General features: G+C 37.3%; 1 protein-coding gene, 3 long non-coding RNA genes and 1 other non-coding gene across 5 annotated transcripts; 4 read left to right on the top strand and 1 right to left on the bottom strand.

Annotated features, from left to right (window-relative positions):
- The first annotated feature begins 12,726 nt into the window (after positions 1–12,726).
- On the top strand, positions 12,727–13,317 carry LOC106622053 (uncharacterized). The gene is made up of 3 exons (XR_001330936.3): positions 12,727–12,959; positions 13,020–13,094; positions 13,172–13,317. It is a non-coding gene; the product is annotated as an uncharacterized lncRNA (long non-coding RNA).
- Positions 12,790–14,129, bottom strand: LOC138857144 (uncharacterized). The gene is made up of 2 exons (XR_011396146.1): positions 13,381–14,129; positions 12,790–13,285 (listed from the first exon to the last, which is right to left on the bottom strand). It is a non-coding gene; the product is annotated as an uncharacterized lncRNA (long non-coding RNA).
- A 21,813-nt stretch (positions 14,130–35,942) lies between these two features.
- On the top strand, positions 35,943–39,947 carry LOC118680228 (uncharacterized). Its single transcript, XR_011396144.1, has 3 exons — positions 35,943–36,205; positions 39,502–39,763; positions 39,817–39,947. It is a non-coding gene; the product is annotated as an uncharacterized protein (transcript).
- A 3,765-nt stretch (positions 39,948–43,712) lies between these two features.
- LOC138856936 (uncharacterized) lies at positions 43,713–44,785 on the top strand. Its single transcript, XM_070107943.1, has 3 exons — positions 43,713–43,850; positions 43,963–44,043; positions 44,286–44,785. Exons 1-3 carry the CDS (start codon positions 43,713–43,715, stop codon positions 44,454–44,456), a joined length of 390 nt encoding a protein of 129 aa, XP_069964044.1. The 3' UTR covers positions 44,457–44,785.
- Positions 44,786–48,575: 3,790 nt separating this feature from the next.
- Positions 48,576–50,256, top strand: LOC138857142 (uncharacterized). Its single transcript, XR_011396143.1, has 2 exons — positions 48,576–50,031; positions 50,176–50,256. It is a non-coding gene; the product is annotated as an uncharacterized lncRNA (long non-coding RNA).
- Positions 50,257–51,258: the final 1,002 nt, after the last annotated feature.

The following is a 51,258-nucleotide window of genomic DNA, read 5'->3' as shown; positions in this document are numbered from 1 at the left end:
CAACCCTTATTCATATACAACGTGGCATGCGTAAATGGAAACAAAGTCAACAAGTCATGTGCATATATACGGGCAGATGTGTGTACAAAAAATTCGCATATTTACATACGCACATTCTTTGAGAAATACAGTCAAACCCGGTTAAGTGCCAAAACCAAAGTTGCAGATTTTTTGTGCTTTGTAGTACATAAACGATTGTGGTACTTAAGCGACTGGTACCAAAAAAATAATTTCTATGTATTTAAAAAAAATTACCGTTTTCCTTAAAAAATTAAGAAACAAAACGTGAGATGCAGCAAGACACAGGCAGATAAGAGGGATTGGAGGAGTGATACTTAACCGGGGTTTACTGTTTACATAAATCAGAGGAATATTGAATATTTTCTTTAAAAAGTTTTTTGAATTGTAAATCGACAAATATACTATGTTGTCACTTTTATTCTAAAATATTTTAATACTCATATTTGAGGGGTTGTCACTTTTCCCTTCTAGAGGGAATATCAGAAATTTGTTCAATTTATGATTTTTAGCTTTTGCCATCGTCGCGAAAAGAAGCTTGTTGGCAAACGCATGCTCGTGGGGATGTGAGGGTATCTGTTTTTATGAATGAAGCGAGGTTGCTTGTTAAAAGTACGCCTGCGTTCGTGAATGAAAATGTTGTTGTTGTGTAATTTACTATAAATTTGGGCTTCGCCTATTTGGCTGACATATTGACTTGTGACGATTGTTGTTTTTGTAGAACAATGTTTGTAGTTTTTGCGGGTGACATATTTACATGTATACGCACACACATATGTAGGTTGGTTTGTGTATTATTTGTTCGGCAATTTTATGTAGATATATGCGTGTACATATAAATCAATGCGCGCACATAAAGTGTATTGATAAGTGATAAAATCATGATTTGACTTTCTGAATGCGTACATTCAAATACATACGTACATACATATGACTATAAGATTAATATGATAAAAGATGTACATACGTACATATATTGTAATAAATTTAATCTCTATTATTATAATATTAAATATTTATTAGGAATGTATATTAGGTAAAAACTAAATAAAATTATTTAATGCCCAAATTAACTATAAATATTATTTCGAAATTTTATAATTTAAAAGATCTTATCATCTAGCATGCAAAAGCATTCATAAAAATTCGTAAAATGATATTCATATCAATAAATATGATTGTATATAAACGTATAAGAATATAAGCCAAAAGGCTAACATGCAGCTGTAATATCAAAGCAAGTCTCTGAGCATAATTTTCATACAATGCTCAGCTCTGTTCACTCTCCACTGTTAAAATTTCTCCTTCCGAGCCAAAAGTGGTGAAATCCACTATTAAAATCTTGTTAGGTTTTGACAATTCACACGCTGGTCCGCAATTTAACCTTCTCTATGATATACGTTCTCTGCTTTTAATATCATTCGAAAGAACATTCCTCGCCAATTATCTTTTGAAGATTATCTCTTTCAAATGTTAGCCGTTTCTACGTCTCAGATGGTCCATCCGTCGAGTTCAAATTTCGATGACTTGTTCGAACATTTCGACTGGTAACTGGCGACTGCCGCGCGTGATGGTTTGCTACAAGGCCTGAATCGAAGCCGGATTGTCCGCATAGACTTTAGACAATATATATCCCTACTGAAAGTCTAACGGTCTTGGTGACTAATCGACCAGCCCAAAACGTGAAATTATCTGCTAATGCTATGAGTTTCATTATAAGTTTCATAAATACCGATGTGCATAGCCTCTAAAAGTTTCAGATGCTTTTAATGAATTTAACATTGCATTAACATATATTTTTAGTTTGAAAATATTTTTAATTGATGAGACATTTTCAGATTAGACGACTTGCTATTGCGCTACTGAATCAAATCGAAAAAGTAAATCTAGATACCGATCCCTTTAACTGTTATAAAACAATTTGACATTATAAGAAAATAAATCATTTGAAAAATACAAGAAATTTTGTCATTTTGAAATTTTTATGCCGCCACACTTGTTTAACTAATGTTTTTTTTAATTTATATACACATTTTTTTACTGACTTTTTGTTTATAAATATAGACAATGTACATATTACCTACATACATTTATAGGATATTCAAAGTGTTCATAATAATATATATAATAAGTAATATGTGATTGAATGAGATTATGTAAATTTTAATTACAATTATATATTTCAGTAAGTAAATTCAGAAACTTTTTGTGTATGCATTATATCCAGTACAGTCATAACATATTTCATGATTTCCACATACTTTCTATGTTTTTATATATTGGTCTTTTTTCCTTTTGACTTTAGAAACTTTTTACTTATTTTCAGGTAACATATTTCTTTGGTAAATATAATTTATCATAGTTAGTTTCTTATAATTAGAAATAATAGTCTTGTTATCCCTATTAAAAAAACCGATTTTATGTAAAATATATATTAAACATTTTCATATAACCATATTTTTTTGTGCAATTCAAAATTTTAATCAAGAAAATAATAAAAAGCAACCATTTTCCGGTTGTTCCAGAGTTGGCCATCCATGAACCTCTTGAAATATCTCCATTTACACTCTTAATAACTCCTAAAATGAAAAAATGTCCTATGGTGTAAACAAATTTTACATTTTGCTGTGCCAAATGGATGGTAAAATTTTGACAGTTGAAGTTCAATAGAGCCTCAATTGCGACTCTTGAATTTTTGTTTTGTTAATTAAATTATTAGATATGTTCATAAAATAAATAAAAATTTACGATAATACTTTGCTATAATAATAATAATAACCCAACGATTACCCTCCTCCCGCCCAACCGACGCGAGGGGCGCAATCCGCATACATGCGGAATTAGCCGAGTCAGAAAAGGCAAGAGAGTTTTTTAAGTGTTGAGATCTAAAACTGCTCAGCTACAGAAACAAAAATTTCAACAGCTAAGATCTAAAGTTACAATATAATAAATTGTTACATTTTCATTTACTAAGAGAAAACAATAAAGTCTTTTTGATTTTGAAAAGTGAGTCAGATGAGTCAAATGTGCTGGAATGGGAATTAAAATCATGACATATACGGCGGAATGGCTCGTTTAGTTCAAAATTTGATCTACAGGATTTTAGAAGTAAAGGTCTAAACTGCCTCGAAAGGCGAACCGGGATATTAAATTAAATTTCAGACAGGAGAAAAGAACTGCAAACAGTTCCATTCAAAAGTTTCACTAAGAATGTTATGCCAAGCATTTCCCTACGACTAGAAAGTGTAGGTAGATTAATAAGTTTTAAACGACTAGTGTATGGAGGTAGACTTACCGTAGAATCCCATCGGAAATGCGCTAAGGCGAAAAGTAAAAATTGTTTTTGAACCGACCCTAACTTGTCAGAATGGATTTGGTAGCTAGGGTTCCATACCACAGAGCCATATTCCAATATAGGTCTAACCAAAGTTGTATAAAGTGTTTTAGTAATATACGGATCTCTAAATTCTTTAGACCAACGTTTAACAAAACTGAGGACAGCTTTTGCTTTCAAGACCATGGTATCAATATGAAGACTGAAATTAAGCTTAGGGTCCATATTAACTCCCAAATCAACATAGTTTAAAACTTGCTCTAGAATATGGTGTTTTATTACATAAGAAGAGGGGTGCACAGATCTACGGGAAAAGCATTATCGAGATTCAATAAGTCTGTTTGCAACAGACACCTTTCCTCAGTTGAAGTGTATGATTTAAAAAGCTTTACATCGTCAGCGTATAATAAAATTTTTGAGAATTCTATTACTGAAGAGATATCGTTAATAAACAACAAGAACAGAATCGGGCCAAGAAGACTACCTTGCGGAACACCAGAAGAAACATTAATTGTATCTGAAGGTGTATCCTCAAATATCACTCGTTGTGTTCTATTATAAAGATACCCATTGAAGGAATCTTGGCTGAAAGCCCAGCAGATCAAGTTTATGTATGAGAATCGAGATATTTACTTTATCGAAAGCTTTGCTAAGGTCTGTGTATATAACATCCGTATGCTTATGTTTCCTAAAACCCAATGATACATGGTTTACAAATTCAAGTAAGTTTGTTATAGTCGAATTTCCTTTACGAAATCCATGCTGAGATGAGGAAATTAACGGAGAAATCGAAAAGGTTATATGGTCAGTGATGATAGCTTCAAAAAGTTTAGGTATAACTGATAGTTTTGCGATACCTCTATAGTTTTCAATGTTGGATCTAAATCCACTTTTATGCAAAAGGATTATAAATGACTGTTTCCATATTGAAGAAAATATACCGTGTTTAAGAGAGGAATTAAATATCCTTGTCAAAGGCAAGTAAATATATTTGTCACTATTTTTTAGGAAGCATAAGGGTATCATGTCTGGGCCATAACTAAAAGATGGTTTTAACTTATTTAAATTAAATAGGAAGTCGTCTTCAGAAATAATTGGAGCGTTAATTAAAGTATTCGAACACAGCACTTGCTGATAAGAAAAAGTTTTGGAAGAATACAGTAGTTTGACTTGAAAAATTCTGCAAACATATTGGATATAATATCATTGTCACTTGAAATGATAGATTTGTATTTCATTGCGGACGGAAATTTGGAAATATTGCGTTTGGAGTTGACGAAATCATAAAACGATTTTGGATTACTTACAATATTTTTTTTACTTTATTTAAGTAATTATTATAACATTTTTTGTTTAGGTCAAACTATTGTCGACGCAATAGAGAATATTTAGAATAGTCGACAAGTGAACCGGTTTTTTTAAAATGTTTAAAGGCTCAAGTTTTTCTGTTTTTCAATTTATATAACTCTTTCGAAAACCACGGACTTATACTTTTGCTTTTATTAACAATTACTATTGGAACATACTTTTCAAATAATTTCATAATAATGTTATTAAAATGAGAGACACTCAATTCAATGTCACCATTATAATTAGGCCATGTTATTGTAGAAAGTTCTGTATTTAACTTTTTAAAATTAGCTTTTGCAAAGTTAAACCGAGTACAGAAGCACGAAGTTTGATGATTATTATCCCGTACAATGCCTGAGATTTCGACAGATATTTCCAAAGCAGGATGATATGAGTCCTCTGGTAGAACAAGAGGATTACTCTGAATAACGGAACACTTTGCAGAGGTATCAACGTATACTAAATCTAAGCATTTACCAAATTTATTCGGAATCAAATTAATTTGGTTCAGACCCAACTCGGACATTTTTTCGAAAAACTCATTAAAACATGACCGATTGCAAATTGCCACGATATAGTCATCGAAAGGTTTCCACGAAGCACACGGTAAATTGAAATCACCTAATACAATTATTGAATCTGCATTATTTGCCACCGAGGTAGCACTATTTATTAAAGAAGCATGCTGCATGTATACAGATAAGTCCGAATGGGGTGGTATATAAGATAGGGTTAAATAAATATATATTTTAAACGATGATATAATTCTATCATAATTGAAGTTAAATTTACGATTTTTTTTATTTAAATTGATATCATCTATTTTTAAACGTGACGAAATGTAAGATTTAATGTACTCCACCAAGGTATCTTTGGCATGTCTCGAAATAAATATAGACTTTTTAGGTGGAATAACTATCAAATTATTAACTGATGCTACTAAGTTAATAGGGGGAGCCTCTGGAATTGTGAGACACTTATTACTATTAGATAGAGCTTTTGGGGAATTGAGCTCTTTGGAAGTTGACGGCTTATCACCTTGAGGGCAAGGAGAAGAGAGATTTATTAGGTCATTGGGAGGAGACGTTCTTTTCTGAACAGAAGAACTAAGTGTTACTTCATCGGAAGGACGTTTACGCTTAGGAGCAGATTTAGAGGATCCGTGAGAATCATTCAGGCACTTAAAGGATTTGAACAATTTTTCATAGTGCCTAAATTTTTCAGTGAGGCTTACAAGATCACGACCGATTTCGTTAAAGCCATTGCGTGTCTCCCTATAAACTTTAAATAGATCGATTTCAATAGATCTACAATTTAAACAGGACCAACGCAATCCCTTACAGTCGATAATAGAATCTAAGATTCTACCAGTCAGTCCAGCACATTTAATATGGGCAAGCCCATCACAAAGCCAGCATGAAACGTAGCGATCTGACTCGCCTTTAATGTTACAATTGGGGAAGTTACGAGACATAATAAACCACCAGAATGAAGATCAAATAAAAGAGTAGGTAGAACAAAGTTTAATAGATAAATAATAAATTAGTGTGTTAATAAAATATTAATAATAATTAATTCAATTAAGAACAATTTTTTTTATCAAAGTTTAAAACCAAGACAATTTGAAGAAGCAATATAGCGAGCAGTTTTAGAAGCACTGCAACAAATAAAAAGCTAAACGCAACACAGCTGTGAATAAAGAAGTAAATAAGATAAACAAAGTGAGAAAATATAATAAAATAAAACAAAATGAAAGAAAGGCTGACTCGGCACCAAAAATTGGAAAGTTTAAACTTTTTAATACGTTTTAATACCGCACAAAACAGAACATTTAATACTTATCATGAAACTGAGAGTTTAATCACTAAAAATTTGTATTAACACGGTAATAAAAATCAGTTAAACTTCAAGAATTTTTTAAAATAAAAACAGAAATGTACACAGCTAAAAAATTAAGCTTAAGAGCTTGACGTGTTGCCACATCATGCCCGTTTGATATTTTCCTTCCCCTCTTCTCTGATATTGACTCCTTTCACAACTTCGATTTTTTATCTATATCTAACTCTTTCATAAATTTTTATTTCCTCTTTTAATTCCATTATACTCATTGCTTGGTACAAAACCGTTTTGTGTACTTTTGAATCGGGTATCCCTAGTATGAAGAATTATATTACACTAGCTTCTTCCAGTGTTACCCGCTTCCTTATTTCCATTAAGGCATATAAAAATTCAATATAAGTTTCGATTTGTTTCTTTTGACGATTTCTTACCGAGTTCATCAATTAAAGATGTTTTCAAGATGTCCAAACACGTACCGGTTTTGCTTTGAATGAAAGCCCTAGCTGTTCCTCTGAGAAGCTGTTTTGCAAAAAAAATTTATGAATTTCCGACTAGTCCACTATATGTGCATTTTCTTCAAAAGATTCTGCCCATTAGTAAATCTCTCGATTCTCATACATAAACTTACTCTGCTGGGTTTTCCGCACAAAACAAAACATTTAATACTTATCATGAAATTGAGAGTTTAATCACTAAAAATTTGTATTAACACCGTAATAAAAATCAATTAAACTTTAAGAATTTTTTAAAACAAATGTACACAGCTAAAAAATTACAGCTTAAGAGCTTGAAGTGTTGCCAGTAGTAATGTTATGTTACAAACAATACACAGCTCGACAAAAAACATATCTTTTCTTGTTGACCTGGATAATTATGCAAATTTCGATGGTTTCAAGTGTCAAGAGATAACGAATTTATTCAAGAAAGTATTGAATGTGCTCTTGTGTTTGTAATTACAGCAGAAATCGGTATAATCTATCAGGGGAAGTGACAGGGAGGGATGTAAACATCTACGCCAAGTTCTCAAAATGAACTCAGTGTTTTAGTACGTGATCAAGTTAGGATAAAACAAATTGTGAAACCGTTGGACGTGGTTTTAATTATATTTATAGAAAATTTCCAAAGCTTAGTAAATAAAAATTAAGAGGTGGAATACTTGATGATCCTTAAATACAGCAACTAACGAAAGATACAGATTTTTGTAAAGTTATGACTATTCTAGAAAGTGAATCTTGTAAAAGTTTTATGTTGGGAGTCGAAAATTTTCTAGGTTACCATAAAATACCAAATTATGAAGAAATTGCGTAAAATATGCTGACAATTGTCAGAATATAGGAGCAAATTTGAGTATCAAGTTAGACTATCTCCACAATAATCTGGATAAATGTTCGGATAATTTTGGAAATTATAGAGAGAAACACAGAGAGGTCGGTTCAACAACGATCTAAAAGTGATGGATTAAAGGTTTAAAGACCGATGGGATCGTGATATGATGACAGCTTACTGTTGGTCCTTGAAAAGAAATTGTCAACTGAAAAATTATAAAAGAAAAACTCATAAAAGGCGTTTTATTAGAGTGCTTTCGACTATTTTCTCTCTGTTTACTTTGATGTACTCTTATTTTTTCAAAATCAGTTATTTTTTCATGATTTCTGGGTTTTGTAATGTAAAATGAAAATAAGGATTTTAAAATAAACGAGAGCAAATCTTACAAAATCATTGATAATTTCATAAATTGTGGGTACAAATATATCCGAAAGCGATCTTATATCCACGGCAACAAAAATGCTGTAGAACAGTGATATTAATGAACCTAGAAAATAGCTTTGCTATGTGGATTTACTACTAATTGAGAACTTTAGACAACGTGCTAAATTTCATAAAATAAATAAAAATTTACGATAATACTTTGCTATGTTACAAACAATATTAATGAAGCTAAAAAATTGCTTTCGTATGTGGGTTTACTACTAATGGAGAACTTTAGCCAACGTGCTAGCTTTCTTATATGATAGTCATACACACTTGTATGTAAATATTGAAACGGATTTCTCGATAAATCGTCTCCCTGTAACTCACTCTTGAGTTCGATCAATAGATTGTTAAATTAAAGTCCCAATTTAATGGCTATACACTTACCTTTTTTTTAATTTCCAACAACTTAACACTTATGCTCGAGTTTACAACTTATTTCTTATAGCTTAATTGCTTTTTACACGGTAACACTCTAATTAGAACTGTCCCTGCTGCACAATCCGGCAGCCCTTATACCTTCTGCTTAACGCAAAACGAGACTTTATCCATAACTCGACAAGGACATGACATATGGTCATACTTTTTTTTGCTAAGGTTGGCAGGACTGTTATATGTTTGCATGTCAAATTTGTGCGCGATCTGTCACATAGTTTTTTTTTTACGGCACTATAAACAAGTCAACCTCGAGTGTGTTTTTCGAAGTTTACTATGGAAATTAACGATGAGCAAAAAGTGTTTGTTTGAAATTTTGTTATTCCAATGGAATAAGTGCGACGGACGCAATAAAAATGTTGCAGAAGGCATATGGGGAGTCTTGCCTATCACGTGCACGTATTTTTGATTGGTATAAGTCGTTCAAGGACGGCCGTACATCGCTGGAGAACTTGCCCCATGATCGTGGTCCAGCAACGTCAATAAACGAAGAAAACGTCGAAAAAGTAAAGAAAATTGTGTTGGAAAATCGTCGTGGGACTGAAAGAGAGATAGCTAGTGAGCTCAACATATCAAATGGATCCGCTTATAGCATTATTCACGATGTTTTGGGCATGAGACGTGTGTCTGCTCGACTTGTTCCAAAATCAAGCTCATACGTCTCGTCTTGTACGCGATTATTTGACCAAAAACAACGTAAATATTGTTCCGCAAGCACCGTATTCACCCGACATGGCACCGTGTGACTTTTTTCTTTTCCCTAAACTCAAATTGCCGCTTCGTGGAAAGCATTTTCAGTCGATTGAAGTCATAAAAGAGAATTCGAAGAAGGAACTGAATGCCATACCTAAAGCGGCCTACCAGAAGTGTTAGGAAGATTGGAAAAAAAGGTGGCATATGTGTATCGCCTCTAATGGTGACTATTTTGAAGGGGATAAAATAAATATTGAAGAATAATTAACCGTTTTTGTTGTTTGAGCCAGTCTCGTTTATATTTGAGCAGAAGGTATAGTAAATTTTTAACAAAAGTTCGCTACTAGAACATTCTGGCAACTACGAATTCGCTGTCTAGTTGCTTCTGGCAGTTTATCGTCGATTCTGATTTGTTCTGGTGTTCGTGTTCGCCACAATATAGTGCCCGTTCTCCTTACTACATTAATTCTTAATGGAATACAAATCGAGATCAAACTGTAACGCAACTCTGCAGGTTGTTGTCCACGCTGGAAATTTGTTTGTGTTTATTGATAAAATGGCAATCAGCTGATGAATTTTAATCATTAAATAAAATACAAAAGGAAGAACATAAGCAAGTATAACAGCTGATCGCTAATGAAGTCTATCGTTAATCTAGTAGCCGGCTGGGTGAGAGCCAACAACTGGTTTCTTAATAATCATTTTAATGCGCTAAATTAATTTGACCGTGCCAAAAGTCTATTATGCTCGGGCAACACTTTTTGTTTTCTTGCTCGTAACAGTTCCTCACTATGCAGCTCTGCATTCCTTTATATTTTGAAAGGTTTGTCATTGTTGCAATTGAGCTTTATTTCAAATGAATAATTACAATATCCTCGAAAGTTGAAAAAAACCTATTTTGAATGTATCGTGATATGAAATTATTTTTAGTGTAGCGTTTTGAAAGCTTTATGAATTCGCCGTTTATTGTTAATTATATTATTGTTATTATATTAATATTACGTAGCAGTATTCGTAGCATTGTATAAGCCTTATATACAATGATACGTAGCGAGAGCTACAATCTACAAATTCTCACCAACAGAAAAATGAAAGAGCGAGATGACATCGACCTGTTGCTGAACGTAGTCCAATGTGTTGCTGAGTGTGAGCAAGCGTTAGATGTTAGCCCTTGAAAATGTGTAAAGAACGAGAAGGTGCAAATTGAATTTTGTATGATGCTCAATTGGACGGCTAACAGAGCTGAAAAATTGAGACCAGGGAGTTCACCATTCCTGTAGTATTTGCTGTTATTTAACAGAAATAAGAATTTATAACAACGTTCTCTAGCAGAAATACGTATCTCCCAACATAAAGAAAAAATGAAATACTTTAAACAAAAAATTCCACTTCACATATGCATGATTATTTTTTGTCATATAAACGATTTTTTGATAAAAATTAATAAAATTTTTTTTTTTTGCTCAAATGAGGCATAATAATATGCGAAAGATTATGCAAAAAATAATATATTTTACTTTTTTAATAATTTTCTAATTTCAATTATTACAGAATTAATAATTTATGTATGTACATATGTACATCAATATGTTATATAATATACTTGTAATAATATATTATCACATATCAATACATACATGTGCGCGCACTGTTATATATGTAAGTATGTATGCACAAATATGCGTATGACATTGCAAAATAAGTAATGCGTACGCAAATCTACATATATATGTCAGCCAATAGGAAAAATACAAACATTGTTATACAAAAACAAGAACTGTCTCAAATAGCATGCGCAGCGTCAGAAATCAATATGACAGCCAAATCGACAAGTCCTTAATTTGTAGTAAATCACACAACAACAACATTTTCATTCATGAGCGCTGGCGCACATGCAATAAGCTAAGTCGTTTCGTTCCTGAAAGCAAACGCCTTACACATCTCCCCGAGCATGCGTTTTTCGCGACCATGGTAAAAGCTTGAAATCATAAATTGGACAACTTTCTGATGTTCCCTCTAGAAGGGAAAAGTAACAACCCGGCAAACCCACAAAACACAAAAAAAAGTGACAAAAGTGGCAACACAGCTTTTGTCGATTTTAAATATTTCACAATTCTAAAATATTTTTCCGAGCTCTCAAAAATCTTCGTCAATATGTATGCATGTTCATATATAAACATACATATTTACGATGATTTGTAGGCAAAGCTATTAGAGCGGCAAGGGACGGTGACAATCGGCGAGCGTTCGTTTATTTTTCGGCATATCTCGAATTTTCTACCAACAACACAATGTTGTAACGCTTTGTGGTCTCGTCAGTCCTTCGACAGATGGACTCTTTGACATAAAAGCAAAAAACGTGAGCTTCGATCATTGGTTGACCGTGTCAACAGAGATTTCACATGAAGTAATGAGTGTACATATCTACATACATATGTTGTTTGCAGACAAAATTTACAAATATTTTTCTTTCATATTTCTTTACATGTACAAATGATATGAAAATGCCGACGGCAACACACAATTCTGTACTTTTATGACTTCACAATAGTGTCAAGTACAATTATTATTTTAATAAATATATCAAAATACTTTATTAGTAATAATTTAAAAGTAATTTGATATATTCCTTATAATAAAGTAAAAATTAATTAACATAAAATAATAAATAATAGTTCAATAAAAGGGAATATATTTCAAATTGCATATCAATATTCCCAGTTTGGCATACATATTATATTCTCTTTAATATTCGCCGTTTGGTTATGTTAAGAGAACGTATGTGTACAGATTCACCGCTGTTATAAAAGCGAGAAATGTTATTTGTTTCCCCTTCGTGTGAGGTGAACTCCCCGATAAAATTTTACAAATGTTCGCTGTCGATCCTGCACCTTCTCATTCTTCTAAGTTCTCTAGTTCAATTACGGTGAACACAGCGTCCCACTCAGGAGTTCGTTAAAGGATGCCACTTTGAGTGTGACGTCTCAATGTCAAGATGGATGACTGTATTTTAAAAGTGAACCCGTCATTAGAAGTGGGATCTGTATCAACTCCCACGTTTTCGAAACGACAGTGGCGTGTAATCTTCGAAAATCGAAATTTAATTGAGTTAGCAAAAACTATGCAGGCTACGACACGTGCATATAAACAAAATACTGCTGTCACCATGGCCCCTTTACGATGGCTGTCACGTTGCCTTAATTTAACCGCTAGGGATGGCAAAAAAAAGGTATTCCTCGATTAATGTATCAATCAAATGATTAATTGTATGAACAAAAAATTAATTTCAATTTCAATTGCAAGATATTAATCGATTAATGCCTTTTTATTATATCTTTTTTTGATGTTAAAATAATGAACTAAGTTCATTTAAAATTTTTGTATTGATTATAACCGCATATATTACATATTTCACTTGCAATAATTTTCAAGTACAACTGCAAAAACAGTAGTTTTGAAAGATTTTTGGTTGTTAAGCTGCTTGGGTTTTCCGAAGCTATTGCTCCAGCTCTAGAAAATAGACGATTCGCGGGATAAGGTAAAGTTTAGAATAAATAATCTCTATTTCTTCCCATGATTTTGAAGTGTTTCGTTTCAGATCTAAAACTTGGCAATTTGAATAAAAGCTGAAAAAATGAATCGTTATTCTGCCTCCGCCTTTTGCTATGAATAAGTATGAATATTTATGAAGAGCCATTAAGTCAAAATTATTTTCCAAAGATTTCTTTGATGTCTCACTTCCACTTTCAGTTTCGTCTGCATCCCCCATTTCATTTCTCAAAAATCTCATTGTTGAGGCAACAGCTTAAGGATCTGCAAAATGTATTTTTTTAAACCGTATGTCGAGTATAGTTGAAGCCGCTCCTAAAAATAAATGTTCAATAGTCTCAAATTCAGTAACATCTTTTTTGTGCTTAAACTTTATATGTAGAATCAAATTGATTGTGCTATTTGAATACTTGAGCTTTTTCGCACAAAGAGTGCATTTTACTAAATTTGCATCGTCGGATTTTGTGAAAAATTTCCAAATTATTCATTTACAGGAGCCATTTTGAACACGGGCGTTTAAACTTCCGAATTAATAAAGACAGTGACGTGCCTTTATTGAAATCAGTGCCGTCACTTTAAGAATTGACTGGGTTCTTTTGTTCATCGAGATTGAAGCGAGATGGTTGTAACACCTGAAGGGCAATATGAATTTCAGACAATGCTTTTTAATCTCAAAAACGCGCCGTCTGGGTTACTGTTGTACAGTATATGGGATATGAAATACGAGTGGGAGAACTAAGGTCAAATCCGCGTAAAATAGTTGCACTAGCTTTTTGCCTCCGCCGCAATCTATTACTGCTGTGAGACAATTCTTTGGTTTGGCTTCGAATTTCCGGAAATTTGTACCTAGGTTTTCTCAGATAATGGATCCTCTAAATTCTCTTACTCACTGAACTTGTGTGAAATGCAAAGCTATAAAAAGTTCGAGAGAAAATTATTGCCACTCTCACAAACGAGCCAGTTTTCGTAAATTTTGACCCACAATACCGAATCAAATTACAAACAGATGAGAGCTCCTGCGGTTATGGTGCTTTGCTCATGCATAAGTTGTCGAGTCTGTTTAGCATTTTGGCCATTATTTGCTTGGTCATAGGTATCGTGAAGGAAGGAAAGGAAGCACATGGCTCACGTTGACTTTTTGTCAATATGCATAATTCAATATACAAAGTTCCTAAAAAGGCGATTAAATCAGCGGAAATCTCATCAATCAGCAATTATATCCGGACTTAGTTGATATTGTAAACAAATTTAACTCTGATTAACTTGCAGGAAATTTGGCAAAAACCTACGAGTTGCGAAAGGGGGTTTTTTTCCGCAAAGTTCAAAGTTATAATAATATGTCCAAAAATTTGTTGACGATTCTATAACGTACAAAACTGTCAAAGGTTCTTCGGGAAAGGTTCAGGCAGAGCTCCATCATATTTCTAAAATAAATGTACCTTGGCATACTATAACAAAGTTAAGTGTGACCTCAAAGAGTATGTGATTGTTCAAGTGGACGTCTTTACGAAATTCGGTTACTTGTGCCATACTGAAAAGTGAGATACCGAGAGCTTCGTGAAAGCCATTAAGTCATCTGTTTCCTCGTTTGGGGTACCCACTCGTATCATAGCTGACCACAGTAGATATTTCACTTGCCCCAAATTCAGTTCATCACAAAAAATAAAGCTTCATCTAATGACTACCTGTGCGTGTCGCGCAAACGGTCAACCTGTTGCCTGCAGTTGTATCAAGCCACCGATCTTGGGAAGACGCTCTTGGCGAGGTACAGCTTGCTATAAATTGTACGATTAGTCGTGCCAATGACGCAAGTCCTCTAGAGCTGGCAAGGGGGCTCGTCCTCTAGGGTTGATACCTACACGCGAAACTGAGATCGATGTTATCATAGCTGACGTTAGAAATAGGACATATGAGACTATGGAAAATATGGCAGCATATTATAAAGCAAGTTTCGATAAAGGTAAAGCAACGATTGTGAGGTACAAAATTGGTCATTATGTGTTGTTGAAAAATAAAGAGAGCGTAATCACTATACGCTAAAGTCCTTGCATACTAACCGAATGTCCAAGTACTCACGATGAGTAATCCGTCAGATTTGATGATGGGTTTGAATGTACAAAGATGCAATAGTTTGAATTAAAATTAAAAGTCATTAAGTGGTGTTTGTGATAGATTAAAAGGTCAGTCATTGTTCAATTACGGAAGACACAGCACCACACTCAGGAATTCGTTGAAATATGCCACTTTGAGTGTGACGTCTCAATGTCAAGATAGACGATGGAGCGGACCTGTCATATGTATTATGCCAATATGAGATGTTATGTTATTAACAACCAAATTGCAAGTGTCACTTAATTCTACTCGACGAGGCGTAATATTCTAGCGTGCTAGTGAGCGTGATGAAATTTCCCTGATTGAAGTTTAAATTCTTGTGGTGAGTATCGGTAATGGTGATGTGATGCGTTTTGCCAAATTATATACCTGCAATTCTGAGCATAATGTTGTAGACTGTGTAACAAACGTTTTATTTTAAATATTTTGAAAACGGATAAATATGGATGGAAAATATTTATGTACAACGCGTAAATAAAGAACGAAACATTTGAGAATGTGTTGGCGGTCTCTTGTCGGCCGTGTGAAAGACCAACAGAAAAATTTTCGTTAATGACAAAAGTCTTCGTGTGTAAGCTCAGTCCTAAATAAGTAAGTACATAAAGAAAAAGGAAATATTTAATTTAATGGTATTTAGAGAAAACATAGTAATAAATGAACTATAAAAAAAGGAAACAAAAAATAAAAATGTTCAATCCAAAATCACAAGTGTTTTAAACAATGCAGCGAGGAGTTTTAGATAGACTAACTCACTCGAAAACAAATAGCTGGGAAAATGAAATGAATACAAGAAAAACAATGTGTTAACAGTTCGAAACGTTGCAAAATGTTTTAAGAAAATATTGTCTGACAAAAATTAAAAATTATTAATGTAAAATTCAATAATATCAATATAGCACTAATAGCAGTAATACTTAGCCCTCAAATAGTTCACACAATAGATTCAAGTATTAATATAATTTAAATTGAATAACATCGAAATATTTAAGTAAAAATTTTACAGAACTGAAAAATGTTAACTCTGCAACTCCAGATGTAATAGGATCTTGTGGGGTTCGGCATATGCTAAGGTGGCTAAAAGGCTGAAATCGGATCGTCGCTTGGCAGATAAGAGTTTAAAGCGGTGGCTAGAATGCTGGACAATAATTTGCATAGCACGCTAGCATACTTGAGTGGGCTAAGTGAGCGCTGAACTGCAGAGATGAACAGAAGATGTTTTGAATCGACAGAGGTCTCAGGAAGGAGAAGTCTTCTTCGGCAAAAAGCAACGGACAAAGCCGCAAAACTATTAGCGAAATCGCTCAATCGAACTTGGTGTGTTCGCCGTGTTTTTTTTATCCATATATAGGAGTTCTGAGCGTCACAACGAACAAGCGTCTTTAGCTGTCCAAGTGGAATAGTTACTGACCTCACGAAACTCAGCCTGTTTACCTAACCTAACCCTTTGGGATGTCAATAATAAAATATGTGAATATACATGCACATACTCTGGGCAGTAAAAGTCTGCTTAGAAGGTACCAACAAAAACAAATTCTTGGAAAAAATAAGTTTTTATACTTTGCATAAAATCCAATTTAATTAATAGCCGACAGTAACATATAAATCAAACGAAACATACGGACGAATGGAAAATCTATTAGAAAAAGTTTGCGTACAAGGTACATAAGTCGAATAAGATTATTCTTCCTACGAATTCTTCTTAAAATTCAACAGGTAGTCCGATATTCCCAACGTTTCAAAACTTCCGCTAAGGGTTTTGACATGGAATATACAAACTAAGTGGTTTCTGTCGAAGTAATGTGAGCCTATTCTTCGTGCAGCATATCCCTGAGCATATCCAGTAATTGTACGTTGGCGGAATTTACGCACCAGTGAATCTCATATGCGCTATTCAGTATTAAAATCTGGTGATTCTGGGGGTGTTTAAAGCTGCTGGGGAACGTTGTAGAGTAACTAAAGCTTAACTAAGTCTGCTGTAAGCTTCGGGTCGTTATCTTGTAGAAAATAGGAGTCACTTCCAAATTCTGCCTCTGTTTGCTTCTAATTTATTTTAAGATATTAAGGTATGCACATTTAACCATAGTAGACTCTATAAATTAGTTACTAGCTATGCACCCCGATATCATTGCTTCTTCACCACCGTACTTTTCAGTATGCATTAAAATTTCCTTATCGAGTGCCTTGCTCGTTTTTTGCCATAAAATCTTTCGACCTTTGATTCCAAAGACCCAAAACTTGTTTTCATCGGACAAAATAACCTTCTGCCGAAAATTCCCGAGGCTTGTTTAATTGCTCTTTCGCGAGAGCATTATGCAATTGCCTATTGATTGACGATATGAATGACTTCTATTGGCCCATTTTAATACCACCGGGACTCTGGTCCCCTCACTCTATTCGCTCCTCTCTGAACCACCTCGTACATCTGATGAACTTCATCAGTGAGACAAGTTTTATCCGTGCAACCTCCGAGACGTCATCAAGAAACCCACGACCGATGGCTACGATTATTTACCTATATAGTGCTGCGCAACCGCATAGAAGATGTTTAATGGTCTCCTCCTCTTCTACTTCCTGACAGCTTCTACAATAGTCGTTATTTGGCGTACCAAGTCTACTTACATGTCTGTTTATTAGACAGTGACCTGTTAGTAATCCTACTAGAGTTCTTATATCATTCCGCTTGAATTTTAACAGTCGGCATGCGTGGCTCATATTCTATTCATGCCACGTTTGCCTGCTAGTTGAGCAAGTCAGGGACTGATTCCACTGACACTCGGCTATGTTAATTAACTGTTTGTCGATTTAGTATCTACAAGTAGCCAGAGGCATATATATGTCCTCCTTACCAGGATCTAGTTGTAGGGTGGTGCCTGTTCTAGCTAGTTCATCTGCTACACAGTTCCCGGGGATGTCACTGTGTCCTGTGACCCATTGCAGGTTTACCGTGAAATTCGATAGCAGATTCGCTAGAAGATCATGGCATTATTTCACTGTCTTCGACGAAATCCTATGAGACATCAGAGATTTCAAAGTGATCACACTCCTTGTAATTTTTCCTGGGTTTAGTTTGCCCTTTATATGTATTTCTATTAGTCTCTCCAGTGTTTTTAAAAGAAATAATGATAGACTAATTGGTCTAAAATCCTTTGGACCAATGTGTAAGATTTTGCCAACCTTTGGTATATATATTACCTTGACTTCCCTACATATTGAGGGAATATAGTTTAATTACAGTGCCCCTTTAAGCATGGTTGTTAACCAGCTTATTGTATAGCTCATGGGCTGCTGTAACTGAGCCGAGAATTACTATCTGACACTATGTCTAACGGAGGGGACTCTGGGCCCACTTCACTCCCCAGTATATGCTCCCTGATGTGGTTCTCGGAACTGTCTGGGAAGTGAGTATCCATTAGTAGGCCTAGAGTCTCTTCACTGGATACCGTCCAGCTGTGGTTTGGCCTCTAAAGGTATCCGATGCAATGTTTCGACTGTATCATTATTTTTCTAAGTCGAGACGCTTCTGCCGCATTCTCGATGTCATTACAAAAAGATTTCCACGAATATCTTTTTGTATGACCGTAGGAGGTTATAATAGTTATCCCACTTTTCTTCTCTGCGGGATAATTTGGCAAAATTGAATTGCTTCCTGCAATCTTTCTGAATCTTCTTAAGTATGGGAGACTACCAAGGGGGCCTAATTCTTCCCCTACTGTTGGTTAATGGACAAGCCACCTCTAGTGCTTGACGACAAGAATCTGTGAACTGTTTAACGAGGATGTCTTGGTCCTCTTTGTTCTCTGGTTGAAATAGTGGAATCATAGGAATACGCTTTTTTAGCTCCTGCAGGTGCAGCTGCCAGTTCATTTTCCTATAATTCCTAAATTTCTCTTCCCTAACTAAATTCTCTTTAATTATACACTCAATGCAGCGGTAATCTGAGAAGGAATGTTCCTCCGCCACTTTTCGCTAACGGTTCTACGGATTCCTTTGTTAGAAGCAACAGCATCTGTATTGTAGCCTGTTTCGTCTCCACACCATCTCCATCCCGCAGTTGGAAAATTCGGGTTACAGGCTCTTTTGAGCTGCATTATCTGGTCCGGCTGCGATGGTGTAGCCGGGATCCATACCCTGATACCATCCGGCATCCGTACATGACGGGGGTGGACCTGAATTGCTTAGTAGCACTTCCAACTCCACATTTGTCAGTGCGGCTTGCACCCACTCCCATTAGGCTCTGGGGATTTTTCCTTCGGGATCACCCTCATCCAGCACCCCAATGACAATGCGGTTCCGGGCCACATCAGCAATAGATTTCGCGGGCGTCACGCCCTTTGTCTTCGGTCTCTTAGCTGACGGCTTGGCCTCTTCTGCTGACCTTTGTCTCTTAGCTGTCTCTACCGGTGCTTCCAGCTTGAAGTTAGGTAAGACAGCTCTCGCGCAATCAATGGATTCCTCGAGCTCTTTTGTGAGCTCCTCATTGGTTGGCGGTTGCAGCTCCACCTTCCTCAGCAGTTAGGCAGCGCTTCGCTTCTCTGCATACCTTGCCTTCGCTGGATCGTCGATCTTAAAGGTAGGCCTCTCTGACTGGCAGCATCACTTTTGGCATCTCCCACCTTCTTCTGCTTAACAGCCAAGCCTTGGCCACAGGGGTTGGTATAGGCTGCCTCCGGTGCTGTTGCTTCCCCGGTGCCAGTATTGGCTTCTGCACCTTTTGCCTTTGAGCCCCCAGCCAGGTTGATCATCGGCACGCGCATGACACCTTGATCCAACTTCTATCTGGATGCTGCACTATTGAAGAGTACCGAACACCCAGATAGGAAGCCTGGCCTTAGCTAGATACCTCACTACTGCAACAGGCGAACTGCTGCCTGCTCGTCCTTGCCTACGTCCTGAAACTGTGGTATCTATTCCCATCGTGGAGGGTTCAGCGTAGGATTTTTGCCAACCCACTTGACTTGACTTGACCATTCAACTTTTTTAAAATTTTGCGAATTGTATCAGTGCAGAGGAATTCCTTTAAGTTTTCTTAAAATTTTCAGCGATTTTGGTTGCAGCAAGTCGGGGGTTTTGCTTCCTATTTTCTGTCACATGGTTACGTATTACGCTATGCTAGTATTTTTGGCCGCCCTGGACGGGCCGAGATATAAAAAAGCTGGTATGTTCATAATTTTTTATTATTGTTTTTATAGAAGAATGTGTTCTCTTTCGACTGACTTCACCGTATGTTTTACATTCTTCTAAAAGTTTAACCATTATTTACTTGTACGCAGACTTTTTCTGCGCTGCCAAACTACCATTTTTTGTAAATTTGTCTATAAAACTATGGTGTCAGATTTTCATTGCTTTAAATGCTATGGGATTATGCAATAGACTAGTACTATAGCACTTTATATGATTATGCTCTAAAATTTTTTATATAAAGTTATTTTTAACAAAATAAAATTAGATATTAGCGTGTACGCAGACTTTTTTAACAATTATCATTAAAATAAAATAATAATTATTGTTTTACATATTTAGTTTAAAAGAAATGAATTGCACTTTGCAATTTTCACAACAAAACAAAAAACAGTGTTTAATGTTTCTTATCTTTCCTGGCGTAATGCGACGATTTTTGTAGACATGGTTGGAAAGATAAGGTAAATGTATAGTTTAGGTCCCCCAACTAAGGAGGCCTCAAAAATTAAATTTTTTTAAAATCGTTTCCGCTCACGGATTTGTATTATTCGCGTCAAAATAAGACAGACAAGATAATTATTATTGTATAGAAATACCAGGAACAAGGGTATCTTATGGTTGTTGAAATTTAGTCACAGCTGTGATCAACTAATCGAAACAGGTTTTTTCCGGCACATAGATTTTAAAAAAAGGCATGTAATATATAAAAAATTTTGTGGGAAGAATTAAAAACGTTCAAAACAAAAGATTATTTCATATGTATTGATTTTCGTCAAAACGGTTTTTTTCATGGTTGCAATTGCGCTCGGTTTCAAATGAGTATTTATAATAACTTCGAGGGCACGATTACGGTTTCTTTGTCGCCGCGATCTGATAGTATGGACGGATAAAAGAGGTGTTCGACGTGAAAGAACATGTACAAACTATAGTCTGAGGCGGGTATATAAGCACACATTTTTTAATCCTGACGACCATCTCTATCCGTTCATACCATCAGATCGGGGCGATAAAGAAATCGTAATTTTGTTACTTCGAAAATTTTAATATTATCTAATTGTATGTAATATGCACATATATATTTGATATGTAAGGAATAAAACTAACTAACGAAAAATAATTTTATGTACTACGTACAGAAGAAGAACTTGAGAATGTGATATGAAAATGAATGCAGGAAATTGACAGACTCGAATTGTGTTCATTAATGCTATACACTTATATTTATTTCGAATTCTACGCACCTAACGCTTTACTACTTATTATTCGAGCTCACTACTGCTTCCTTATATCTGATAACACGGCAACCTTTGTATAAATCTACAAGTAACCAATCCTAAGATTTTCACTAATACACACGCAAATGGGTACGGGCTGCCTACTTACTCTACTTTTACACACAGATTCTTTTGTAACCCAAACCGGTTTATTGTGGGCGAGGGGACGACGAGGAAAGACGGAGGGACCGTGCCACTCCTGTTCGGGTGACACGCTTTGTGTTCTTGTTCGTAATATATATTATAGCTCGCTACTACCCTTTTCAGCATTCCTTTTCACTTTCAAATTCTTTGAATGGTTGCAAGAGCGCTCGGTTTCAAATAAATTCGTTCACAAATTTGAATTCGGTTATCTATTTTTTGTATGTAATATGCAAATATGTATCCATAGAATAATAGAAATATTTTGTAAAATTGTGAATAAGGAGAAAATTAAGATATAGATTATGGAGTAAGGAAATTATGAATTTTTAATAATTAAAGATTAAGAAATTCCTATTATAAATTTGGCCTTGAAAATATTAGTAGCGGATATTCAAAACATTCTGGTGGATTAGGGAATTACCGTCTTAAGTATTTCTTTGAAACTATCAAGCGGGTAGGTATTATGCATATTGTTCTACCATATTCATGGTAATTCATTGCAAGCAAAATGTGTAACCAACATCTCAACATACAAATGAAATGCAACACGCTCTAAGTGTTGCGCAGTCGAACCTCACAAATATTTACGAAAATTTTGTGAAAAGAAATGCAGAAAAACTAGACTCGAGTTGCTGGACTCTTTTCGACCGTGTGAATGTACAGAGCGACACCAAAAGAGAATTTAAAAAATAGGAGGGTCAAAGGAGTCCCAATGTAAAAGCCGTCTATTGTGACGAACACGGATGATAGAACAAAATCGAATCAACGATAAACTGCCTGAAGCAACTAGGTAGCGAATTCGTAGTTGCCAGAAGCAACTAGTTAGCGAATTCGTAGTTGCCAGAATGTTCTAGAATCAATATTTTGTTACAGATTTACTATATAAGGGCTGCCAGATTGTACAGCAAAGACAGTTATAGTTAGAGTGTTGTCGTGATAAGAAGAATTGAGACATAAGCAAGAAGTTGTAAGCTCGAATAACGAGCAATAAGTGTTAAGTTGAATTAGAAATAAAGATAAGTGTGTAGCCATTAAATTGGGACTTTAATTTAACAATCCAGTGATCGACCTCAAGAGTGAGTTACAAGGAAGACGAATTATCGAGAAATCCGTTACAATTGGTGTCAGAAGTGGGATTGTCAAATAAATTCCCAAAGAGAGAATTGTTTGAAAATGGCCAAGTTTAACGATCTGAAGATTTCACAACTGAAAAAGATGATGGAGCTACGGGGTTTGGCGACAAATGGATTAAAAACTGAATTACAATCACGGTTGAGAGAGGCCATGGAGGCGGAAAACACTAATGTGGAGGAATATGTCTTTCACATGGAATTAGAAGAAGAGACAACAAAGATAGATGAAAAGGAAGAGGCTCAATGCACGTCAAAGATTGTGGACATAAACATGGTTTTTGCCGCAAATATCGACACTATTTAAAGAACAGGATACACGTATGTCTGAAATGGAAACGCGATTGTCAACGCATTTGGAAGAGCAGTTCGCAGCGCAAGATGCACGTTTTTCACCACAGAGCTCGACGTGCATATGTCAGCGCAGGTATCCTCACAGTTGGAAGAGGAGGAAGCATATGAACCAGGATCTTCACAGCATGAAGAGCAAGAAGCTTGTATACCAGCAAAAGTGTCCTCACAGTCGGAAGAGGAGGAAGCGTGTGTACCAGTACGGGGTCCTCACGGTCGAAAGAGCTGGAACTGCGTATGTCAGGGCAGGTGTTCTCACAGCTGGAAGAGGAAGAAGCGTGTGAACCAGTAAAAGGTTCCTCACAGTTAGAAGAGCAAGAAGCTTGGATACCAGCACAAGTGTCCTTACAGTTAGAAGAGCAGGAAGCGTGTATACCATCACAGGTGGAAGATCAGCATAAAATTGAACCTGAAACGGATGACTCTGTGCAAGAAGATCCAAAATTGGAAGGTGGTGGAGTTGAACCAATGAACAACGATTGGAGAAATAACTACAGGAAGACCAGTCACAAAATCATATTGGGCAGAACGGAGCAGTTTAAAGTTAGTGTATGGCTGCTTGCATCGAGTATGGAAAAGCGAAAATGGGCAAACCTTCCGAGTACTTATGGTTGTTCCAAGGGTTGGAATTCCTGATGTTCTTAACGTGCAGTACAAATGTCCAAGAGGAGGGCACTTGAGAGACATGAAATCCTTGGAGAATTTGAAGCAAAGGTTTTATTGGACTGGTTGTCAATCAGCTATAGAAAGGATTGCGAAACATGCTGAGAACATTGTAGCTAAAGGATCAAGGTCCAGGAGTCATGGGCAGATGAAACAGCACAATTCGCGTGCGCCAGTTGAGAAAATACTAGTTCTAGTTAGAGTGTTGTCGTGATAAGAGCAATTAAGCTATAAGCAAGAAGTTGTAAGCTCGAATAACGAGCAATAAGTGTTAAGTTGTTGGAATTAAGATATGTATATAGCCATTAAATTGGGACTTTAATTTAACAATCCAGTGATCGAGCTCAAGAGTGAGTTATTGGATTGATAAATTAAAGTCCCAATTTAATGTTATACACTTATCTATATTTCCAATTCCAACAACTTAACACTTATTGCTCGTTATTCGAGTTTACAACTTACTGCTTATAGCTTAATTGCTTTTTACACGGCAACACTCTAATTAGAACTGTGTCTGCTGCACAATCCGGCAGCCCTTATATAGTAAAATTTTAACAAAAGTCCGCTACTAGAACAGGGGAAACTTTAGTATGCGATCGGACGCCTTCGGGGTTAAGAGGGGTATGGTTGGATAGAGGAGATTCTCCAGATCACGAATATATATACTTATTGCCGCCGGAAACTTAGAATCTCCTCTATGGCATCATCTGCATTGGCGGCCTTCGGCCACGTTTTAAAAAAATATTCCATGGCTGATCCAACACCGGGGTGGTCGTTATTTCTTTCGCGTTAAACTTCTTTCTGCATTGACCGATCCAACACCGGGATGGTCGTTTTTCCTTTCGCGTCCTATTTCTTTCTGCATTGGCGGCCTTCGCCCGCGCTTCAAAAAAATAACACTGGCCAATCCAATACCACGGTTGAGAGAATGGAACGATTAAATCTATGGTTCATGTATATTCCTCTATGATTCATATTAATTCGTTTGCAAAATAGAAATATATATATATATAAATAAGTAAGGAAGGGCTTAGTTCGAATGTAACCGAACATTTTATACTCTCGCAAAGTCAAATGGTATATTCGGTTGAGATTTCTTTGTGGATTGACCGATATTTTCGGTAGAAGGTCAACTATAGGCACTGGGGTCCACATATTTAGTACTTAGGGGCTTGAACAGTTTTGGTTCGATTTAGACAATTTTTGGTCACAAGGTGGCACACTTTAAACGAATTATTCACGCAAAGTTTTACCCCGATATATTCATTGTTGCTTGATATGCATAGTGGAAAGTGAAAGAATCAGATGGAAGTGAAAATGGTGTTATATGGGAAATAGGCGTGGTTGTAGTCCGATTTATACACTATAACATAAAAATATGAAAGGAACGTTATGCGTTCAAATCGGTTAAGCAGATACAGGAAGACCAGTCACAAAATCATATTGGGCAGAACGGAGCAGTTTAAAGTTAGTGTATGGCTGCTTGCATCGAGTATGGATAAGCGAAAATGGGCAAACATTCCGAGTACTTATGGTTATTCCAAGGGTTGGAATTCCTGATGTTCTTAACGTGCAGTACAAATGTCCAAGAGGAGGGCACTTGAGAGACATGAAATCCTTGGAGAATTTGAAGCAAAGGTTTTATTGGACTGGTTGTCAATCAGCTATAGAAAGGATAGCGAAATATGCTGAGAACATTGTAGCTAGGTTAGGTTAGGTTAGGTTAGGTTAGAGGGTCGATCCTAAGAAGGATCACACTTGGACAGCTTAAACGCCGGTCCGTTGTGGTACCCAAAACTCCTATGAGCCGGATCAATAGACCCTTACATGTCGACAAAGCGCTTTGTGCCTATGACAAACTTGTTGAGACGGCCAATATCTGTTTCGGCCAGATCTTCTGGTCCGCCAAAAGTATGATTGCCGAGATGTTTCAATCTCAGCCTAGCAAAAGCCGGACAATGGAGGAGAAAGTGCCGGGATGTTTCCACTTCACCCTCCTCCATACAGCTTTGACAACTGCCATCGGGTAGTATTCTAAGCCGCACCGCATGAGTTCCCATTGGACAGTGCCCAGTGAGAACTCCTACCAAGGTGAACTTTGTTCAAGGCGAGAAGATCCCTCGACCTCCTGCGATCCACTCTCGGCCAGAAGGATCGCGCAGTCGCGCAGGAGCTGGTCGTCGACCAGCGTCTGCTGAGCGCATGTGAGGTCCATTGGTCCAGAGCCAGAATGCAAGACGTTAGTTGAGAACCATCTCGATTCCATTCCGATGTGAGCGGGGCAAGGGTGCCCCCCCAGGCCAGCTCATCGGTCTTGCAATTCCCAGCGATTCCGCTATGACCAGGCACCCAAACGAGCCTGATATTGAAGTAGCCTGATGCTAATTCTAACGAGGACAGACACTCCTTGACTAGCTTTGAATGCACGGTTCGCGCACTCAGGGCTTGTATTGCCGCTCTGCTGTCGGAGTGAATGCTCACCTCTCTAAACGCAGCTACACTACGTAACAGTACTTCTACCGCCACCTTGATCGCGGCCACTTCCGCCTGAAAAACGCTACAATGGTCCGGTAGCCTGAAGCAAAGATTGACGGAGAGCTCTTTACAGAAAACCCCCCCTCCAACTTTCCCTCCTAGCTTCGACCCATCCGTGAAAAAGCTCACCGCGCCTCTTCTCCAGCGGCTTCTTCCCCTCCACATCTCCCTCGTCGGGATATGAGAAAGAGCCGCCTCGAGAGGCCGCTGAGACGCAGTGATCCAAATTTTCAGGAATGCAGTTGAAGAAGGAGAGAATTGCGGCGTGTCCTTGTTCGGACCTCTTCACAAGCCCAGCTTCTCTGAGCCTAATAGCACACCTCGCAGCAATGCACCTACCGGCAATGTCCACGGGTGCTATATTTAATATAGCGTTGAGAGCTATCGTTGGTGTGGTTCGCAGTGCACCGGAGATTCCGATGAGCGCCGCTCTTTGGACTCGCTCAAGCTTTTTAGCCAGAGTAGTCTTTTCGAGCGCCTTCCACCAGACGAACACACCATAGAACAGTATTGGCTTAACTACGGTTTCGTAGAGCCAGAACACCACCTTTGGTGAGAGTCCCCACCTTTTCCCTATAGCTCCCTTGCAGCAATATAAGGCGACCGATGCCTTCTTGACTCTCTCCTCGATGTTCGGCCTCCAAGAAAGCTTCCTATCAAAGATGAGCCCTAGGTATTTCACCTTATCAACTGGTTGAAGACGTGAACCCCCGAAGGAGGGGAGAGGCACATTTGGGATCTTATACCTCCTAGTGAATAAAACCATTTCGGTTTTACTTGGGTTGACGGCTAGGCCGCTTCTGTTTGCCCAGTTGGATACCACGTTTAGGTACCCTTCGGTGAGCTCATAGACGGTATTCAGGAATTTACCTTTAACCATAAGAACTACATCATCAGCATAGGCTATCACCCGACAGCCTTGCTCCTCGAGTTCTATAAGTAGGTCGTTTACCACCAAGATCCAGAGCAGAGGGGAGAGTACTCCTCCTTTCATTGTAGCTAAAGGATCAAGGTCCAGGAGTCATGGGCAGATGAAACAGCACAATTCGCGTGCGCCAGTTGAAAAAATAGGCGTGTATGAAGATGGTCCATTCCCCACCAATAAATTAGAAAATAGTCATGTTTTGGTAGTCAAGGACCATTTCAACGAATGGCCACAAGTATAGAGACAGAATGTTTTAGAGACGAAGTTTTTTAAAGTTCTACTACATACAACAGATATTAACAAAAGGGCTTGTTGAAATGGTAGTCATAGAAGATTCGCCACTTGAGTTTTTAGAAGGTGAAAAAAGTTAATAAATTACAGTGGATTTTGTTGCCCTGGATAAAAAGATCGACTTTGAATATATTTGTGCCCATAGATCATGAAACTTTCAATGGTTTTGTAGCTCGCGTTTATTTTTATATCTGTATTTCAACTTTACACTACAAATATCAGAAAACTTGTAATCATATAACAGTAATTTTGGCTGTGTGTCAAACGTTAAAAAATATTCAGACAGATGGATTTTGACATTTTTCGTGGTATGTTATGTTTTAAATTCAAACTAAAATGAAGATGATGGAATTAAGTAAAAAATAATATATTTGTTTTTTGTTAACTGATGATGTAAATATATATATTTCAGTGAGTGTGTGCGTGTGTGTGTACCGAATGTCAGTAGCGTAGTAGTAGCCTAGCATGTTGTCTAAATATCTCAATGCATGACATAATTTTAAATTATTGCATTTTTTCTAGTTTCATTAATATTGTATTTAGCAGAGCAATGTATTTGCTTTTCTTTAACGACTATATGTAATTTAAGTTAATTACCAAGAGGAAAATTCAAAGACGCAATTGCGTTTGAACGTCAAATGTCAAAATTTTACTTTCCATTTGGCAGAGCAAAGGTAAAATTTGTTTACACCATTGAAATTACTTTTTTGTTCTTGCAATTAATTATTTGATACTGTGACGAACACGGATGGAAATTCTAAGTTCGGGTGTAACCTCGCAACTTGCCAGGATCAAAGCCCGAGAAATTACTTCAGGTGTTGGGAAGATTTTATATTGAAGGAAGAACTGATCCGATTCAGCCCATTTCTGATACAAAGACATACTATTATCGGGAGTTTCATTTAGTTTTTTTATTATATGAATTTTCATTATATTATATATCTTAGACATTGACCATGACTTAGGGGAGGGCACAATAGACCGTAGGTCGCGGTGCATACCTCAAAATTAATTAGACATTGACCAATATTTTCAGTAAAAGGTCAACTAAATCAGAGATAAAATTTAATATTTATGCTGTGCTTGATTTGTCGCGCTATTAGTAGTTTTTAACAGGACCACGCCCACTTTTAAAAAAAATTTTAACTGAAGATGCCCCTCCGTAATATGATCCTGCATACCAAGAAACAGTATTTTATCTTATTGTGGAGCTTAGTTATGGCAATTTATTTGTTTTTTATTAATGGCGTTTTGTGGGCGTGGCAGTGTTCAGATTACGCTCATCTGCAATACCAACCGTCTACGGTACCAAAAAACCTGTGTACCAAGTTTCATAAAGATATCTAAATTTTTACTCAAGTTACAGCTTGCAAGGACGGACGGACGGACAGACAGTTACCCGGATTTCAACTCGTCTCTTCATCCGGATCATTTATATATATATAATCCTACATCTAACTCGATTAGTTTTAGGTGATACAAACAACCGTTAGGTTAACAAAACTATTATTCTCTGTAGCGACAGGTTGCAAGAGTATAAAACAAAACAGAAAACATCTTGAAGTGAGATATGCATTAGTATGAATGTGATATTAATTCTACCAAAGTGGCTAAATTTTATATTATAAGCTTGTGTGGAAAACGTCAACTCCGGAGACAGAATTAATTATATGAAGATGTGAGGTTTAGACCAAGGTATAAACTATTTTTATTCTAATTCAGCGTCAAACCACATAATTTTTAAGAAAACTTTAAATTCATTAAAATATCACCTTTTGATCAACCGGAACCGTTTAAAGTCAGGTGGAAAGACGGAAATCGTATATATATTGGGGATAAAGGCAGATATTAATTTTGACATTGATCAGCTATACCCGATCTTAAAGAAAACATATTCAAGCAAATTTTACATAAAAAAAAATGTTAATACTCACTGACCGACATATTCGGCATAAAACTGGTTAGAATATCTCGATCACTGGATTGTTAAATTAAAGTCCCAATTTAATGCTATACACTTATCTTTATTTCCAATTCCAACAACTTAACACTTATTGCTCGATATTCGAGTTCACAACTTATTGCTTATAGCTTAATTCCTCTTTACACGGCAACACTCTAATTAGAACTGTGTCTGCTGCACAATCCGGCAGCCCTTATATAGTAAATTTTTAACAAAAGTTCGCTACTAGAACATTCTGGCAACTACGAATTCGCTGTCTAGTTGCTTCTGGCAGTTTATCGACAATTCTGATTTGTTCTGGTACTCGTGTTCGCCACACTGCCCTCTACCTAAGTCTGATCGCCCCGATTAGACATATTTGCGGTACCAAACGCTGCAAGCCGTTCCAGATGAACCACCTTCATTTTATTCCTTGGTCTTCCAATGGTCTGTATGCGATACTCTACATCATTGAGTCGTTTAATAACCTGGTATGGTCCTTCCCAATTACACTGTAATTTGGGAGACAGCCCTTTCTATCGTTGTGGGTTATATAACAATACCCAATCGCCTTCAATAAAACCCTCAGAGTTTATTGCCTTGTCGTATTTTGCTTTCATCTTATCGCTCATAATTTTGGTGCGCTGTCTCCCCATAGCATGTATATCCCTCATCTTGTCTTCTAGGATGCTATTGAATTCCTTAATATTCCTTTCTCTGTTGGCGTTTATTCCAAATTTTAAATCAATCGGTAGTCGAAGATCATTACCAAAAATTACCCTTGCTGGAGTCTGCCCCGTTGTTTCATGTACAGCAGACCGATAAGCCATCAGGAACAAGAATATATGGGTATCCCAATCTTTCTGATACTTGTCCACATCTTTCCTCAAATGTTCTTCCAAAGTTCGATTGAATCGTTCTACTATGCCATCGGACTGCGGATGGAGTGCAGTTGTACGGGTTTTCCGGATACCCAGCTTCTGGCATATCACCTATATTAGAGCTGATTCAAAATTTCTTCCTTGGTCAGAATGTAATTCTATTGGAACACCACATCTCGATACCCAATTGTTGATGAATACATCCGCTACTGTTCCTGCCTCTTGGTTAGGAATTGCGTATACCTCTGGCATTTGCTGAAATAGTCCATGACTACAAAAACATATCTGTTTGCTAATTTACTAATAGGAAATGGACCAGCTACATCCATGGCCACTCGCTCAAACGGCGCACTTGAATAGTACTTCTTCATCTGACCATGACTTCTGGACCGCGGCCCTTTAGCAACAATGCACTCGACACAATTGGCGATCCTCTCCGTAACTGATTGACGACAACCAACCCAATAAAATCTTTGTTTTAATTTCTCCAATGTTTTATTGATACCCATGTGTCCTCCACTTGGACCGTTGTGCAGCTCGTTGAGAACTTTAGGAATTCTTACTTTTGGAGTAATCATCAGAGCACGTGAACTTTGCCCATCTTCACTTTCCCATACGCGTTGCAAGCAGCCAGACACTAACTTTAAACTATTCCATTGTGCCCAATAAGCCTTTGCGACTGGGCTTTCTGCAGCTATTTCTTCTCTCGTTGGACGTTTATTCATCTCCAATCCGTGTATTACACTTTTTAAATCTGGATCCTCTTGCTGACATTTCCGTAGCTCCTCGGGATTCCAGTCTGATGTTATAGTCATTAATCGGACATCTATAATGTCTTTTTTTGGCCTCAGCTTTCGAGCAATGTCTGCATTCCAAATTACATGGACGGCTGGACATGTCATCAGAATTTTCATGACTGCTACCTTTGCGCGTTCTACAGAAAAGTCGTAACTTTGGAGTCTCTCAATGCACCGTGCCAACTGTCGTTCTGGGTTTCTGAATTGTAGAAGCCATTTTAATGCTGCATGATCTGTCCTCACCCGAAATCGCAACCACTTTCTCATGCCCATCAATGGCTTGTGATAGAACGCCTCCTACTGCAAATCCACTAACATCCGTATCCAAAATAAACATTGATCCTGGGACCGGGTATGCCAACATTGGCGCAGTACTTAACCGTTTCTTCAGAGTTTGGAAAGCCACTTCCTGTTTTTTATTCCATTCAAAAACTCGGTACTTTGAAATGAGTTCATGGAGGCTACTAGCTACGCTGGTAAAATTTGGAACGTCTATAATAAGTACATAGTCCTAAGAAACTCCGCAATTCATGTAAATTTTTAGGAGTGGGCCAATCTCTTACTGTCTCGATCTTTTCATTAGCTGTGCAAATGCCCTCCGTTGTCACTTTGTGTCCTAAGTAGCTTACTTCCTGTTTGAAAAGGTAACACTTTTTCGGACTCAGCTTTAGACCAGCACTAGCTATCCGTTGGAAAACCTCGGCCAAATTCTTAAGGTGTTCATCGAAGCTTTTACCCAACACGAGGATATCGTCGAGGTATACGAAACAGGTATTCCAGTGCAATCGTTCTAATACCTGGACTATAAGTCTCTCAAAGGTAACAGGAGTATTACATAATCCAAAGGGCATACGGTAAATTGCCATAGACCATCTTCAACGCCGAAAGCTACCGTTTCTTTGTCTTGTTGATTTACCTCCACTTGCCAGTAATCACTTTTGTTGAGAACAATTTAGTGCCTGATAATAAGGCATCGATTCTAGCTAGTGAATAACTATATCTCTTCATTACATAATTTAACGTTCTCTGATCCACACCGAGCCTCATGTTGCCATCTTTCTTCTTCACAAGTACTACAGGTGCACTCCATGGACTCGCTGATGGTTCGGTTACGATGCTTTCGCTCATTTCACGTATGGTCTGGCTTACAGCTTCACGTTTTCCTAGTGGAACGCTTCGATCAGCCTGGTGGATTGGTCTTACATCACCTATGTTAATAAAATGTTTCTCACCTTTGGTTCATCCTGGTTTGGCATCATCTTTATCAAATATGGATGAGTATCTGAGATGAAGTTGTTTAGCCATAGCTTGATAGTTTGCCTCTAGTTCCTCAGTCCATGCGTTAATTTCACTCGATATATCGTTTTCGTCCATGGAATCTTCCTCAAGACGTATTTCGCAATTTATCACGGCCTCAATCTCTTGACACTGCCCTAATATAGCTCCTTTGGAGAGTTTGATTGGTAACTTGCACTCATTAAGTACTCTTACTAGAACACGTTTATCTTGCCTTGTCATAGCCAGGGTTTTGCCTATAAGTGAGTTTGGTGTAGATTCTTTTGTGGGCTCAACACTCCTCCACTTGTTTGGCCCATAATCTCCATCTATTTCTGCCCAAATAACTGCTTCTGATGTTGTTGGAATCTGCTGGCACTCTGTTGTTATCACTCGTCTAACATTGTTCTTATTATCATAACCGAACATAAGTGGCACTTCCATATTTCTATAGGACATAATCCTGTTTTTCATGTCAATTTTGATTCCTTGATTCGCTAGAAAGTCTACTCCAATTATGACTTCGTCAACGATATCTGCCACTATAAAATTGTGTAACACGGCTGCCTTTCCAATTACGATCTCGCCCGTTACCTTTCCGAGAACTAGGGTATCTTCTCCAGTTGCAGTACGCAACTTTGCCCCAGCTAACGGTCTCACTTCTTTCTCAACCAGATCAGATTGAATTATGGAATGTGATGCGCTCGTATCCACAGTCAGTATGCGCTTTTTACCGTCTACACATCAACTAACGGTAACGTTACTCGTATTCCTGCTTATTCGCTTTAGTTTAACAATTGGTTTGATTTGACATTTGCTTGATCTTCCTTAGCTTTGCGTTTACGTCCAACTGGATTATTGGGCTGGTTACAGTTGCGTGCAATATGGCAACTTTTTCCGCAGTTGAAGCATTTAAGCATACCATCATTTTTCTTATGCGCTTCCGTAGATTTTTCCAGTGCTTTCTGCATGTTGTCAATTTTTTCAAGTAATTGGTTCACCCAAGTGTGTTCTCTATTTCTACTTTGTGAGCATGCTAATGCAGCGAAGCGTATAGTGTTATCTCGTATTCCATTGACGAAAGTCTGAATTTTCGTGTCCTCGATGTATTCCATGGATTTATGTACATAAGCTAAGTGAGCTAACCTCTCAATCCCTGTAGCAAACTCCTACAACGACTCATTGGCCTTCTGGCGGCGATTTCACAACTCCATTTGAAAGATGTGCTTCCTGTGCTCACTACCATACCGTCTTTCTAATGCACCCTGTAATAAATAAATGCATGTCTGTAATATCTCCGCTGCAGATCCTTTTAATGCAACGAACAATGCAGCTACTTTATCTTCAGCGTTCCAATTATTTGAAGATGCCGTCTTTTCAAATTGAAGCTTAAAGACGTGGAACGGAACAGTGCCATTTACCTTTTCAGAAGCTGTTGACACAATTGGCCGATTTAATTGTAGCTCGCGGAGACGATCTTTTAATTCATCCATTTCAGTTTTAATTTTATCTCCCTCTTCCGAAATCTGTGAGGATACTCCTGCTATTTGTGAGGTCACCTGCGATATCCGTGCCACCTGCTCTTTCAACTGTGAGGACACCTGTGCTGATATTCGTGCATCTTGCCCTGCGAACTGCTCTTCCAAATGCATTGACAATCGCGTTTCCATTTGAGACATACGTGTATCCTGCTCTTTCAATTGTGTCGACATTTGCGTTGACATTTGAGACATTTGCGTTGACATCTCTTTCCCCATCTGCGATATTGCAGCAAAAATCATGTTTATGTCCACAATCTTTGACGAGCATTGAGCCTCTTCCTTTTCTTCTATCTTTGTTGTCTCTTCCTCTAATTCCATGTGAAAGACATATTCCTCCACATTAATGTTTTCCGCCTCCATGGCCTCTCTCAACCGTGATTGTAATTCAGCATTTGTCGGCAAACCACGTTGTTCCTGCTCCCTTTTTCAGTTGTGGAATCTTGAGATCGTTCAACTTGGCCATTTTCAAATAATTATCTCTTTGGGAATTTATTTGACAATCCCACTTCTAACACCAATTATAACAGATTTCTCGATAAATCGTCTAACTATAACTCATTCTTGAGCTCGATCACTGGATTGTCAAATTAAAGTCCCAATTTAATGCTATACACTTATCTTTATTTCTAATGCCAACAACTTAACAGCTATTGCTCGATATTCGATTTTACAACTTATTGCTTATAGCTTAATTGCTCTTTACACGGCAACACTCTGATAAGAACTGTGTCTGCTGCACAATCCGGCAGCCCTTATAGAGTAAATTTTTAACAAAAGTTCGCTACTAGAACATTCAGGCAACTACGAATTCGCTGTCTAGTTGCTTTTGCTAGTTTATCGTTAATTCTGATATGTTATGGTACTTCTGTTCGTCACAATATAATAAAATTGGAAACATTTAATAATATTTCAATACAATGAATAATAATAATGAATAATACTATGTAAATTCAATCTTTTGGAATTAAAACAACTGAAAAATATTTGAATATGTAATAAAAACATTCTTAAATTTATAAATTTTAAAACATAACACGGCAACACACTAAAGGAGATATGTGTTATTTGGACGTTTTAGTAGTAGAATATTGGTTGGCAACCCGTACCAAGTGTGACTTTAGTAGTAGAATTTAAGACCGCTTTTACATTGGGACTCTTTTGACCCTAATATTTTTCAAATTCTCTTTTGGTGTCGCTCTGTACATTCACACGGGCAAAATGAGTCCAACAACTCGAGTCTAGTTTTTCTGCATTGCTTTTCACAAAACGTTCGTAAATAGTTGTGCGGTTCGACGGCGCAACACTTAGAGTGTGTTGCATATTTCATTTGTATGTTGAGATGATGGTCACACATTTTGCATGCAATGAATTACCATGAATATGGTAGAACAATATGCATAATACCTACCCGCTTAATAGTTTCAAAGAAATACTTAAGACGGGAATTCCCTAATCCACCAGAATGTTTTGAATATTCTCTACTAATATTTTCAAGGCCAAATTTATAACAAGAATTTCCTAATCTTTAAGTATTAAAAATTCATAATTTTCTAACTCCATAATCTATATCTTAATTTTCTCCTTATTTACAATTTTTCAAAATATTTCTATTATTCTATGCATAGATATTTTCATATTACATACAAAAAATAGATAACAGAATTCAAATTTGTAAACGAATTCATTTGAAACCAAGCGCTCTTGCAACCATTCAAAGAATTTGAAAGTGAAAGGGAATGCTGAAAAGGGTAGCAGCGAGCTGTTAGGACTAAGAACACAAAGCGTGCCACCCGAACACGAGTGGCACGGTCCCTTCGTCTTTCCTCGTCGTCCCCTCGACTACAATAAACCGGTTTGGGTTACAAAAAAATCTGTGTGTAAAAGTACAGATATAATGAAAAGGTTGTAATTATTTTATCTATTTATCGATTAATGAATCGATTAATCAGAAAACTTTAACTCTCTGAATAAAACTCGATTAATGTTATTCATTTGATTAATCCTACCTTGCCTAGGATTTAGTAAACATCTCAGTTTATCTTCTCGTAAAAAATTATTCACGTTTGTTGTGTTTAATCAACGTAAAAGTTTTTAATGGATTCTATAGTGTGTGCTGAGAGAGTAAACACCCGAGCTGTTATAAAAACGGCAACTGATTTGCAAAGGTTGAAATTGGAGAAGTTAATGATGAATCCGGTAAATCTAAACACTTACTATAAGAAACTGAACTTAGGTATATATAGGCGCGGGAAAGTTATAGTTTTCGAGATATTTACGTTTAAAGTAGAAAATTTCAACTATTTGAAGTACGCATTTTTGCGATTTAAAATGAATTATACACTTATATATTTGGGTCGGCTTTAGTATATAAGGCCAGGCTTTCGGGGATAAAATGGGTATGTGCGGATAGAGGAGATCCTCCAGATCAAGAATATATATACATAGATATAGCCGCGAGAAACTTATAGTTTTCGAGATATTTACGTTTAAAGTTGAAAATTTCAACTATTTAAAGTACGTATTTTTGCTATTTAAAATGAATTATACACTTATATTTTTCACTTTTATATCCACTAAAACTTGAATAATTCGTTTTTAGAAATTTTTTTTATATTAGATGCTGCTAAATAGCTTTATTTCAATATTTAAATCATTCTTCAATATTATTAATTTTGACAATAACAAAATGGTTGTGAATGTCAAAACATCAGTGTTGCCATACTAATATATTTTGTAAACGAAGAAAAATAAAATAAACAGACAGATTGTACCCTAAATACAGGAAACAACGCAAAAAGAATTTCTGCGCGTAAAAACTTTGGTACACCCCGGTGTTGAATTCACCAGGGTTATTTTTTTTGAAGCGCGGCCGAAGGCCGCCAACGCAAAAAAAAGTTCTGCGCGAAAAATATTTTGATACACCCCGGTGTTGGACCGACCAGGGTTATTTTCTTTGAAGCGCGGCCGAAGGCCGCCAACGCAAAAAGAAGTTCTGCGCGTAAAAACTTTGGTACACCCCGGTGTTGAATTCACCAGGGTTATTTTTTTTGAAGCGCGGCCGAAGGCCGCCAACGCAAAAAGAATTTCTGCGCGTAAAAACTTTGGTACACCCCGATTAATGATATCTAAATAATAATAAATAATATTTTTAACTTTAACTTTAAGTAATAGATCCTTACTTACAATAGTAACTAGCGACCCGACATTGCGCATGAGAACGTCGACCAATATTTCTTGCTTTTCCGCGAAGACGTGGCATTTTTTGTTGAAGTAGGTAACTTAAAAGTTTACAGGGCTAAACAGATTTATTATTTATTTATTGATTTCTTCGTTTTGAATATTCACCACAACCAGTCTGCCTGAATCCTATGTAAAACGTTCTAACATCAACAACCATTTATAAATAATCAAATTCATTGTTAAAACATTATCTAGATGAACGAATTTTGAATCTAAGCCATTTTCAAACCCTCTTAAATATGCGAGAAAATGTACACGTATTTTGTATAAAATATATTTTTAACCGTTTAGGTGGTTCAAATAAGCAGGAAAATCAATTGATTGAATTTTTCATAAAATTTTAACGTCAAGAAGGAATTACTTAAGCACAAAGCAATTAAAGGTGTGTGAAAACATACTCTAAAGCAACGTTTAAATTTTTGCGTAGCTATTTACATATCATTAAATATAAATGAAATTGCTTTCCTTTGCTTGCGACAGTATTAATGGAGCAACTAGGCAACGTGCTGTTCGTCTGGCATTGCATTTGATGTACGTCAAAAGAAAGTGTACACCATTTTCTCATACATTTCAGTCTTTATCTCAGTATAAAAATATCTAAAAATTTTCAAATAAATTATCATTTATGAATGATTAAATATTGTTCTTACAAAAAATTAACAGCAATCCAAAAAAAATCCATAAATACAAAAACAATACGAACAAAATCAAATATTCTCAGTATTTCACGCGTCAAAACAAAGTGTACAGTTACGGTAATAGGCCTCGCATACTTATTTTACGCAAAAAAATATATGGTTATCCATAGTTCTTTCTTTGTAATTGTTTCATTCTAATGTTATTTAGTATCCTTGTGTAGATAGAATTTTATTTGCGTTTGGAAATTTGCCAAGAGCACATCAATTTGACAATGGGTAAGCAAACTGCATTGGATGTAAGAAAATTAGGTATCAATTTTAGGAAAGACGGAAAATTTTTCCGCGAAATTTCTTCAATAATTGGAAGAAGCCATAACACAGTGAAAAAAATGATTGATAAGCAAAAAAAGTTTGGAGAATTAGAAGATCCGACACGTTCGGGTAGGCCAAAGCGGCTCAGTGATACAGAAATGCGATCAGTTGTGAGAGCTAAAGATAGATCCAACTGTCAGTGCCGTAAAAATGTCTGTCGAATAACGTAATTTTTTTTGACGAAAGCACGTTCGAAGGTTTCAGGAAGAAAAAAATTACAAAAATTTGGAGAAACAAAAATCAAGAGTTTGAACAGAAAAATATTACATCCACTGTATAGCATGGTGGGGGTTCGGTGATGGTTTGGGGGTGTATGACGGCAAGTGGAGTGTAAAGGCTGGTGTTGATTGATAGCACAATGAACTAAATAAATTATCTAAACATTTTAAAAGAAAATTTGCTCCCCAGTATTGAAAAATTGGGCTTAGATTAATCCTGGATCTTCCAACAGGATAACGATCCTAAGCATACGGCAAGAATAATAAAAATGGTTGCTTTACCGTACACCTAAACAGCTGGATAGACCCCCACAATCACCGGACCTAAACCCCATTGAGCATCTGTGGGAACATTTGGACCGGAAAGTAAGAAAAAGGAGCATAACCAGTAAAAATTCTCTGAAGGACATTTTACAAGAGGAGTGGTCCAAAATTTCCCCGGAAGTAGTGTCCAACTAAGTGGAATCAATGCCAAGGAGGTTGGAAGCAGTTATCCATGCAAAGGGAAGACAAACAAAGTATTAGCTTTTGAATTTTTTAATTTTTCTTAAACTGTACACTTTGTTTTGACGCGTGAAATATTGAATATATTTGGTTTTGTATGTGTTGTTTTGTACTTGTGGATTTTATTTTGGATTGCTGTTAAGTTTTTGTAAGAACAATATTCAATAATGTATAAATGATAATTGATTTAAAAAAATTTAATATTTTTATATTGAAACAAAGAGTGAAATGTATGAGAAAAAGGTGTACACTTTCTTTTGACGGTGACAGTACATACTTCCCATATACTTACAGTAATGCCAGAGACACACATATAGTACATATTGTAGTATGGTACAGAAACCATATGTGTGTCAACCGTATTTTCAATTTTTGTTCCAAAGCAAATGGATTTCTGTAATACAATGGTTTTCAAGAAACCATAGAAATTATGTGGTGTTGTGCAATGCACTACGATGGATTGCACTGAACATACCCAAGGCTTTAAGCTCTTCTGTCATAATCATATGTATGTTTTCAGCCATTTTGACATTTATCATAAAGAGTTTAAATTCAAACGTGAAAAGGAAAAAATAACAATTGAAAAGAAAAAAGTACGTTGGAAACGTAACCATTAAAAAAATAATTGAAGTGTGGGCCCAATATAACCAACAGTTGCATGGAATGCATAAAAATAGCCATATTTATGCTAAAATGTGAACGCAGCTGGAAAATAAACATGGAGTTTTGCTTGCAACGGACGAACTACGAAATCACATAAACAATTTGGCAAAGAAGTACAGGTTTGTAAACAATTTCACAAAATAGTACCATTTCTATTAATGAAATATATTAGGCAGGAAAGGAAGATGATTGGCCCAAGTGGAAGTGCTCCATCGAATTGGGAATACGAAGACGTTCACAAAATAATAGGCGCCTTCAAATCCAATTTCACTCAAGAACTGACGGAAGAGAGCATTGGCAAAGGTTTTTTTTAAATTGATTTCATTTATTAATATAAACATATGATTAAAAACTTTTTATTCCACAGATTCCGAAGAGAAAGAGAAACAATGATGAAGACTTCCTGGAACTCGCTAAAAAGAAACAAAAGATAATGGAAGAATATTTTATTAAATTTATTAAAAACGAAGAGAAGGCTCTTGATTTAATGGAACAAACCAACACCATTCCTTTGGCTATATTAAATAAAAATACTTAACGAGAGAGAAACAAGTTTTAAGAATATCAAATGTGTGAAAAATATGTCGTACTGTAATGTAATATATTAGAATATAATAACCATATATTAACTAAAATACTAAACCAAAGTACTTAAATGTGTATGTTCTGTGAATGAAAATGTTAAGAATACATACTTTGTAAACAAGATGTCATAATTGCTTGTCTGATGGCTATTCCACTGCTGCAGTCATTTCTATCTTTGCATGGCTGCCTTGCGCTATTTTCGGTGATTAATTGTTCAATCCATTTCTGATTAATGTTGTCATTTCTGTTATTATGCCTTTATAATTATCTTAACGTTTTTTATACTGATTTCCAGACCCACCGTTTAGGTGGTTCAAATAAGCAGGAAAATCAATTGAGTAGGGGATACTGTACCAGTATTGTGAACAGTGTGACAAATATTTAGTGACGTTAAAATTTTATGAAAAATTCCTATATGATTAAACAGTAGCGGGGAGAGGACACCGCCCTGCGGAACCCCCTGTTTAATTTTCCTGAGTTTGGAGTTTTGACCTCGAAATAGTACGGATGAGTGTCGACCGCTCAGGTAGTTCATGGTCCACCGCTTCAACCCTGGAGGGAGCGTTGATTGTTCCAGGTCCTCAAGTAGCGTTACGTGATTGACTGTGTCAAAAGCTTTTGACAAGTCCAACGCTACGAGGATCGTCCTCTCGCAGGGTGGCTTCTGGTTCAGGCCATGAACTATCTGGGCGTTTATGACGCTAAGTGCTGTGGTGGTACTGTGCACTTTACGAAAACCATGCTGATGGTCTGCTAGGCTCAGGTGGTGGGTGAATGACGGGAGTAACAAGGCCTCAAGTGTCTTCACTACTGGGGAAAGGAGAGTTATCGGGCGATAAGACTCCCCTTTGTTGGCGGGTTTCCCAGGTTTCAGTAGTGGGACCACTCTTCCGACTTTCCACACATCGGGTATTTGAAGAGTGGATATCGACAGGTTGAGGACCTTGGTGAGGTAGTTTACTCCCGTTGGGCCTAGATGTTTTAACATCAGCATGTTTATTCCGTCAGGGCCGATGGATTTGGACGATTTCGCCTTTTTGATGACATTCTGAACCTCCTCATCGGTGAAAGTAAGTGGTGCGCAGTCTTTTGGCATTTTGCGCAACCGTCGGGTAACACGTCGTTTGGCCTTGTCGGTCGAAGGGTGCAGTATAAACTGCCGGCTAAAGTAGCTCGCGCACTTCTTCGGGTCCGAGGAGGCATGGCCATCGAATTGGATTTCAACCCGATCGTCATGTTTCCTCGGATTTGACAGGGCCTTGACAGTAGTCCAAAGCTTACTCACACCGGTGGAGAGGTTGCAGGACTTCAGGTGCTCTATCCATTTTGTCCGCTTATGATGGTTTACCATTTGCCGAATCTCCAAGTTGAGATCCCTTATTCGGGGATCACAGGGATCGGCATGGCGTAAGGTGTCGCGCTCATTTGCTAATACAGCTGCTTCGGCTGGGAAATTAGGGCGGAGTTCCGCTATTCTTCCAGCCGGTATGAAGCGAGCTGTAGCAGCAGCGATCACCTTGCGGAATTGACGCTCGCCAACGATGACGTCCGTAGGAATGGATAGTGCGTTGAAGGTGCTCTCAGTAAATTCTGTGAAGCCGACCCAGTTAGCTTTGTTAAAGTTAACATAGGTGCGGTTATCCACAGAAATAAAGTCAGGAGGTTTCTCGATCGAGATAATTATGGGCAGATGGTCTGATGCAAGAGTTAGCATAGGTCGCCAGGTTATACTATTTATCAGACCACCGCTAGCGATGGTAATATCTGGCGAGCTATTACAGGTGCCCCTAATTCTGGTGGGGGCTTCGTCATTCATTGTGCAGAATGTCGAATCGTCTATCTGTTCCGCCAGCTCCATCCCCCTACGATCGTTTGACAGGCAGGAATGCCAAAGATCGTGATGCGCGTTAAAGTCGCCTAGCACCAGACGGTTTTCACCACGAAGTAGCGCATCTATATTCGGGTGATATCCTGTTGGGCAACATGTAACTGGGGGGATGTATATATTAAATATTTCGAGCTCGACATCGCCTGACCGGACAGCTATTCCCTGACATTCTAGGGTAGTGTCCCTGCGGTCGATGTCAACATCGATTAGACGATATTGCACGGTGTTGTGCAATATGAAGGCTAGGCCTCCACCATTATCTCGCTCGCGATCCTTACGTAAAACGTTGAAACCTGCACAACTCAGAAGATCTGAGCGGCTGTTTAACTTGGTTTCTTGGACCGCAGCTATCGTTACGCGCTCCCGGCTCATAAATGCAACTATCTCCTCGATCTTGCTTTGGAGTCCGTTGCAGTTGAATTGTAAGAGTCGCGTTTGTCGCGGGTGTCCAGTCGTGATCCTAGGGGTGAGTGGGGTGCGTGTAGGTGGTGGTTGTTGCAGCTGTGCTATCCGCATGGGCGGTTGTCGCACTATGGTGTTGGTTGGCGACGCCACTGTTTGTGATTGCGGGGGCAGACTCCCACAGCATGGGGCAACATACGACGCACTCCACTCTCGTGTGGTGCGCAGGCCAGAACACGACAGAAAGTGACACCAGCCAGCACAAGAATTGCACTTGACTGATGTGACATTCCGGCGTATTATGGTCTGACACACGGAACAGACTGTGCGAGGAACCAGGAGTTGCTGTGTGGTTCTCGCACGGGGATTGGAGCTGGATGAAGGTGGGGGGGGGGGGAGGTTGGTCAGATTGGGAGTTGTGCTGTCTTTGTGAGCTCCTTAGGACCGTGGAGGTCCTATTTTGGCCACTCGACTGGAGTGGCAGCGCAGTGCGCGAACATGGTGCAGGTTGCACGGCCGTTGAGGCATATGTCGCATTATTGCGTTGACAGCATGGGGCCACGTAACTCGTGGTCCACTCCCTGTGTGTCTTAAGGCCCGAGCAGGTCTTAAGATGGCTCCATCCATTGCATGTATTGCACCTAACCGAGGTGGAATTTGGATGGAGCCTTTTTGCGCATACGCAGCAGTAGAATACCTCGGGGCCCGGGTTGGACTCAATGCCAGCACGGGTCAGGAGGATACGGAGCAACCCTGCTGCTAGGCGTTGCTCCAGTGACGACAAACTTAATCTAAAACTTACCGATCCAAACAGGGTTAGATCGTCGAAATAACAGCCCTTGGCCGGATAAAATCCGGGTCAATTCCGGTATCGCAGAACCGGCTGTTGTGGGAATTGAAATTGCTTTCCTTTGCTTGCGACAGTATTAATGGAGCAACTAATTTGTAGATTTATTATGAATTTAAAGCTGTAGGCAACGTGCTGTTCGTCTGGCATTGCATTTGATGTACATACTTCCCATATACTTACAGTAATGCCAGAGACACACATATAGTACATATTGTAGTATGGTACAGAAACCATATGTGTGTCAACCGTATTTTCAATTTTTGTTCCAAAGCAAATGGATTTCTGTAATACAATGGTGTTCAAGAAACCATAGAAATTATGTGGTGTTGTGCAATGCACTACGATGGATTGCACTAAACATACCCAAGGCTTTAAGCTCTTCTGTCATAATCATATGTATGTTTTCAGCCATTTTGACATTTATCATAAAGAGTTTAAATTCAAACGTGAAAAGGAAAAAATAACAATTGAAAAGAAAAAAGTACGTTGGAAACGTAACCATTAAAAAAATAATTGAAGTGTGGGCCCAATATAACCAACAGTTGCATGGAATGCATAAAAATAGCCATATTTATGCTAAAATGTGAACGCAGCTGGAAAATAAACATGGAGTTTTGCTTGCAACGGACGAACTACGAAATCGCATAAACAATTTGGCAAAGAAGTACAGGTTTGTACACAATTTCACAAATAGTACCATTTCTATTAATGAAATATATAAGGCAGGAAAGGAAGATGATTGGCCCAAGTGGAAGTGCTCCATCGAATTGGGAATACGAAGACGTTCACAAAATAATAGGCGCCTACAAATCCAATTTCACTCAAGAACTGACGGAAGAGAGCATTGGCAAAGGTTTTTTTAAATTGATTTCATTTATTAATATAAACATATGATTAAAAACTTTTTATTCCACAGATTCCGAAGAGAAAGAGAAACAATGATGAAGACTTCCTGGAACCCGCTAAAAAGAAACAAAAGATAATGGAAGAATATTTTATTAAATTTATTAAAAACGAAGAGAAGGCTCTTGATTTAATGGAACAAACCAACACCATTCCTTTGGCTATATTAAATAAAAATACTTAACGGGAGAGAAACAAGTTTTAAGAATATCAAATGTGTGAAAAATATGTCGTACTGTAATGTAATATATTAGAATATAATAACCATATATTAACTAAAATACTAAACCAAAGTACTTAAATGTGTATGTTCTGTGAATGAAAATGTTAAGAATACATACTTTGTAAACAAGATGTCATAATTGCTTGTCTGATGGCTATTCCACTGCTGCAGTCATTTCTATCTTTGCATGGCTGCCTTGCGCTATTTTCGGTGATTAATTGTCCAATCCAATGCCTTTATAATTATCTTAACGTTTTTTATACTGATTTCCAGACCTGTTTTTGTTTATTTTTATAGTATCAATTATATCAATTATAAATTATCAATAGTGGAACTTTCTTACCTCGACCAATGCGTCTAAAGCGGGCCTTTAAATGTCCAAAAGTGTTTTCTACCACCCGTCGAACCGATGAAATACGTTAATTGAATTCTTTTTATACTCTCGCAACTTGTTGCTACAGAGTATAATAGCCTAACGGTTGTTTGTATCACCTAAAACTAATCGAGTTAGATATAGGGTTATATATATATAAATGATCAGGGTGAAGAGACGAGTTGAAATCTGGGTGTCTGTCTGTCCATCCGTCCGTGCAAGCTGCAACTTGAGTAAAAATCGATATATCTTTATGAAACTTGGTACCGTAAGATGGTTGGTATTGCAGATGGGCGTAATCGGACCGCTGCCACGCCCACAAAACGCCATTAATCAAAAACAAATAAATTGCCATAACTAAGCTCTGTTATTCTCTGTTATTTGGTACACAGGATCACATTAGAGAGGGGCATCCGCAGTTAAAATTTTGTTTAAAAAGTGGGCGTGGTCCCGCCCCTAATAAGTTTAATGTGCATATTTCCTAAACCGCTAAAGCTATAATAACGATGTTCACTGATAACAAATGTTTTTGACACCTCTATCGACAGTGTGAAATCGGGTGACAACTCCGCCCACTCCCCATATAACGGTACTGTTAAAAACTACTAAAAGCGCGATAAATCAAGCACTAAACAAGCCAGAGACATTCAATTTTATCTCTGGGATGGTATGAGATGATTTTATAGGAACCACGTTCAAAATTAAATGGTGGGCATGGCACCGCCCACTTTTAGGTGAAAACCCATATCTTGGGATCTGCTTAACCGATTTCAACCAAATTCGGTACATAATATTCTTCTCATATTTCTATGTTATAGTACGAAATCGGATTACAACCACGCCTATTTCCCATATAACATAATTTTAAATTCCTTCTGATTTTTTCACTTTCCAGTATGCAAATCAAGCAACAATGATTATATCGGCGTAAAACTTTGCGTGAATAATACGTTTAAAATATGACACTTTGTGATCTAAAATTATCTAAATTGAATCAAATCTGTTCAAGCCCCTAGGTACTGAATATGTGGACCCCAGTGCCTATAGTTGACTTTTTACCGAAAATATCGGTCAAATAGGCCTATAGCCTATGCAGAGGATGCCGTCTATGAGTTAACACAAGGGTACCTAAATCTGGTAGCTAGCTGGGCGGAAAAAAGCGGCTTAGCTGCCAATCCAAATAAATTTGAACTGGTTTTATTTACAAGGAGGTATAAAATCCCAGAAGCACTCCCTCCCTCATTGGGGGGCTCTCGGCTTCACCCTGTTGAAAAGGTGAAGTACTTGGGCCTCATCCTTGATAGAAAGCTATCATGGAAGCCCAATATTGAGGAGAGAGACGGGAAGGCACTGGTTGTCCAATATTACTGTAAATTACCTATTGGAAAGCGGTGGGTTCTCTCATTAAAATTTGTGCTTTGACTTTACGAAACCGTAGCTAAGCCAATATTGTTCTATGATGTATTTGTCTGGTGGAAGGCGCTCGATAAAGCCACACTAAACAGCTGGAACGTGTTCAACAAGCGGCTTACTTGCGACATTGTTGCGAAGGTTGCTGTCTGACTCCCGAAAACTGGACACATTAAGTGTCCCAGTGAGGGGCATTCCGAAACTCTCTCCCACTCAATCAACTCTTGTTTCAGACTGCCGGACCACTGTAGTGTATTTCAAGCAGAAATGGCAGTCATCAAGGTGGCAGCAGAAGTACTTCTCCGAAGTGCGGCTACTTTTAGGAAGGTATGTAACCACTACGATAGCAGAATTGCTATAGATGCTTTGAGCTCGCTGACGGTGAGACTGCAGCATCTCGGTTGTCATACTTTTTACGAACACGGGGCAATTGGCTGGAATAGATATTAACCGCCTCAAAAAATTTGTGGCAGAATCTAGGCGTTTTGTCGGTATGCGATGGTGATTTGCGATCATCGTACATTCCATGTAAACCTAATAAAACCAGAAAAAACGTTACACAAGAGGTTCGTGCTCACCTTTTTATTCTAAGGACACCTCGAAGAAAGCGGTCCACAAACGAATTATTGCTTGTTAATTTTGCATGTGTGACAACGTGCACAAATCTACTATTTCTGAAAACAAATGTGCTATTGCCATATAATATTAGGTAAAGTAAAAAGTTCGTTCGGGTTTTTATTGATTTTTCAAAAGATGATAACTTTGTGTACATTTGTCCGATTTTGTTCGTAAACTTGTTGCCAACGTGATGCCAATCTCATTATACCCCGTAGAAGACGGCGTCCCTATTGCCAAAAAACTCGGAGAGCCAATTTTCACAGGCCTCTCTTGAGGCCAACTTCTCACCATTAAGCGCGTTCGCCATGGACAGGAAAAGATGGTAATCACTTGGTGCCAGGTCCGGACTATAAGGTGGGTGCATTAGAACCTCCCATCCGAGCTCCAGGAGCTTCTGGCGAGTCACCAAAGACGTGTGTGGCCTGGCGTTGTCCTGATGGATCACAACTCGGCCTCTGTTGATCAAAGATGGCCTCTTCTGGATGAGTGCTGCTTTCAAGCGGTCCAGTTGTTGGCAGTAGAGGGCCGAATTCAGCGTTTGGCCATAGGGTCTTGGCCACCATCTGGGCCGCTTCCCCTAGCTTTGACCACGACCGTTTGCGCTCGATATTGTCGTAAGTGACCCATTTTTCATCGCCAGTCACAATTTGCTTCAGAAACGTGTCGATTTTGTTGCGATTCAGCAGCGATTCGCAGATGGAAATTCGGTTCATCATGTTTTTTGCGTTAGTTCGAGTGGCACTCAAACATCGAGCTTCTTTTTGAATCCTAGGTTATGCAAATGGTTCCAAACGGTTTTCTGGCTTATCTTTATTTCCTCAGCAATTAAATAAGTGCTCACGTGACGGTCTGTTTCCACTATTTCCATGATTTTATCGCGATTTTCGATGACAGGCCTCCCGACGCGTGGAGCGTCTTTGACATCGAAATTACCGGAACGGAACCTATCAAATCACTTTTGTGCTACACGTTCGTTTACAGTATCGGACCCATAAACTAAATTAATGTTTTCAGCCGCTTTGGCTGCTTTTTCGCTTTGATCGAAGAAAAATTTTAAAATATATCGAATTTTCTCTTTGTTGGTGTCCATCTTTGACGAGCGCTCACAACGAACTGAGTAAATCAATCGAAAAACTGTCAAAGCCAAATTTTTGCGCGTGAATAAACACGTTTCATCGCCGTATAGTATGACATGATATGACACGTAACACTAGTACTATGGACAATAACGCAATCTCTTAGATAAAAACCGAACAAACTTTTTACTTGACCTAATATAATATAATATTCTCACAGACTGATTCTATTTATTAGATTAGACGCGTTTTGTTATTAATTTTATTTTATAAAGAAAGGAAAAAAAGAACATATAGTATATACAAGTATTTCCTTCTATTGAAATAAATACTTATATTAGTGTGATAAATAATCTGCACTCTGCTGGTTAGAGGCCCAATGAATTTTTTTCTGAGTGCCCAGTTAGCATAGCACTGCCGTACATGATACCTGTCATAAATAATCTGTTGAATACGTGCATGTATTTGTTTACCAAATGCAGTGCATGACAGAGAAGAGAGTCTGTTGTGTCACTTCAACAGTGTTCCCAACTCTAAAACATTTTGCTCCCTAAAACTCCAAAAAAACCCCAAAATTCATCAATTTTAAATTGATATTAGCTAAGCTATATATTCAATAATAATAATATTTATTAATATAAATAATCAAATATTGAATTAATAATAAATTTAAAATTATAAATAATAACCATTTGGCAACATTTTTCTCATTTTCTGGCTTCAAGTTTATGTGCCAAATTTTGAAAATCAAATCCGAAGTACATTGAAGTTGTGTATATTAGATAGTTCTTGGAATTAAACCCAACCAGTTCCGAATTTACAAATTTCTCTAAATAACATGATACAAAAAGTCGCCTAGTAGGTTCAATGTTATCACTTTCGAAAACATTGGAAAATAATCGAAATATATCAAATTGTCAGAACGTAAAAAGATGAGAGTTGCCCAACAATTTGCTTCGCTCTGCTTACTACGCCTCAATTTCGATAATCCATGTAAAAACACGCAACAGTTAAAATCTCTTTATATAAAAATTGTATATTAAAGTATGACATTTAAAGAATTTCTATCAAATTTTTACGAAGAAATATTAAATAATTTGGCAAAGGGAAAAATTTTCGAAAGTTACTCGGGGGAAAATGAAATTACGGTGCCCCTTATAACAAAGGCAACGCCGATAACCGGGACCGGCATTAAAACGTGAATTGTGGAAAAAATGTTTTAAATATTTGTAATGTAAAATTTTCATAATATAAATATAAAAATAGTTGTAGCTTCGTCAAATTTGCTCAAACGATTTGGAATATTCGTGAAATACTATCCATTCAATTGGCCGCCGCTTCTTTGACTTCTTGATACTGACTTTTGTAAACCGACTTAGAGTAATGACGGCGGATGGTGCAAACAATTTTTCCTTGTTCCAAATGAGCGTGGAAGCTTGGTTTTAGATTCCAGCAACCCGTCGTTAATTTCGGCAACGATACTGACAGTACTGCCCTCATATCTAGTATTCAGTCTTAAGGTTCAAAGGTGAACCTCCTTTTGTTTTTGTCACTGCATAGTGTAGAAATGTTCTAGTTTCTTATTAGAGTTTTCAGCTGCCAGATCCTCCGTTCTTCAGCAAGGGGAGATTTTTGTAGGGTTGCCGCTTTGTCTTACGATTACTGTCGGTTCTGATTTCACTCTTTTTGCACTTCAGGTACTAGCACGCTAGTTTCATTGGGCTTGATATTTTATATCTTTTATGTTATTCAAAAAAAGATCTGTATGATAATCATATTAAGGAGCGGTTTCTTCTAATAATATAGTTGTTTTGTCTGGACTGCTATTGTTTTTATTTATGTTTTTTTTTTTTTGTGTGAATTAATTGGGTTCTTACAACCGCCAGTCGATACAATTGTATGATCCCCTCGCCACCAACCCATAACACACTAAGACTTCGAATTAATCAAACACATTATTTACTTGTAGGGAGAGACAGCAAAGCGTAGTAATCGTTGTCATACCGTTTTTGGCATCCAAGCGAGACACCTTCTAGGCGCTGGCATCAGCTTTAATATTGTATCATCATTTATTTATTTTAAAATTTATTTTTCTGGTGTTCTTTCGTTAATATTTTTTCTGCAAATCTTAAATGTTACTTAAATTGTATATCTTGTTTCATACTAATATACCTAATAATGATGTATATAATATACTCAACAGAATAAGCCAATTGTAATACCCGAGATTCACAAAGAAAAAGGTTATAATCAAATAGCACCATCCTTTGTGCGCAATGTTATGGGATCTAGTGCTGGTGCTGGTTCCGGGGAATTTCATGTGTACCGCCATTTACGGAGGAAGGAATATTCTCGACAAAAAAACATACAAGCAATGAGTATCAAAGAGCAGCAAGATCAAGAATTTCAAAGAAAGCTTGAGCAAAATAAACGTATCGCACAGGAAAGAACAGCGAAAAAAAGAGCAAAACGGCAAAAAAAAAAAGAACAAACAAAAAAAAAAAATGCTGGCAAGGAAATTCTAGAACACAAAATGGATCTCGAGAAAAATAATTAGCTTTTATGTAATTAATATAATTAATTAGAAAATTGAACTCTCCTCATTACTTAAAATCAAGGACGGAAAGCGGGAGCGGAACCGTATTCGTAACCATTTTGTTCTTTATATTAATTGGATCCCAGCAAATTTCTAACAGTTTTAGGTTATAATAATATGAAAAATAATCGGAATAAAAAGTACAACAATGTTAATGTGATTATTTAAGCAAATACTATACTAATAAAGCAAACAGTATATTCGCAGAAATACCCGCTAACACACACAATTGGATAAAATGCCGCTACATACAAAGAAATTAGCTTAAAGCATATGGCTTGCATTTGCTTTTGTTTCAGCAATTGTTGTTTATCTTCAGTTGGATTTTGAGCTTTAGGTGATCGATAGAAAAACTTAAGCAAAAACAATACCACAATTGAACAGCCCAAGAATTGGTCATAAACAAAAAGCTAATTTAAAAAAAGCTAAATCGATTTTGTTTTGTCAGGGACATGCTAATTACAGATTTTGATTTCCGGATGACAGTATTTTTGCTTAGGAGTCAATTTCAATATTTTGAATTTATATAGAATGTCGTATACTAAGGTCCAGAAATGTAACATTATGCCAGCTGTAAAATACGGTTGAAATGTGCAAATATTCCCGATATTATCAGAATGACGACAAAAACACAAATTGTGCAGACCTGCTATGGAATGAACCGCTTTTAATAGAATCATTAACACAGTA

This window comes from Bactrocera oleae, chromosome 4 (genome assembly GCF_042242935.1).
Source record: "Bactrocera oleae isolate idBacOlea1 chromosome 4, idBacOlea1, whole genome shotgun sequence".
NCBI lineage: Eukaryota > Metazoa > Arthropoda > Insecta > Diptera > Tephritidae > Bactrocera > Bactrocera oleae.
This window is presented reverse-complemented; position numbering and strand designations above follow the sequence as displayed.

Excerpts from the sequence above, each read along its gene's own strand:
- LOC138856936 (XM_070107943.1), top strand. The coding sequence starts at position 43,713 with ATGGATTGCACTAAACATACCCAAGGCTTTAAGCTCTTCTGTCATAAT. Across the intron at positions 43,851-43,962 it reads TAACAATTGAAAAGAAAAAA|CTGGAAAATAAACATGGAGT; the intron begins GTACGTTGGAAA and ends ATGTGAACGCAG. Across the intron at positions 44,044-44,285 it reads TGGCAAAGAAGTACAGGTTT|ATTCCGAAGAGAAAGAGAAA; the intron begins GTACACAATTTC and ends TTTATTCCACAG.